General features: G+C 28.4%; 2 protein-coding genes across 2 annotated transcripts; one reads left to right on the top strand and one right to left on the bottom strand.

The window, feature by feature from the left end:
* Nucleotides 1-34,658: 34,658 nt before the first annotated feature.
* On the bottom strand, nt 34,659-35,255 carry LOC136083483 (uncharacterized). Its single transcript, XM_065802884.1, has one exon. The coding sequence runs from the start codon at nt 35,253-35,255 to the stop codon at nt 34,659-34,661; it is 597 nt and encodes a 198-aa protein (XP_065658956.1).
* Nucleotides 35,256-39,105: 3,850 nt separating this feature from the next.
* On the top strand, nt 39,106-71,561 carry LOC101241177 (chromobox protein homolog 7). Its single transcript, XM_065804013.1, has 6 exons — nt 39,106-39,764; nt 40,227-40,270; nt 58,758-58,823; nt 63,410-63,485; nt 67,092-67,278; nt 71,037-71,561. Exons 1-6 carry the CDS (start codon nt 39,699-39,701, stop codon nt 71,264-71,266), a joined length of 669 nt encoding a protein of 222 aa, XP_065660085.1. The 5' UTR covers nt 39,106-39,698; the 3' UTR covers nt 71,267-71,561.
* The last annotated feature ends 528 nt before the right edge of the window (nt 71,562-72,089 follow it).

Below are 72,089 nucleotides of genomic sequence, written 5' to 3'. Positions count from 1 at the left end.
ATCCAGACAAAAACATTCCTTAAGACACCAATATCATTTCCTTTGAAACAGTCACTCATAGCTTTAGCGGCAGTATCCACGATAACATAGAATTCATTAACCTTAAACCGCCTTACTGGGTCCTGAAATTCTTGCCTACTTTTATCATTCGTATTTTTACCAGGCATCTGTTTTTTGTCGAGCTATTTTTTGTAGAAAAATTTCAAAAGTTTCTTTGATATCTTTTTTAGCTTCAGATATGATATTATTAGCCAATCTTACAAATGATTCAGCTTTTATAGTGGGGAAATAAGAGTTAAAATTTAGTTAAATAGTTCAAATCGTGATACTAGCTTGAAACTTTCAGGAAGTTGTTTATGAATTAAAAAAATTCAAAAAAAAAGACCCCATTCTAAAAAATTTTTTAGATTCTGGGACGACCCCCAACTGAGTTGACTGCAAAAACTATATAATCTTTAAAATCAACGATGTAAGGTTGCATTAAGAGCAGAGTTTAAAGAAGAAATAATTTAAAATAAACAGCTACACCACATTACTAATTAAAATATGGTTAAAAGCATAAAAAAAAATGTTATGTTAATATTTCAAATATATATTTCAAAGAAATAGAATTAGTTCAACTGTCAATTTCTAAAAAAAAATTCCTCTATATCTAGAAATTTCTAAATAGTCAAAAAAAGCTCTTTCAGAAAAAAAGTGTGGGAGAGAAGAGGCAGTGCCACCATGGTGTCTTCGGGTAAAATCTCTTGTGGCACCAACGATTGTCCCCAATGATACTTTATAAATAACTATATTTAAATGCCATTTTTAAATATTTATTCAAAAATATTTTCTGAATAGGTTAATAAGTCCATTTAAGTATTTTAAAAATATGTAATTCTTTCTCTGAAACACAGCTCTTTTCAAATGCTGAAGAGTGCATCTTTTGTCGGTGGTAACCCCACACTCTGCCGTGACTTTTTAGTGAACAGCGTTCTTTAACATATTGCGAGGTTAGTAGTGAAACTTTTCATACCATGAAGTAGAATTATGTAGCATTTAAACTTCAGCAGCGAAATTACTCTGCATCAGGTGAAATCAATCTTGTAAATGCTCTAATTATTTCTTCATCTCCATTGTTCCAGAGACTCCACGCAAGTTTTTTCCCTCGTTCTGCGAATGAGGATATGGTATCACAGCCAGTGAATGCAAACCGCAATGAAACACCCTCTGCTATTTCACATATCCTTTGTGCGTAATAGTGAATTGGAAGGCAAAACTCCAAGTTAAAAACGGAAGTTGAGATTGCAACAACATCTGTGTTAACTGTTTAAATACAGACAACTTGGTACCCACTGTTAACTGCGTTTTTAATATGTAGCAAAATTCTAGTTTCAGCTTCCTCGTGGTTATAAGATGACAAATTCGGACAAAACAGTTTCATCTAACGTTGGTCACAAACAGTAAGTCAAATGCCGGTACTTGTATAAAGAGTTTTGAAAGCATTTTAGACTACTCATTTTGTTTACATCCAATAGTAAGAACGATCCCCCGTTTTTTCAAACGCGAGTTAAATCAGAAACACATACTCTCACACTATTTCCACGACTCTTCGTTGTCTGGGTTTTTAAACTATATTGAAAATACGGTCAAACACTATGTCAATCCTCTTTATTTCTTTATATTTTGTTGATGTGATGTTCATTATTTTTTCAGGAAACTCATATCAGAGTACTCCTTGAAAGTCTTTGAATTTACTGAATGAAATATATAAAAATTGCTCCTCTATCTAACACCTCTGCAGAGATACCTTCAAGAAAAAATTAAAGTAGGTGCCGAATACTTTTCAAAACATTTAAGGTACTCTGATTTATTAGTTTTTTAAGAGTTTACCGAATTCAGATATTGCTGGTTGATAAACATTATTTCTATGTTGAAATAATCATCTAAATCTTGGGGGTTGTTTTATAAACTAAATTCCTTCCAGTTGTTGATGAATATATCATTTGGATGACCCAACACCCGTTTGCATAACTTTTTTAACGACTTACCCTACTTTTTGCATCAAGTAATATCTTTGTTGATAAATGTATAAGAATATCTTCTACTAAAAATGGATTTCCAAAACCTTTTATAACTTCAATAAAAATCTAATACATGTCATTATAATTCGTTTTAAAGATAGATTTATCTTTGAAATGATTCTTTTCATTATTTTTTTCTTCTTGTTCAAATCCTTTTAGAAACTCAGTAAGTAGTAACTCACACACCATAGACTTTATCAATGCACTTGGGCTATCTAAAACGTCAATTAAGCCGCCATCTTTTTTATGATTTTGGGTGTTTTATTTATGGCCTTGATCTACCGCCATAAATGAAAAAGGGGGTCTTGTTATTTGTTATGTGAAAAAGCCTTTGCAGAACTTGGTGTAAACCTCATGGTTTTTATGAGGAAACATATTCATGTCAACAAGAAAAATTGAAATCCATTTAAAATAGTGTATGTGAATTAAAGCAAACATTCAAGGAACAATATTTCACTTGTCACTGACAAATGATTAAAATTTCCCATTCTGAAACTCTTAACAAGCAACAGTCCTGTTCCTTGTAACTTCATAGCAGTAAACTAATAATTAAATTGGGTGTTTACTATTTTTTGTTGATGGATCCACAAGTCAAAGGGATTCCTAAATAATTTTTAGAATGCTTTAGCCAATAGTGAGTATAAATCAGCTAATAAAACTTGTGTCGCATACCGTGAAGATTTTACTTTTCGACCAGTCAGCATAGATTCAGCTCATCCAGAATTTTTATACCACCATTATTATTAAAATTTTATCTTAGCTATATAGTTTCGGGTAGTACCTCTGAACTTGTTTACCTAAAGCATAGGGACTTGATTTAGGTTGATTTTTGCTGAATCTTTTTTAGTTATATTAAAAGTTTCTTAATGATTGGCAACAAAACAGAAGTATCTTTTGTTTTCTATTTATCTATGATTGTCTTTGAATGAAATGCTACTCAAGAAATTTGCGTTTTGCCTTCACCATCTCGATTGTTTTTCGAAACTTTAATCCTCTGACAAAAAAAAATCAGAAAAAAGTTGTATCAAAAACAAATATATTTTTATATAATAAAACCAATTTCTTTGAACTTCTCTAGGTTACTAAATATATATCCAGTGTGTCTTTCTGTTCTTTTGATTTAGAAGAACTAAAAATATCGCTATAAATTGATGATTGCTGTTGACGTAAGAAACATCTAACACACTTTATTTGTAGTTCTTGGTAACTCATAACCTGTTGCAGCATTTACAAGTTTGAAACTCTTCTGAGACATAACAATTTATTATTAACTGAAAATAACTAGTTTTATTATAAAAAGCTAGCTATTTTCAATTCGTTTGTTCAAGCTTTTACCAACATTATAAAATTTATAATGTGGGTAAAAGCTTGGAAATAGTTTAAAATGATCAGAATAAAAAATATAAAAAAAGAGAATTCATTGGTAAGTTATAATAACTCAAGAAAACGTGAAAAAATAACATGTTTTTTATACATTCACAAAGCTACTTTTCATGAAAATTACATTTACTAACTAATGAACAAGCAAATCGTCGATTTTTTGTTTACATACACTGTTTGCCCTTACCTAAAAAAATTATTTATAAATGTTGTTTATAAAACGTTTAGAGTACGACCACGTGCATCTGTTACGTTTTTTATTTAAAGCTGATTTTACACTTTATGATAAAATCCATTTGTCTAAACGTTAAAGACTCTGTAACCTCATTTTACTCTGTAAAACCAAAGACATTTATGAATGCGGTTCCTTTTCTCTATCAACTTGTATAGTTTTTGCCAGCAATTTCGCCAAGTTTCATGCTGGTATCACAATGAGAACTATTTTTACCCTTATTCCCAACACTATCAGGAATATTTTTTCAATTTCAGGAAATTTTTTACGTATCTTCATGGCAACTAGAAGATACAAGCCATCTGTTTGTAAATAATTTGAAACAGGTATGCATATATTGAAAATCTACAAATAAACAATTGCAGTCAACACCGTTTCATCCAGTTTTTCATTAAACTCAAGGACTTGTATGTAACTTAGGTGTCAAATCGTTGTATGAAGCAATGTAGTGTAACACACGAATCAGAAGTACAAATCAATCTGCTTGCAAAGAAGAAGAACTTCCTATGATACCTTCCAAAGCTTTATTTTTCAATGTCCATCGTATATCACCATTTATCTGCAACCTCCTGACTTTTTCTTTACCAAAACCTGCGAGTTGTTTCCACATATTCATTCTTCTACTTAATTGTTTCATGAAAACAGCTGTTGCTTCCAGTAACCCAAAGATGTTCTTAGTCTGAATAGTGCAACTTGTTGAATCCGTCATCAGTAGGTTGAATCTGTTTGCACAACGTTGTACAAATAAAGACAAAGAAGCATCCATTTTAAACAATGTTTGGACTCCTTAATACCGTCCTGCCATATTTGAAGCACCATCACATGATTGAACAATTTTTCAACTCCAAACCGAGTGTAACTACTTCAGAAGATATTTTAACGTGTAGGTTTTTACCAACTGATGAAGTGGAATCAACCACGCCTACTAAGCTCCCATAGCAATTTTTTACATAGCAAAGTGACATTGGTAGCTGATCAACAACGCTAACATCCTGGCTTAAGTCAACTTGAATTCCAAACTTTCGACACTCTTGAACTTCTTTAACAATAGATTCTTGATAAGTTCTCAAATAATAAGAACGATTCTGTTAACAGTTGTTTTGCTCAGAACAGTAATCAATGAGCCTTAACCTTTCATGCCCTTTTTTTAATGATTTTTCTACTATCTTCTTCTAGATGAGTTTTTAAAGTAGGATCATATTTGCTGAATAACATCACAAGTGCAAGAAATCTGCCGCTCTTTATCTCAGGAGTATTGTCCACATTATTATCCAAAACCCAAGCTCTTTCATGTTTACCCCAATAAGCAATGTTTTGTCTTCCAATAAACAAAATGATGTCAGTTACTTTATCCTAAAGATAGCGTCGTTGTTCCATTTCACTTTGTATTTTACTGTTAAACAGGTGATCATTTCCTTTTTCCTATTTTCAGTTGCAAAAAAGCCATTGATGGCTACAAAGCGAGGTTTAGAATTTTCATGCTTTTGAAGTCTATTTAACAGATACCGATTGTTACAATTAAATCCATTATTTAAAGGTCCGTTTTTGGAATTATGAGTTTGGTTATGGTAACCAAATGCAACTTGTACTTTATTGTTTAAAGAACAAGTTTACTCAAAATGAAAAATGAAAGATTTTAAATTTATTTTTATAATGTATTGATATGTATTTTTAATTATAATTTAGTTATATAATTTATAATTTTTTTTAAATAACATATAAAAAATTTCTCTAGAAATATTATGAACTTTTTATATTAACACAATTTACCCTACTTTGACTAATTCCAATTAAATTTCATTATATATTTTTTATAAATATAAATAATTTTTTTATTCATAAAAAAAACTGAAATATAATGTTTACTAAGAAATAATGATATTTTAATTGATAATATTTTCAGCACCATTAAATATTTTTGAGTCTCTCTGGGTCGGGAAGCGCTGGCATATAAGCCAGTGACTATTATTATTATTATTATTACGTTGTGAATATTTTATTAAAATAATCATCGTAAGAAGGAAATAATTTAGCAATTAGCACATTTTTATCCTCTCCAGGGGCCTGGGTTTATATAAAATATTTACGCATGGCTCAATCAAAACAAGTAATTTTATTTTGTAATAAACTAATTTTTTACTCAAGATAATATACTCTACCACTAATCAATAATAATATAAGGTTGCTTTACGCTTGCTTTTTTTTTTTAATAACTACCAATTTTATTGTATTGTCTTTGTAAAATTAATGCATATAAACAATAATTATTAATTTCTATTTTTGTGCGTTTTATTTGTGCATCTTGATTTATAGAGGGGTCCAGGACCTTTAAGCAAAGCAGGGGCCCGGGGATCCCCTTCTAACCTCCCTACCCAGTCCGATACTAATTTTATTCAAATTTTTTATGTAAAAACAGTAAGTATGCGGTAAAACGATGAAGGTTGTATGAGCGTCTGGTAAATATGCATCTTAAACTAAAAGTTGATTATTCGGGATTGGGTGGCAAACAAAATGAAAAATTATTTTCATAACACATTTATATATATATATATATATATATATATATATATATATATATATATATATATATATATATATATATATATATATATATATATATATATATATATATATAAATATGTATTAAGTTTACTTTTATTTTTAAAAATAAATATAAACATTTTCCCCCTAAAAGTAATGTTAATTTTAAGATTTTGATTTTATTTTTAAAGTCAAAGTTTTAATACAGTTGTTCTTAATTGTGTCCCGCTGAGTTTTATGAGCTAATTCAATTTTAATAACTTTTGAACTCAAATCACTTTAAAAAGTTTTACTTTTAATTCGCTGTCAATCCAGCTTTAGCTTTTGTTGTCTTCACGTCGGCCTTGGTGACATAAAACCTAAAATTAGAAACAGTAAAAACCTAAAATTGAAACACCGTGAGACATGTCTCACGGTGTTTTTAGTTTTTTACTGTTTCTAATTTTTTTTTAAATTTTGTTTAGTATTTATCTTATTCTATAAATAATTCTAAAATTATCTCACTATAATTAACTTTATCCTATAAAGTATTTCCCTCACTTTTGTCATTGGGTAAATAGTAACCGTATTTTTGTATATACCAAATAAAACTAAATATATTCCTTCTCACCCATAAAAAAAAAGATTTATGTGAAAAGTAAATATAACCGTTAAAAAGACTTTTTCCATATCGATACAATTCACAAAAACCAAGCGAGATTTACAAACAGGGTTGTACTCTTATGGAATAAGTTACCTAATCACATGGAATGTGGTAGGGCATTGATATGAAACTCATTAACTCCATTAAAAATTTGACTGCTTTAAAATATTGCATCAAATCCCCTTTTTTCCTTCTAACCTAAATCTCTTGTTGCTGGCACAAGTTTAGTTGATCTTTTCTGGACGGCTTCTAGAATCTTTATATTTTCTTTTCTTTATTTTTATTTCTTGAAAAGGATAAAAACAGATGCACAGTATTTAGACCATCTAACTACTCGAGCCCCAGCGGCAGCACGACGTTGGAATAACGTTGAAATAACGTTGATCAACGTCGATCAACGTTATTTCAACGTTATTGCAACGTCGTGTGCCCGCTGGGGCTTTTCAACTATTCAAATATATATATATATATATATATATATATATATATATATATATATATATATATATATATAATTTTTTAATTTTATTTAGATGCTCCAAGAAGTTCTTACGGTCTTATCACAGAGCACCGCGGATGAGCATTTAATTGAAAGTTCATGCCTCCTTCCTAACCGATATCGCAAAACTTGGGGTTAGAACCACGAACTCTTTGTTTCTGAGGCAAGTGCGCTACCACTGCGCTACGGCTGCTTAAATTTTGAATAAATATATTTTCAAAAACTAAATAAAAAAAAAATGAAAATATTCGAATACTCGAATAGTTTATCAAAAGAAAAATGACGTATTAATAAAAATGAAGAATAATAATTCTAATAATCTAATCAATCAAAAAACGTTTTTGTGAATTTATTGTGAATGATGCTATTATTCTTTTAAATATTTTTTTTCTAAAACATTTATTTTAAAAGTAATAGTAAATGGAATGTTTCAAAATTAAAACCTCTTATTGTTTTAATTGAACCAGCTGTTGAGAAAACTGTTTCAAAAGATGTTGAGGTTGGACACGAGGTTGGGCGAATTTTTATTAAAGCGTGATATAAATCGTCGAAGGTTGTCAATCGTTTTTTGTAAGAATCTAATTGACGAAACTCTTTCTTCAGCTCAATATATTTATCAATATATTCATCAATATATTATATATCCATATATTTATCAATTTGGCAACGATTTTGTGTGTTTTATGGATCTGAGATAGAACTAATTGTATTTTGGAATTCTTTTTGCATTTCTTTTTGTGATCCAACTTGTGTTGTTCTTTCTATTAAATCGTATGCATCAGGTGAAGAAATGTTAGCGTCATTATTAATGTTGACATGCTCATCTATAAACAATGTCTTTGTACCATAATTTTAACAGCGAATAAAATCGCCGCATTTTTTGCCGGATATTTAAAATGATCGTTAGAACTTGTTATATTTTCACTCTATAGATAAATTATCAGAGTCATTATGGATCACTTTCGTTCATCCGTTCGTTTGATCGTCCATCACTTTAGTCCATCCGTTCATTTCATCTAAAACTGGTATCACTTTCGTCCACCCTTTTTTTTGACAGCATGTATCAGTTTTCAGCAGTTATGAGGTTTGCATCATTTTTACTCAATTCAGTAAAGCTAGTCTCGAGTGGTGCAAGAACATCAATAATGTTTTGTAGCGTAAAAATAACATTTTCTGAAATGAGGTCAATATTCAATTCCAATAAGGATTTGTTAATACATAAGGGAATTAAAAATCGTCGAATCATTACACTCAAGGAATTCCATCGTGTTTTTATGTCTAACTTTAACGTGAGTTTTTTCGCTATTATTTTAATTATATTTTACTTACAAAATAAAATGCTTTATAGCCAATTTTTAAAACATTCTTATAACACCCTTAAATTGGTGATACTTTGATCAAAGTCAGTATTCAATGTCATAATACACTCATTTTCCTCACCAAAATCTAAATCAGAATGCACTTCCGCGGTGCTCTGTGACAAGACCGTTAGGACTTCTTGGGGCACCTAAAATAAAAATTGAAAAAAAAAAAAAGAATTAAGTAAAATTTATTGAGAAATAATATTTTAAAAAAAAGCGAAAAAAAGAAACAGTTACTGTTTGGTTTTTAATAAAAGAATCTTTAAATGAAATGTTGTCAAAAGTTGCAGCTGTTGATGGAATGGAGATCACAGCAATGAGTTTCAAGCTATTGCTGGTTATGTGCAACAAAAAGGATATAAAATGCGAAAAAAGTCTGATAGCTATTTTAAATTGTATCAAAAGTTTGTTTAAAGAAAAATGTTCTGAACTTTTTGAAAGTTTTGAAAAGTTAAAAAATGCAAAGCGTAAATTTGCAATTACAGTGGAAGAATGGACAGATTGCACTCTTTTACGTTAGCAGCAGCCGTGATGAAAAAATGTGGCAATTTGTTAGGTGTTTTAAATCAACTTTGCAATAACCACGCGCTGCATTTAGCCATAATGGATTATTTTTATTTACAAAAGAATTATATTCCCGATAAAATATTTGAAGATACTGAGGATTTTGTTGATGATGATATGGTAGTAAAAATAGAATAAGACTCCACTGAAGATCAGTACTCTGATTTAGATTTTGGTGAGGAAAATGAGTGTATTATGACATTGAATACTGACTTTGATCAAAGTATCACCAATTTAAGGGTGTTATAAGAATGTTTTAAAAATTGGCTATAAAGCATTTTATTTTGCAACAAAATATAATTAAAATAATAGCGAAAAAACTCACGTTAAAGTTAGACATAAAAACACGATGGAATTCCTTGAGTGTAATGATTCGACGATTTTTAATTCCCTTATGTATTAACAAATCCTTATTGGAATTGAATATTGACCTCATTTCAGAAAATGTTATTTTTACGCTACAAAACATTATTGATGTTCTTGCACCACTCGAGACTAGCTTTACTGAATTGAAGTAAAAATGATGCAAACCTCATAACTGCTGAAAACTGATACATGCTGTCAAAAAAAAGGGTGGACGAAAGTGATCCAGTTTTAGATGAACGAAATGAACGGATGGACTAAAGTGATGGACGATCAAACGAACGGATGAACGAAAGTGATCCAGTTTTAATGACTCTGATAATTTATCTATAGAGTGAAAATATAACAAGTTCTAACGATCATTTTAAATATCCGGAAAAAATGCGGCGATTTTATTCGCTGTTAAAATTATGGTACAAAGACATTGTTTATAGATGAGCATGTCAACATTAATAATGACGCTAACATTTCTTCACCTGATGCATACGATTTAATAGAAAGAACAACACAAGTTGGATCACAAAAAGAAATGCAAAAAGAATTCCAAAATACAATTAGTTCTATCTCAGATCCATAAAACACACAAAATCGTTGCCAAATTGATAAATATATGGATATATAATATATTGATGAATATATTGATAAATATATTGAGCTGAAGAAAGAGTTTCGTCAATTAGATTCTTACAAAAAACGATTGACAACCTTCGACGATTTATATCACGCTTTAATAAAAATTCGCCCAACCTCGTGTCCAACCTCAACATCTTTTGAAACAGTTTTCTCAACAGCTGGTTCAATTAAAACAATAAGAGGTTTTAATTTTGAAACATTCCATTTACTATTACTTTTAAAATAAATGTTTTAGAAAAAAAATATTTAAAAGAATAATAGCATCATTCACAATAAATTCACAAAAACGTTTTTTGATTGATTAGATTATTAGAATTATTATTCTTCATTTTTATTAATACGTCATTTTTCTTTTGATAAACTATTCGAGTATTCGAATATTTTCATTTTTTTTTTATTTAGTTTTTGAAAATATATTTATTCAAAATTTAAGCAGACGTAGCGCAGTGGTAGCGCACTTGCCTCAGAAACAAAGAGTTCGTGGTTCTAACCCCAAGTTTTGCGATATCGGTTAGGAAGGAGGCATGAACTTTCAATTAAATGCTCATCCGCGGTGCTCTGTGATAAGACCGTAAGAACTTCTTGGAGCATCTAAATAAAATTAAAAAATTATATATATATATATATATATATATATATATATATATATATATATATATATATATATATATATTTGAATAGTTGAAAAGCCCCAGCGGGCACACGACGTTGACAGAACGTTGAAAAACGTTGATCGACGTTGATCAACGTTATTTCAACGTTATTCCAACGTCGGTGCGCCCGCTGGGGCTCGAGTAGTTAGATGGTCTAAATACTGTGCATCTGTTTTTATCCTTTTCAAGAAATAAAAATAAAGAAAAGAAAATATAAAGATTCTAGAAGCCGTCCAGAAAAGATCAACTAAACTTGTGCCAGCAACAAGAGATTTAGGTTAGAAGGAAAAAGGGGATTTGATGCAATATTTTAAAGCAGTCAAATTTTTAATGGAGTTAATCAGTTTCATATCAATGCCCTACCACATTCCATGTGATTATAACTTATTCCATAAGAGTACAACCCTGTTTGTAAATCTCGCTTGGTTTTTGTGAATTGTATCGATATGGAAAAAGTCTTAACGGTTATATTTACTTTTCACATAAATATTTTTTTTTTATGGGTGAGAAGGAATATATTTAGTTTTATTTGGTATATACAAAAATACGGTTACTATTTACCCAATGACAAAAGTGAGGGAAATACTTTATAGGATAAAGTTAATTATAGTGAGATAATTTTAGAATTATTTATAGAATAAGATAAATCCTAAACAAAATTTAAAAATTAGAAAAAAACAGTAAAAAACTAAAAACACCGTGAGACACCATGTCTCACGGTGTTTCAATTTTAGGTTTTTACTGTTTCTAATTTCAGGTTTTATGTCACCAAGGCCGACGTGAAGACAACAAAAGCTAAAGCTGGATTGACAGCGAATTAAAAGTAAAACTTTTTAAAGTGATTTGAGTTCAAAAGTTATTAAAATTGAATTAGCTCATAAAACTCAGCGGGACACAATTAAGAACAACTGTATTAAAACTTTGACTTTAAAAATAAAATCAAAATCTTAAAATTAACATTACTTTTAGGGGGAAAATGTTTATATTTATTTTTAAAAATAAAAGTAAACTTAATACATATTTATATATATATATATATATATATATATATATATATATATATATATATATATATATATATATATATATATATATATATATATATATATATATATATATAAATGTGTTATGAAAATAATTTTTCATTTTGTTTGCCACCCAATCCCGAATAATCAACTTTTAGTTTAAGATGCATATTTACCAGACGCTCATACAACCTTCATCGTTTTACCGGCATACTTACTGTTTTTACATAAAAAATTTGAATAAAATTAGTATCGGACTGGGTAGGGAGGTTAAAAGGGGATCCCCGGGCCCCTGCTTTGCTTAAAGGTCCTGGACCCCTCTATAAATCAAGATGCACAAATAAAACGCACAAAAATAGAAATTAATAATTATTGTTTATATGCATTAATTTTACAAAGAAAATACAATAAAATTGGTAGTTATTAAAAAAAAGCAAGCGTAAAGCAACCTTATATTATTATTGATTAGTGGTAGAGTATATTATCTTGAGTAAAAAATTAGTTTATTACAAAATAAAATTACTTGTTTTGATTGAGCCATGCGTAAATATTTTATATAAACCCAGGCCCCTGGAGAGGATAAAAATGTGCTAATTGCTAAATTATTTCCTTCTTACTATGATTATTTTAATAAAATATTCACAACGTAATAATAATAATAATAATAGTCACTGGCTTATATGCCAGCGCTTCCCCAACCAGAGAGACTCAAAAATATTTAATGGTGCTGAAAATTTTATCATTTAAAATATCATTATTTCTTAGTAAACATTATATTTCAGTTTTTTTTATGAATAAAAAAATTATTTATATTTATAAAAAATATATAATGAAATTTAATTGGAGTTGAGCTCAAAGTAGGGTAAATTGTGTTAATATAAAAAGTTCATAATATTTCTAGAGAAATTTTTTATATGTTATTTAAAAAAAAATTATAAATTATATAACTAAATTATAATTAAAAATACATATCAATACATTATAAAAATAAATTTAAAATCTTTGATTTTTCATTTTGAGTAAACTTGTTCTTTAAACAATAAAGTACAAGTTGCATTTGGTTACCATAACCAAACTCATAATTCCAAAAACGGACCTTTAAATAATGGATTTAATTGTAACACTCGGTATCTGTTAAATAGACTTCAAAAGCATGAAAATTCTAAACCTCGCTTTGTAGCCATCAATGGCTTTTTTGCAACTGAAAATAAGAAAGGAAATGATCACCTGTTTAACAGTAAAATACAAAGTGAAATGGAACAACGACGCTATCTTTAGGATAAAGTAACTGACATCATTTTGTTTATTGGAAGACAAAACATTGCTTATTGGGGTAAACATGAAACAAGCTTGGGTTTTGGATAATAATGTGGACAAGACTCCTGAGATAAAGTGCGGCAGTTTTCTTGCACTTGTGATGTTACTCAGCAAATATGATCCTACTTTAAAAACTCATCTAGAAGAAGATAGTAGAAAAATCATTAAAAAAAGGGCATGAAAGGTTAAGGCTCATTGATTACTGTTCTGAGCAAAACAACTGTTAACAGAATCGTTCTATCATTCGAGAACTTATCAAGAATCTATTGTTAAAGAAGTTCAAGAGTGTCGAAAGTTTCTAATTCAAGTTGACTTAAGCCAGGATGTTAGCGTTGTTGATCAGCTACCAATGTCACTTTGCTATGTAAAAAATTGCTATGGGAGCTTAGTAGGCGTGGTTGATTCCACTTCATCCATTGGTAAAAACCTACACGTTAAAATATCTTCTGAAGTAGTTACACTCGGTTTGGAGTTGAAAAATTGTTCAATCATGTGATGGTGCTTCAAATATGGCAGGACGGTATTAAGGAGTCCAAACATTGTTTAAAATGGATGCTTCTTTGTCTTTATTTGTACAACGTTGTGCAAACAGATTCAACCTACTGATGACGGATTCAACAAGTTGCACTATTCAGACTAAGAACATCTTTGGGTTACTGGAAGCAACAGCTGTTTTCATGAAACAATTAAGTAGAAGAATGAATATGTGGAAACAACTCGCAGGTTTTGGTAAAGAAAAAGTCAGGAGGTTGCAGATAAATGGTGATATACGATGGACATTGAAAAATAAAGCTTTGGAAGGTATCATAGGAAGTTCTTCTTCTTTGCAAGCAGATTGATTTGTACTTCTGATTCGTGTGTTACACTACATTGCTTCATACAACGATTTGACACCTAAGTTACATACAAGTCCTTGAGTTTAATGAAAAACTGGATGAAACGGTGTTGACTGCAATTGTTTATTTGTAGATTTTCAATATATGCATACCTGTTTCAAATTATTTACAAACAGATGGCTTGTATCTTCTAGTTGCCATGAAGATACGTAAAAAATTTCCTGAAATTGAAAAAATATTCCTGATAGTGTTGGGAATAAGGGTAAAAATAGTTCTCATTGTGATACCAGCATGAAACTTGGCGAAATTGCTGGCAAAAACTATACAAGTTGATAGAGAAAAGGACCGCATTCATAAATGTCTTTGGTTTTACAGAGTAAAATGAGGTTACAGAGTCTTTAACGTTTAGACAAATGGATTTTATCATAAAGTGTAAAATCAGCTTTAAATAAAAGCATAAACGATGCACGTGGTCGTACTCTAAACGTTTTATAAAACAACATTTATAAATAATTTTTTTAGGTAAGGGCAAACAGTGTATGTAAACAAAAAATCGACGATTTGCTTGTTCATTAGTTAGTAAATGTAATTTTCATGAAAAGTAGCTTTGTGAATGTATAAAAAACATGTTATTTTTTCACGTTTTCTTGAGTTATTATAACTTACCAATGAATTCTCTTTTTTATATTTTTTATTCTGATCATTTTAAACTATTTCCAAGCTTTTACCCACATTATAAACTTTATAATGTTGGTAAAAGCTTGAACAAACGAATTGAAAATAGCTAGCTTTATAATAAAACTAGTTATTTTCAGTTAATAATAAATTGTTATGTCTCAGAAGAGTTTCAAACTTGTAAATGCTGCAACAGGTTATGAGTTACCAAGAACTACAAATAAAGTGTGTTAGATGTTTCTTACGTCAACAGCAATCATCAATTTATAGCGATATTTTTAGTTCTTCTAAATCAAAAGAACAGAAAGACACACTGGATATATATTTAGTAACCTAGAGAAGTTCAAAGAAATTGGTTTTATTATATAAAAATATATTTGTTTTTGATACAACTTTTTTCTGATTTTTTTTTGTCAGTGGATTAAAGTTTCGAAAAAAAATCGAGATGGTGAAGGCAAAACGCAAATTTCTTGAGTAGCATTTCATTCAAAGACAATCATAGATAAATAGAAAACAAAAGATACTTCTGTTTTGTTGCCAATCATTAAGAAACTTTTAGATAACTAAAAAAGATTCAGCAAAAATCAACCTAAATCAAGTCCCTATGCTTTAGGTAAACAAGTTCAGAGGTACTACCCGAAACTATATAGCTAAGATAAAATTTTAATAATAATGGTGGTATAAAAATTCTGGATGAGCTGAATCTATGCTGACTGGTCGAAAAGTAAAATCTTCACGGTATGCGACACAAGTTTTATTAGCTGATTTATACTCACTATTGGCTAAAGCATTCTAAAAATTATTTAGGAATCCCTTTGACTTGTGGATCCATCAACAAAATAGTAAACACCCAATTTAATTATTAGTTTACTGCTATGAAGTTACAAGGAACAGGACTGTTGCTTGTTAAGAGTTTCAGAATCGGGAAATTTTAATCATTTGTCAGTGACAAGTGAAATATTGTTCCTTGAATGTTTGCTTTAATTCACATACACTATTTTAAATGGATTTCAATTTTTCTTGTTGACATGAATATGTTTCCTCATAAAAACCATGAGGTTTACACCAAGTTCTGCAAAGGCTTTTTCACATAACAAATAACAAGACCCCCTTTTTCATTTATGGCGGTAGATCAAGGCCATAAATAAAACACCAAAATCATAAAAAAGATGGCGGCTTAATTGACGTTTTAGATAGCCCAAGTGCATTGATAAAGTCTATGGTGTGTGAGTTACTACTTACTGAGTTTCTAAAAGGATTTGAACAAAAAAGAAGAAAAAAATAATGAAAAGAATCATTTCAAAGATAAATCTATCTTTAAAACGAATTATAATGACATGTATTAGATTTTATTGAAGTTATAAAAGGTTTTGGAAATCCATTTTTAGTAGAAGATATTCTTATACATTTATCAACAAAGATATTACTTGATGCAAAAAGTAGGGTAAGTCGTTAAAAAAGTTATGCAAACGGGTGTTGGGTCATCCAAATGATATATTCATCAACAACTGGAAGGAATTTAGTTTATAAAACAACCCCCAAGATTTAGATGATTATTTCAACATAGAAATAATGTTTATCAACCAGCAATATCTGAATTCGGTAAACTCTAAAAAACTAATAAATCAGAGTACCTTAAATGTTTTGAAAAGTATTCGGCACCTACTTTAATTTTTTCTTGAAGGTATCTCTGCAGAGGTGTTAGATAGAGGAGCAATTTTTATATATTTCATTCAGTAAATTCAAAGACTTTCAAGGAGTACTCTGATATGAGTTTCCTGAAAAAATAATGAACATCACATCAACAAAATATAAAGAAATAAAGAGGATTGACATAGTGTTTGACCGTATTTTCAATATAGTTTAAAAACCCAGACAACGAAGAGTCGTGGAAAAATAGTGTGAGAGTATGTGTTTCTGATTTAACTCGCGTTTGAAAAAACGGGGGATCGTTCTTACTATTGGATGTAAACAAAATGAGTAGTCTAAAATGCTTTCAAAACTCTTTATACAAGTACCGGCATTTGACTTACTGTTTGTAACAACGTTAGATGAAACTGTTTTGTCCAATTTGTCATCTTATAACCACGAGGAAGCTGAAACTAGAATTTTGCTACATATTAAAAACGCAGTTAACAGTGGGTACCAAGTTGTCTGTATTTAAACAGTTAACACAGATGTTGTTGCAATCTCAACTTCCGTTTTTAACTTGGAGTTTTGCCTTCCAATTCACTATTACGCACAAAGGATATGTGAAATAGCAGAGGGTGTTTCATTGCGGTTTGCATTCACTGGCTGTGATACCATATCCTCATTCGCAGAACGAGGGAAAAAACTTGCGTGGAGTCTCTGGAACAATGGAGATGAAGAAATAATTAGAGCATTTACAAGATTGATTTCACCTGATGCAGAGTAATTTCGCTGCTGAAGTTTAAATGCTACATAATTCTACTTCATGGTATGAAAAGTTTCACTACTAACCTCGCAATATGTTAAAGAACGCTGTTCACTAAAAAGTCACGGCAGAGTGTGGGGTTACCACCGACAAAAGATGCACTCTTTCAGCATTTGAAAAGAGCTGTGTTTCAAGAAAGATACATATTTTTTAAAATACTTAAATGGACTTATTAACCTATTCAGAAAATATTTTTGAATAAATATTTAAAAATGGCATTTAAATATAGTTATTTATAAAGTATCATTGGGGACAATCGTTGGTGCCACAAGAGATTTTACCCGAAGACACCATGGTGGCACTGCCTCTTCTCCCACACTTTTTTTCTGAAAGAGCTTTTTTTTGACTATTTAGAAATTTCTAGATATAGAGGAATTTTTTTTAGAAATTGACAGTTGAACTAATTCTATTTCTTTGAAATATATATTTGAAATATTAACATAACATTTTTTTTTATGCTTTTAACCATATTTTAATTAGTAATGTGGTGTAGCTGTTTATTTTAAATTATTTCTTCTTTAAACTCTGCTCTTAATGCAACCTTACATCGTTGATTTTAAAGATTATATAGTTTTTGCAGTCAACTCAGTTGGGGGTCGTCCCAGAATCTAAAAAATTTTTTAGAATGGGGTCTTTTTTTTTGAATTTTTTTAATTCATAAACAACTTCCTGAAAGTTTCAAGCTAGTATCACGATTTGAACTATTTAACTAAATTTTAACTCTTATTTCCCCACTATAAAAGCTGAATCATTTGTAAGATTGGCTAATAATATCATATCTGAAGCTAAAAAGATATCAAAGAAACTTTTGAAATTTTTCTACAAAAAATAGCTCGACAAAAAACAGATGCCTGGTAAAAATACGAATGATAAAAGTAGGCAAGAATTTCAGGACCCAGTAAGGCGGTTTAAGGTTAATGAATTCTATGTTATCGTGGATACTGCCGCTAAAGCTATGAGTGACTGTTTCAAAGGAAATGATATTGGTGTCTTAAGGAATGTTGCTTGTCTGGATCCTCAAAAATTTCCATCTTTGCATGACCATATTAATAAATGATTTAGCCGATCTTGTTGGTATACAGAGGGACACACTGTGTACAGAGATAACGTCATTTGCAACTAATATCCTATTAGTTAGTAAGGCTGATGAAACTGAGTTAGAGAAATGGTCCTCCGAAAAAGACTGCAATAGATGTTTGAGTTGCGTTCTTTCTTTTCTCCATCGCTACAACTTACATTGTTCTGCATACTCTAATATGTATGTTGCATATAAAATGGAATTATGTCTCCCTTGCACACAAGTCAAATGTGAACAGGCTTTTTCAAAGTTGAAGATTGTAAAAAATCGCCTTCGTAGTCTTTTGGGCGAAGAGCACCTCGAATTACTGATTTTGATAAATGTTAAGAGTTACATAAAAATTGATTACAATGAAGTCGTCCACAGTCACAATGAGGTCGTCCACAGTTTGGCAAAATCATCAAAGTTCTTACTAATTACTTGTTATAATATTATACTGCAAGTACATACTTTTTTCTTACACTTTGATTATTAATCTCTATGTAAATAATTGAAAAACTTGACAATAAAGTTGTATTTTTTCTCATACTGATAAAGTTATTGGGAAAAACCATTTTAGAAAAGCAATAATGTGCAGAAAATATAGTGGTGAAACGCTGCAATTTAGAAATATTGTATTTTTAAAAACCTTGCATATAGATTTGTTTTTTTAAACGTGCCGAATAAATTGATGGACGGAGTGTATTGGCAACGATATAGAAGATTTGCATGCACGTTATTAGAAATGTCCTATACCCTTATAACGAAAAAACTATGATAAATGGTTTAATTTATTTTTGCTAAATTTTTTGCAACCAAAAGTCCCCGTCTACATCTCACCCTCAGGCCCTTTGAAACCTGTCCGACCTTGAATAAAGTTGTTTAAAAATTTAATTAATTTTGTTCTTATTTTTTATGTATTGGTTTGTTTTCATTTTTATTTTAATAAACATGAAATTATTTCTTATTAATTTTGAAAATGTTAGTAATAACTATTTTACTCAAAAAAAACTGTTTTTAGAAAACGTTTAATTATTTTAGAAAAAGTTTAATGTTTTTTTAGATACTCTTATGCAATATAACCTAATTCTAACAAAATATAAGTCAACGAGAACTAAGATCTCTTTAACATTACTTAATGATTACTAACAATTTTAAGAACAACTATTTACGGCATGCAAAATCAAAACGGACTTAAGCCATCACTTTCCAATATTCTTAATTACTAATAACATAACTCTAAATATTTCTTCCTTGTGCAAACGCTACAAATGAATAGAATCTTTATATTGTACTTTTGAACCCTTTTACCAGAAAACATTAACTTTATTTACAAACTCACAAAGTAAATGCTGCATATGAATTACTTTTAGCCAAATTCTGTAAACAGTATGACATTTCCTGTTAATAAAATAGTTATAACATCTTAGGTTAACTTAAATCATCAAATAATATATAAAAACATTATGATAAATACTTAGGTCATAAAACTAATAAGAATGGATTAAGCTACAAAAGCAATTAAAACTTATTCAAAAAAGAAACAATCCGAAAAACGTTAATATGCAAAATCGCTAGACAAAACCAATAGCAACACTCAAGCAGCGCGATGTATTATTAAACAAATAATGGGTAAAATAAATGTGCAAAAAATAATATGCCTCAAAAGCTTTTAGTTAGTGGGGAAGTGATTTATTCATTCCTACCTTAATTATGCAAACATTGCTTGGTGCAGCACCAAGATAAAAAAAACCATTCAGTAAACAAAAACATGCAATTAGATTATTACACTGGTCAACAATGAATTTGCACCAGCTTTAATTTTAGGCTTACTAGATGTAGTTTTTCACGCTGATTCCGAATCTGTGTTTAGTTTTTCTCCAGCACCTCTGAATCTTGAGATAATGTATGTGTGTTTTTTGCACTAGTATATAGTTTCAGTGTGAAATATACTAATGTTTCTTTATTTTCAGGGTAATTATTTCAATAAAATTAACTTATATAATGCCTAGAAATTGCTAAAATTCACCAGACGCCTTTTGCTACATTTGTGGGCAATTTACATTGCCCACAAATGTAGCAATTCCCAAGCTATTGGAAAATACACTGATCCAAGCTATTGGAAAATACACTGATCCAATTACAGCAAAGCAATACAAGCTAAATGATCATTTTATACCGCCCCAATTGATGCCGGGTAAGCCGTTGTAGTATGATCCACTTGCGGCCAGATCTCAACCGACCCCTCACATCAGGATCAGAGCATTAGAACAGCAACTCACACCAGGATCAGAGCATTGGACCAGCAGCTCAAACCTCCTCAAGAAGAAAAACCATAGTGATAGCGTAGGTGTAGGAGTATCGATTCAATCCTTGTATCAATTTCAGTAAAGCAAGCTTTAGTTAAATGGTCTTTTAATCCGTCTCCACCACCCTAGCGATACAACCAGATAGTGGTTACGAGGGTCGTTGATTGGTATTGGTAGGGAGGTGAGGATTCATTATTATTTCTTAAGGATGATTATATTATTTTCTGTTGTACTTCATTTTCTGTCGTACTTAATTTAAAAAAAAAATTTTTTAAATTATTAATCTTAAATTTTAAATCTTTTAACATTTGTTGTTGTTTTTATACGTTATCATTATTAATCACTTATCAAGTGGGTAATGCTACTTTTGGTTTTATTTATATGTATTCGAACTTACTCCAGAGTTACACGTACAAAGTAGTTGTAGCTGGAGCCGCAGTGTTGCTACATCGACTGACAAATAGCCTGACTCACAGCGGAATGCTACTCCATCGACTGACAATTAGCCTGACTCGCAGCGGAGCGCTGCCACATCGACTTGACAAATAGCCTGAAATAATACTCATTTTGTTACAAATGAAATACACTTTCTTTATAAATGTATTATATTTTGTAAAAAAGTTACACATTTCTAAGGAAATGACGTCCAAACAAGTAGCTTACAGACAACGAGTTAAATTTTATCTAGCATATCAATCTTACGGCAAGAACTTCACCTTGGAACATTAAAATATGAATTACTTCAATGTAAACCATCTCCGATATAATCCAATGCGCTGAAAATGGCTCTGAATATAAAGATAGTTAAAGAAAAGGATCTTGTTGAAAAAAAAGATAATGAAAAAACATTTGACGCCTCAAATTATTATGTTTGATAAACACAGTTTTATAGTAACACAGTTTCTCAAATGATGCAAAAAATTTAAATGTATCACAGCACTGATTACGGGTTAAAAAAGCATCAGTTTTAGGATAAATTCCTGCTTCAAGAAAGTTGACAAATATCTCGTAAAAGACCCATTTAAGTTAATTCGTCCTAGTAATGGAAAAATCAGAATAGTCTAATAGAAGATTTTTGAAATTGAAACTAATAAAGAAAGAATACTATGTATAAATACATTTCTGTTTAATTTGTAGCTTAAAAATTTTGTAATAAAAGTAATAGCAAATTATAAATTTCACGAGTTTGTATTGAATACCTATTATTAAAATTCATTATACTAAGTATTGAACTTTTTTATATTAATTTTTTTTAAAGATAGTTAAATTTTATTTAATTTAGGTCAACGCTATTGACTTCACTAACATTCATCATAACGACGCTGGAACACTAAAATCATGCGACGTAGTCTACATGACGCTCTCTAGAAGGCATTATGATCAAACGTAATGAGAGTTGTGTAAATCAGTACTGCATTAGTATAGAATGTTACGTACGTTGAGCCAAACAGTTCTAGAGGAAGATTTATGGTAAAGGCGAAAATTAAGTTCGGTTTGAATAGAGTGCCGAAGATGTGCATCTCTCAATTGCCTAAAGAAACCTCACGTTTTTAGTAAATGATATTTATATTCATATTCCATAAAGCAGTTAATTTTACATTGAGTCGGTGAAGCATTTTGAGAAACACGGTTATATAGATATAGATCTATAATTAGAAATAAAAGAGTCATCGCCAGTCTTAAAAACTGGTGTGATTCGTGCAATTTTTAATTTTTCCGGAACAATACCTGTTTTAAAAGAAAGATTAAAGATGTGAAACAAAAGAGGTTCGATTATATGATAAACAGATTTTACAACATTAACGTTAATTTTATCAAATCCAGCACTTTTATTGTTTTTAAGATTATAAAAGGCGGTTCGCAATTCAATTAATTTAAGATTAGGTTCATCCATAACTTTATCGTAATTTTTTAAATAAGACTCAAAATGAAGTTGAATTCAGAGGAATTTTTGATGTTAAAATTGGACCAGCATTAATAAAAAAACTGTTTATTTTTTCAGCAATAATTGATTTATCATAAATATTTTTATCATCAACTGTTATTTTTTTTGGCAGAGTGTTTCTCGTATAGTTGATCAATTTACTTCTTTAATTACATTCCAAGTTTTTTTGGTGTTTCCGCTTGCTTTGTCTAATAGTTTTGCATAATAAAGCTTTTTAGAGATTTTTTTTGTTTTTTCGAATACATTTTTATAGTTTTTATATGTCATTCCGTTTTTATAATTTTTTTTTTTTTAAGTATTTATCATATAATTTTTGTTTTCTTTTTGAAGATTTTAGTAACCCATTAGACATCCATGGAGTCATAACTGTTTTTGTGTTCACTATAATTTGTTTTTCAGGAAATGCTGTTTCATATTGCTTGCAGAATTGACTTAGAAATAGATCATATGAGTTGTTAGCATCGTTTGATTGCAATACCAGATTCCAATCAACGTTGTTTTTGAAACTGTTTTACAGAGTTTTTATTGATCTGTCGCCTAAATATGGTAGTTTTAGAAGGAATGTTGTTATTTATTATGTTATTAGTAACTAAGAATGTTGGGAAATGATCTGATAAGTCAGTTTTGATTATACCTATGTTAAGACGGTTATTATGAAAGTTATTAGTTATTATATTATCAAGAAGTGTCGAAGAGTTGTTAGTCACTCTATTTGGCTTGTTTATTGTGGGATTTAAGTTACTTTGAAGAAGAGTGTTTATAAAATTTTTTACATTATTATTTGAAGCATGTTTTTTTAGGTCAATGTTTAGATCACCAGCCAAAAAGACATGATCTCGCGTTTTATTGATAGCTGTTATAAACGATTTCAGATGAGTTTTACATTTTTTTAAATTACCTGATGGTGGTCTATATGTCGCATTTACAATTATGTTTTTTGTGTTTTTATTTTTTAATTCAATACATAATGACTCACAACCTATTTCATTCACACAGAGATCATTAAGTAAACTATAATTAATTGAGTTGTGGATAAAAATACTTACGCCCCCACCAATACCAAAATTACGTGGTTGGTGAACTGATTTGTAATTAATTAGTTCAAATTCCGCATTTGTTTCACCACACTTACACCAAGTTTCCGTAAGACAAATAATTTTAAAGTCATGTTTTAATTCATCCAACAAAAACTTTAAGTTTTCAAAATTTTTTTTTAAACTTCGAACATTAATGTTTAAAATTGAAAAAAAAACTTCCTTTTTTTGTAGATATTGTAAAGATTCAAAAACTGTATAGTATTGACTTTCAAATATTTGTTGATTAAAATTATCAGAGTCATCTTCGTCCCTGAGAATCATATTTTCATCAAAAAATTTAATTATTAAGTTTTCTTCCATTTTTTGTTTATTTGTTTTTAAATGAAATAAAATAATAATAATAGAAAATAAAAAGGATTTGTATAAACAAAAAATTGCAAATAAAACAATAAAACTTAACTCTTGCTTTCTTGGCACGGTTTTTTTGATACCCAATCGCGCACAATTAGCTTATCATACGATATATATGCAAATTTTCCCAGCTGCCTTTCAGTTTTCATTCTTTCTCTCAATTCTTTTCTTATTACATTAGTTTCGTAGCAAAATCTTCATTAATGAAAATACTTTCACCCTTTAATTTAAAAGAATTTTTTAAAATTTTTTGTAATTCTTTGTAATCTAAAAGTTTTATCATGATTGTTAGTGGTTTTTTTGCATCTTTACGTCCGCAGCGATGCGCTCGTTCAATTTTAACATTTTTTACCCCTGAAGTCTGTTCAAACAGTTTGATCACTTTTGTTTCACTTTCCGTCCATGTTTCATTTTCGTTTTCTTTCAGTCCATTAATCCTGAGATTATTTCTTCGTGACCGATCTTCAATTTCTCTTAGTTTATTTTTAAGGTCGGTAAACTCTATATGTTTGTGCGCTACATTTTTAGAAACTCTTTCTTTCTCGATAGATTCAATATTATTTTTAATCAAATTTTTTTCAATGAGTTCTTCGTGAAAATTTAAGCTTTCTTTTATATCAAATACATCCTTTTCGAGCCTTTTAATTTTTTCCATACTGCCGATAATATTTAATTCTGTTTTTTGTTGTCTGTCACTCGTTATCTTTGCATTCGCACTAATGACTTTAAGAACGTTTTCTTCTTGTTGTTTTATTAGTAACTCTATGTCTTTCTTATACTCAGCAAACATTTCTCTAAACATATTTCTTATTTCGCTAATTGTAACTGCCATATTTAACAATTAAATTGATAACAAATGTTAACTTTTAAAAAAAAAAAATTTAATTTTTTTTTTTTAATTTGTATTAACTATTTCCATAATATTATAATTGTTATTACATATGTCAATTAAGTTATTGGAAATAAAATAATATAAGTAGTCAATAGGGAATCTATTGATGATTTTTAGCAACCTTTTTAGCAAGTTGGATTGATAGTAAAGTTGTTAAAAAGTCCTTATTGCATATATGCTTTTATAATTCAATGGACGTTATTAAAATTTGCAACATTTTTTATGTGTTTTAACTATTCATTTAGAATGTATTGATTTTTTTTTGGCCTATTTATCAATGAATTTGTGAAATTTGTAAATAGTTGTGTTTTATAAACATTTTATTAATTGATAATAGCGAAAATCGTTTGTTTTATTTTTTATCCGAAGTTAAATTTTGCGGGTGAAAAATATGAATGGAATTGGACCAGACGCGATAGAAATCACCACAACCTTAACCTTAGGATGATGTCAAAACTCACTTAAGAAAAAACGCTTTTTTTATTATTACAAGAAATTAATGTAAAAAGGTGCTGTCTGATGCTCCATTATTCACCAAATCTCCATTATTGCTCCATTATTCACCAAATCTCGTATCTTGTTTACTAAATCTCGTATCTTATCTCTGAAGTGAGGCTCTAGTGACTTTGAAAAATCCAGCATTCCATCTTTCATGGGTTTGATCTTATCACCTATCCAAAGATAAAGCAGAAGAACTTTTTGTAAATAACTTGTTCTCTAATTCGTTTCTTAAATTCACTAGCATTCCTACTGCCATTCTAGTTTAGACATCCGAATCACTCTGGCTTCTCTTATAAAAGTCATTTCTCAATAAAACTCTTCTACCGCCAAACAACATTTTTGCCATAGTCTTTAAAAAAGTGTTTTCCAGAATTCTCTTTAACCTCTCTAAACTATTTAATATTGGCTTGAGTCCATAATCAACACACTAACACTCCATCTTGAGTCTTTAATCAACAGTCTTTGAGCCTATAATCAACACACTTCTAACACTCCATCTTGAGTCTAATAACTCTCTAACAATCAATACAGTTTTCGATCTTCTTGTTCTGCGGCTGACTTGTAAGCTCTAACTAAAAGATTCTTTAGTGTATTAGATAGAGACGGTAAGGTAATGGTTACTGATCTTGACATATCAAAGCTTTTGATAAAGTTTGACGTGCTAGTCTTCTCTACAAGCTAGCTTCATATGGTGTATCTGGGAAAGTTTTTAAAATTAAACCATTTCTTTTTAACTGCAGTATAAGGTCACTCTTTAAAGCCAACACTCTTTACTTAATTTCCAGTAACATTTTAAATATCTTAAGGTTCTATCCTTGATCCCGTTCTTCTTACCAACATTAATAATCTTCCTGACATTATTCCGTCTAATGTGGCTCTATTTCTATGTCTCTGTCTTGACAAAAAAAGGCTTTTCGATCGCTAAGAACAAGAAGTCGACTTGAAGCTGATCTTCAAGTGACTTCTTGTTCTGTATTCTGTGACGGCTTTGAGTAGCTTGTAAATTCTAATTCTAACAAAACTCAATTATTTACTAAAAACAACTATCGCAAAATTGACGATCTGCCAAGCTTGCCGGTTGCTTCTCTTTCTCTTGCAACGTCATAATGGTCGCAGCATAAACAGCTAACCATCTACCAAACCCTATTCTTGTTTAACTCGTATTTTAGCACAGTCCTATCTCTTTACTGTAATTGTCCCAAAATAATAAAAAAAACTTTAATAGATTAGTTTATTTCACCGCGCTTCCATTCCTTTAAACGCTCTTTAACTTTAACGTTTTCTTGACTCATATTGAGTCAATATATATTTTCAGTTTGGCAGCTACTATTTGTTACCGTCATAAGAAGAAATTTGCTGCTTAGCCAGGCCATTTATCATCGGCTGGAACAAATGGTAATCGGAAGTAGCGATGTTTAATAAATACCGATTTTAGAAGAGTACATTCATTTACGTAATGCCATTGTTAATGATGACAATATGAACCTTAATGAATAAGGAAAAATGGTCATACTGCCGGCTACATTTACAGGGAGCCCGCGGCGTATGCAGGAATACGCATAAGATGCAATGGCATATGTTCACTCATATGGACGTCCAGATTTGTTCATTACATTCACATGCAATCCTACGTGTGATGAGATTAAATAACTTTTGTTACCAGGAAAATAAACTTCGGATCGTCGTGATATTACAGCGCGTGTGTTCAAGCAAAAATTAAAATCTTTAATGGATTTCATTGCCGAGTGTCATGTTTTTAGAGAGACACGCTATTGGATTCCATTGAATGGCAAAAAGAGGATTACCCCATGCACACAATTTGATTTGGTAATTTAGAAAATCACATCAGATCATATTGATCAAATCATCTCAGAAGAATTACCAGATGTCAACATTGATCCAGACTTATTTGAAGTTGTCACTAAAAACATGATTTATGGTCTATGTAGCTTACTCAACAGCAATTCACCATCCATGTCTGACAGGAAATGCACGAAAAAATACCCAAGAGACTTAGTTGCTGATACTACCACTGGCAATGATGGATATTCACTCAATCGTCGACGAGAAACTGAAGATTGCGGCAAATCCTTTCCTTTAAAGGTACGACACAATTATGTTGAAGTCGATAATCGTTGGGTTGTGCCATATTCACCGTTAATCTCGAACACGTTCAAAGCACACATCAATGTCGAGTATTGCAATTCGATGTAGGCGATAAAGTACATCTGCAAATATATCATCGAAGGAAGCAATATGGCAGTTTTTGGAGTGAGCAATGCAACTGCCTCTATCAATGAAATTGACCAATTCCATCGGGGACGCTACATTAGCAGTAATGAAGTAGTATAGCACATTTCATCATTTCCAATCCATGACAGACATCAAACAGTTGTTCATTTGGCAGTACATCTTGAAGATGAACAGCGCATATACTTTACAACTGAAAATGTACGTGCAAGGGCAGTGACAGCACTAACAACTGCTTTTTTCTTATTGCGCAGCGAAAATGTGTTTGAAAAGACACTACTTTATTCTGAAGTGCCAAAATGTTACACATGGAATACATCAGCAAAAAAATTTAAACCTCGCAAACAGGGTAAATTAGATGAAGGATATCCCAATTCATATTCAACCGACGCATTAGACCTTTTGTACACTGTTCACCCAAATAATACAGAATGCTTTTACTTGCGATTATTATTAATCAACGTACGTGAACTGACATCATTTCAAGAATTGAAAAAAAGTAAACGGTGAAGTACGTGCCACTTATTGTGAAGCTTGCCAAGAAATAAACCTTCTTGAAAATGATCAACATTGGGACACTACAGGTGCATTGAATACTGCTCGATAATAGCAAATATGTACGTTATTTGCAAAAATATTGACAACATGCTTCCCATCAAATCCCAAAGATATTTGGGAAAAATACAAAGACTACATAATGAAGACATCTTACATCATTTGCGTTAAACAAATCAAAATCTGAACATTCAATTCACACCTAACGTCTATAATGAAGCATTGATTTCAATTGAGGCCATATGTTTAGCAATCTCTAACAAAGCACTGGTACAATTGGGAATGCCTGCGCCGAATCAATCTGAAAACGACATTTTCGATCGTGATTTGCAGCAAGAAAGAAACTTTGATGTCTCCGAATTAGCTACATTTGTTCAAACGAATCTTCCAAAATTGGTACCTGAACAACGCATAGTATATGACAAAATTATGCTGGCAATTAAAAGTCAAAGCGGCGGATAGTATTTTATAGATGTGCCCGGTGGTACAGGCAAAACTTTTCTGCTTTCACTTATTTTGGCAACTATACGATCACAAAGTAATATTGCACTTGCAATCGCATCATTTTGAATTGCTGCAACTCTTTTGGATGGTGGCCAAACAGCACATTCAGCACTGAAATTGCTATTGAATATGCAAATCACTGAGACACCAACATGTTATATCACCGAAAATTATGAAGTTGGTAAAGTACTCCAATCATGTCAAATCATTATTTGGGACGAATGTACTATGACACACAAAAAATTATTGGAAGCGCTAAATAAAACATTAAAAGATTTGAAAGGAAACAGCTATTCAGTGAAACACTCACTTTATTGTCTGGTAATTTTCAACAAACTCCACCAGTTATAACGCGATCAACACCCGCTGATGAGCTTAATACATGTCTTAAATCATCAGTTTAATGACAACATGTATAGAAATTAACTTTAAAAACCAATACGCGTGAACAGCTAAAAAATAATGCATCCGCTGAACGTTTCACAAAACAATTGCTGGACATTGGGAATGGGAAAGTGGTAAGCGATGAATCCAAAAAATGTATCACATTGCCAACAAGCTTCTGTAGAATCACGGCAACCAGAGACGAATTGATTCACAAAGTTTTCCCAAATATCGCTCCGTATTACAAAAATCATCAGTGGCTCAGTGTACGTGGTATATTAGCAGCCAAAAACAATGATGTCAATGCCATTAATTTCAAATACGAAATACCAGGCGAAGTGACAACATATAAGTCCATCAATAATGTAATGAATCAAGACGAAATTATAAACTTTGGAATTCTTGAATTCACTTGATTTGCCAGGTATGCCACCACACATTTTAACATTGAAAATATGCGTGCTAATCATCCTTCTCCGAAAAATCAATCTACCACAACTTTGCAACGGTACCAGGCTTTCAGTGAAAAAGATGATGAATAATATTATCAAAGCTACAATTTTAAATGGAAAATTTAAAGGTGAAGGTGTACTGTTGCCACACATCCCAATGATTCCGACAAAGATGCCATTTGACTTCAAATTTTTTCAGTTTCCGGTGCCACTCGCCTTTGCAATGACTATTAACAAGACACAAGGACAATCACTACAAGTGTGTGGACTAAATTTAGAAAATCCATGCTTCTCACATGGACGGCTGTATATAGCTTGCTCACGCGTCGGTAAGCCTTCTGATTTATTCGTGTACGCACCTAAAGGAAAAAAAAATTTTGTATCTAAAATCACCTCAATAACAGAAATTAAATATTCTAATAAAGAGTTCACATTTAATTCTTCAGTCATTTAAAAAAAAAATGTTAAAATCTAAAAAATAGAAACTAATTAGAGATGTTTTTAAATAATATTAAAATTTAATATACAAACAAAAGATGAAAATGTTAAAAATGTAGTTATTATTGTTTTCTAAACAAACTTAATAACACACACACGAACACACACACACACACACATATATATATAGATAGATATATCAACACCGTGCGAAGCCGGGTAACTCCGCTAGTTCAACATAAATTACAAAATAAAAAAATGCAGTGGTATCCATAAAAATAAAAATATTTAAAAGTTTATCTAATTCTTAATTTTTCATTAGCAAACAATGACATATCACTGCCACCTATTGACAACGGCAAATCGTCATTACAACCCATGACCACAAGTTGTAAAAAATGTAAAACATGTCTGCATTCTGGCACATCTTCAATTTCGATAACAAAGTATAATTTCAGTAAACGGTCTACTGCACTTAACATGCCATTTCTAATCGGAATAACATTGTCTTCTATTAAAATAAATGACGGAATCAAGTTATCTTGAGCCCCTAGTGTAATAATAAATGGATGCTTGAAAGAAGTATGTTTATTTGCATTAATTAAAGTCTCCATAGCTGTAGTGTCTTTTGTAAAAATAAAAACAATTAAAATACAATATAGAATCGAAATTATTATTGATCTAGTTTATAGCACATACCATTTAGCTTGAAATATTAAACTTAAAAATTTAAAACTTACAGGAAAGATTTAAATAAAGTGAGTCTTCAGTTGTAGACGGTTGATTCTTATTTCTAGAAGTCACTCGAAGAATGTGCGGAAGCAAGTGAAATGCAATTTCCTTATTTCGATCTTTGATTTTCAAAAACATTTAAAAACTCAAGCAGTACATATTTCAGAATAAAAAAAATAGTTTTAAATAATTAGGAAAAGTTATAAAATATAAAAACATTTATTAAAGAAGACAATTTGACATACCATTTTAAGGTGTTAGTTAGCTGTCAAGCTCTAAAAATAACTGCTTTGTTATTGGATTTGTCTTTCTAATAGCCCAAGTAGTAACATGAGGAGCCATACCCTTCAATTGTATAAGCAAATCTGGAGCATCTTCATATGTTGCTGTAAACTCTCTCTAAAACTAATATAATGATAATTAAGACTCCTTAAATGTTTCTCAAGCAAAAAATCAGTTTTACTCTAGTAATACTCCAATAGCAATACTCCAAGACGTTAGGGTATACACTACAAATGTAAAAAATAGTACTGCTTACATCAAATCCTGAATCTTTAAATGAAAACAATGAACAAACTCATGAAAAGGTGGTTTTGATGACATTATCCAGTTTCTTCGTAATACTCTAGTTTTTTCAAGAATAAATAGTTTTCAATCAAAAAAGTTAAATAACATACATATCCTAGATGTCTAACAGCGTGCAGTTTAGGAAAAGTGTTAACGATTGACATAGCAAGATTTTTTGTTGTTGCTCTTGATGGATACCTAAAGTAAATACATAATAAATAATAACGAAAATATCTAAAAAATGTTATAGATTTAAGTTAAACAGATAGATTTTCTACCTGATTACTTACCATAATTCACCAACTTAACATTTACTTATTTTGTTCATTTCTTTATGTAATCTTATTATTATAAAAAAGTATTTCAAAAAACTTTGTAACTATGCATAAAATATTCAGAAATAAAAGGATATTCAGAATGAACTCTAACATCAGATGTAATGACTTACATGTTTCCATTTTTATTTACCATAATGTTAACAAGAATTAAACCATTTCAATTCTGTACTTTAGTAACATTCCAGTTGTCCCATATTCAACAATGACAAGTTTACCTGACTGATTCTTATCAAACAACGTAAGAACATCCTAAAAAAGAGGAAATTTTTTGAAAACATTTTTAGAAACTAAAATTAGTCCTTATAGTTTTAAAAAACAGTTATTTATGTTAAAAAATTACAAATTTGGTATTGCCTATTTAAAGAACTGGACACGGAGTATGAAGAACATTGCTATCACGTGAATATGTTGAATCTGAAAAGGGATTGGAATTTGATATAGAACTAGTCTGATAAAGTAAAACATGAATAGTTGCAATATTGAAATCAGTTTGTGAACAATCTGTCTGCACATAACCTGTGGATTATTTTTAAGACATAACAAATAATTCAATTTACATAAATTTACACATTGTTATACTTTCATAGTTACTAAAAGTAGCTTTTTCTCTATACATACATATATATATATATATATATATATATATATATATATATATATATATATATATATATATATATATATATATATATATGTATATGTTATATATATATATATATATATATATATATATATATATATATATATATATATATATATATATAATTTTATTTATCTAATTCTGAGGGTTGTATATATGTACGTATGTAACTGTATCTATAATAAAGAGATAGTTTTTACCATAAAACTTATCAGAAAATATTAAACTACATATAATAAATATTTACAATATCTCCAAATATTTCATGGGGTATAGAAAGTTATCTTGAGATAGTTGATGATTCAAAATAATGTGCATGAACTGGCAATTTATTTTCAAATAACGCACTGCGTTAAGAGGTTTGTAATCTATTATGTTACATGTTCTTGTACATAGTTTTTGGTTATCAAGTAAACAACAGTCAGATAAAGATAGATTGCAGTATTTGTGGACAACCCACTTAGTTGTGAAAAAATACAAAACTTCACTATGAACAAAAATCTGGTCAATATGAGCGAAGCTTGGTTCACCATCATTATTAAAATCATAAAACTGTTTCACATGATCTATTTTTCTGGCCCAATATGGTAACACAATCAACACCTAAAACTTTACTTTCTTTACAAATAAGGGGAATAATAAGATTTTCGCTCTCTTATTCTGAAACTAAAAGCACTTCACCATTTTTTACATCAGCAATGGTTTTTAGGGACCATGAGTTATCCAACCTAAGCCATGAGCAATTTGATGTCTCTTTGCAAATGAAAAAGAAATGTTCTGAAAATTGCAAATAATATGAGTTAATCTTTTTGAAAAGTTATGCTTAGCTTCATACCTTATAACAGTCATGTGAAGAAGAGGTCCACTTCCTTTTATAACAGTTCCATAATGAATCATTCTGTGATGCTTATAAAGAAGTTTTTTCATTGGATAACATTCTTTCATCAATGAAAGATGTTTCATTACTAATTCCTCAATATATATGATTTGTAATCAATTTAAATTTGGAGACAAAGTTACATCACACAATTGTTTTAAGATTTAGTAAAGTTTCCACTTTTATATATCTACTTTATCAATAACATCAGATAAAATAAGTGGCAAATACATAAATAGTGTAAAGAGCATTTTGGCACATAGAGCTGTTCCTTATTTCAATAAAGTATTTTTTGAGTTCATTTTGTGCTTCATTACCGGGAAAAAGCTTTATTTTATCTACTTGGTGTTTTGCCAATAAAATACGCTGTGGCTTTCTATTTTGTTAATGCATTCATTTCTGGAGCAATCTCAGCAGAAAGAGCAGATGCACTTGCTGAAAGTAAATCATGTTGCACCGATTTTTTAGCATCTGACAAAATGTATGATTTAGCACTCTCTCTAACTTTTAAATGCTCATTATCTAAAATAGCTATTGCACATGTGGTGTCAAGTAGACATGCGGCACTTTGCCAGTGAATTAAAATTAGGATTGTTTGGCTGCAAAAGAAGGGCAAAATGACGGCGTAGATCTGCAAGGATTTTAACTGCTACATCTTTGGCATCTCCAAATTGCTCAAGGTGACATTCTAAATTAAGTATCGAAGGTATTATACTGGATAGAGAAAGTGTATCCGTCTGAAGAGTATCAGTTTCATTGGCAAAATATTCTAAAAGATTGACAAAATCCTGAAGCATTATCTATTCGATATTGGCAAGTGAGTCAATGTTAAGGTCACCAAGCATTTCGTTGATAGATGTCTTCATTTCCAGAAATCTCCGAACCATAAAGTGTTGTTCCATCTTGTAGAACAGTAGCTGATCACAGTCTTACCAATTTGTTGATAATTTTTTCAAATGCAACAAAAGATTTGCGAAATTTTCCCACTAATCCACTTACCTTCAAAAGTAAGCCATGATCTTTACCATCATAGTTTTTCAACTAGCTGTATAACATGAGCAATGATCCCAATCTTCTAAATGCTGCGTTTTCAACTATCAAGTCAACTTGTTCCCACCGTTAACTATTTGTCATATTCTCATGGTCTTCCGAATCTGTTATCAGCTCTTCATTAACCTCATTTTCTTATTCAATAAGTATATCACGTTCAGCTTGAGCTTTCATTCTTGACAACTTTTTGCCTTCGACCATGTTTGCTCCAATGTCCGAAATAACAAGCAATGTTTTTTCTATGGAAACATTCCAATACTTTAGGCATTTTTTAAAACAATTAGCAATTTATTCACCTGTATGTGGATGTTTCACAAAATACAAATTAAGCAGAGCATGTATTGGTTTATCGGATTTGCAGTGAAAACAAATAACAGAAATTTCTAAAAAGGACATAACCGGTGATGCGGGAGTTATCGGACAAAATAAAAACGTCAATAACTTATTTATAAATAAAAAAACAAACTATTATATTTTTTTTAAATAAAACATTTATCTTTTAATAAAAATATATTTTTTTTATATGAAAAAACACCACCATCTGCAATTGATCTCAATTTTGCTCTGACGCCTTTCATATGCGACTGTAAAAAGTTTAAATCAATTTCTTGTAGTTTTAGTTTAATGCGATCAATCAAAACTTGCTCTGTTGAAGCTTGCCAATATCCCTCGTAAACCTTCTGTGCCAAATGTCCCCAAAAATTTTCAATTGGTCGTGCTTGAGGCACATTTGGGGGATTGGATTCTTTATCAACGTAATAGACATATTGGTCCATCCAATTTAGAGAATCTTTAGAATAATGAGAACTTGCTAAATCTGGCCAAAATAAATAGTTAAAGTCTCCATGATACTTGTGAAAAAACGGAAGAAGTCGTTTTTCTAAACATTCATTAATATAGATTGATGAATTGATCGCTACAGCCTTGGAAGTGCAAAACAATGGCTCGGACATACCACGGTCAGATATGGCTATCCACATTAATAATTTTTTTGGAAATTTCTCTTTTCCTATAAAGCGAACACTTTCTGGGCATGTCTTTTTGCTGTTTGTGTAATATCCAGAACTTCCAGGCATGTTGTCCCCTGCAAAACAAAAGTATTTTTCGTCATCGATGACTAGAAGCTATCTTGTGTTATAGAGTTGATTAAATAGTTTCCTGCTTCTTTTCTTTGCCTTTATTTGTTGTTCTATAGTGTATTTTGGAGTCTTTTTACGTTTTCTATATTTAATATTAATTTTTTTTAATTGACGACCAATTGTCGATTGATTTACACCGAATTTAATACCTATTTTTCTCTGACTGACTTCTTTTCGATTGTTGACAAGTCTCATAATTCGGCTTTCTTTTCTTTTCGTCCAGGATGTCGGACGACTAGGGTGCTTTCTATCAGAAAACGATTGAACAGTTTCAAGTCTTTTTAGGTTATCATATATTGTACTTCGAGCAAATCCTTCCTTTTCAAAATGATTTACGATTTTTTTAATTTTTATATTAGGTTTATTTACAAAAAACATTTTTAGTCGCTTTCGAAAAGATTCTCGTTCAGCTGCATTTAACCTCAATTTAAATAATTGTGTTTCAAATATAAAAGTTTATATTTTATAGAACGTTTATGCCTACGCATAAAACCACAAAAACTAATCATTATGCTCAAATAATGAAATTGGGATTTGTCCGATAACTTCCGCATCACCCGTTAGTAAGACCTTTTTCAGTTCAGCAATAAGGCATATTGTAAAGCGCCTGCCTTCAGATAGAGGTCGCGAAGTTTTCTCGTTAAAACCATAAGGCTAGCAATTTTGGCAGAAGCAGGCAATAAAAATTTAGAATCCAAGGTATTAACTAACTTTCTAAAACTTGCATTATCCACCAATGTCACTGGATTACATGTTGCAATTATCATTTGAATAAGAGAGTTTAGTCGAATTTTATGCTCATGTAAATTAGTAGGCCATGCGGTATTCCTAAGATTAATGCATTGAAACAACATCTGGTTCTGATTTAAGGACGATTCTAAAAGAGTGGGTCCAATTTCATCCACTGCTTTTCTCTTTCATTCACTGCTTTTCTCTTTATCCCTGTATGCTTTTTTTCACTTAATTTCTTTAATTCCGACGCTTCCAGCTCAACGTGTACAGACTTATGGTTTCTTGCTAAATGAAGCTAGACAAAAATAAGTATATTTGTATAATTTTTTGTTTGTATATTTATATTTTACTTATCTATCTGTTTATCGACTTATGTATAAATAAGTTCGTATACGTCATTGAATATTTACTCTTTAATGATAAAAATGAGTCGTTTGTTTCAAAATAAAAACAATTCCTCTAACAGATAAACTAACCTTAAGGTTTGTTGGGTTCTTTCCACACAACCTTGTGTTGCATACTTTTTCAACATCAAGTAAGACTAAACATTCTGATTTGTCGGATGACGCATCGTAATTAAACCATTTCCATGCTGAACTATTCCTCTTCCTACCAGCACAAAGTTTACACAAACTCATCGCGTAGTTGTGTTTGTCTTTCAAATTGTTTTTTTTTAGTTTGAATAAATATATTCGAATAAATATATTCAAACTATATGATAACTAAACTTATTTGAACTTAATTGAATAAAACTCAATTAAGTTCGAATAATATATCATAATAATGTATTATAATATAATAATTATATATATCAAACAATTCAACTTGTTTCAAAACTAGAACGAAAATATTTTCGTATTAAAATAATTTTTGATTCAGTTTTTATTCCGTTCGAAAATTTATAATTACCTTTTTTTATTCTGTTCCCGTTCCTAAAATTAATTTCGTTCTAATTTTCGTTTTCGTAAACGAAAGGCTTTTTTTTTCGTTCTCGTTTTCGTTCTCGTGCACGAAAATATCACTGTATAGCTGTGTTAATGGGTATTTATTTAATCTATATATAGTAAGACATAGGATATTACATTATATAGAACTCCAACGCTTCTAGCAATTTTGCAAAAACATTATCAGTTCCAACATAAGTTTTTATTTATTGTAAGAGTTTTGTAACTTTTTTGTTTTTATGATTGTACTATCAATAAAAAGGTCAGGAAAGAAATTTTAAGTTTTCTTTTTTTTTTCTTTCAGAAGTTGGATAAGAAAGTATTTATTTTGTTTTAACGGTATTTCGAGACAATCAATTTTTTTGAACCAATATAAAATTTTTTTTAGTTTTTCAGTCATATTATATGCATTTGTGTTAATAGAATAAATTCGTATCATCCGCATAAATTATGGTCGTTAAATTAGAAGCTTTATAAAGATCATTTATATACATATATATATACATATATATATATATATATATATATATATATATATATATATATATATATATATATATATATATATATATATATATATTAAAAATAAGAATATACACATAATATACTATACAATATTATATACATACATATTATAAGTATATATGTATAACATGTATGTATAAAATACATACTTGTTATACATACATACAAATAATATGTAAATATATAATATTGTTATATATATAACAATATAATATACAAATATAATATTGTTATACATAAAACAGTATAATTGTTATGTATTTAAATATATCATGTATATATTATATTATAATATATACATGTATGTATATAATATATGCACACATGCATACATACATACACACATGAAATAATGCTTAAGTCTCTGCTTTGAATAACCTTTTTTTCTAATTTTTCTTAGTTTTTTTTTTTTTTTTCAGTGAGAGATTAAAAGTTTAAAAATATGAAGGTTCGATAATGTCAAAAACAGAATCAAGTACATTGACACTATTTTGGTTTATACCTTTTTTTTTAGACTTTTAAAAGCGTTATGTAATTTAATTTGGTTTAAATTAGGCTCGTCCATAGTTATATCAATTGCTGTAAGATATGAGTTTAAAATTTTTTTACCAAATGGTATTTTTGCTGCATAATTTGACCAACATCAAAGAAATATCTAAAAATCAATTTAATGTTATAGTGGTTCCTTAAAATTTATGAAATTCCTTTTAAAAAGAATTACATGACAATTGTTATCAAATGCTTTTTCCAAATCAATGAATATGCTAAAGGAGAAGGTAGGGGGGGGGGGCTATTACTTATACAACAATAAACTTAAAATTAACATATTTTAGCATATTTTTTAATTGTAACATAAAATCATAATTAAATATTTGATAAATAAAGTTTTTAAATGTTTAATTAGAACTGTTAGTTAATACTTGGAAAAAACACATTTTTTAAAGTTAGAACTATTTGAAAAATTACAAAAATTTTTGATAAAAGTGTTGAGCACTTTGGTTGATAACAATGGTTACACAAACCATTGTCACTATATATGAACAAGTATAAACAAGAATAGCCTTAACCCATCAAAAAAATTATATAAAATAAATTTCTTTAGTAAAAAAGCATGGGATATAAACAAAATATGAACATTTTACTTTGTTATTGTTTATAACATTTTATTTTGTTAAGAGAAAAAAAGATCTATTATTAAAATGTACGAAGAAAGTTATGAGGATCTCTACTAAAATCACTACTTTATTAAACTTGTTTTTTTGGTCATGTCCGTAAAATATAATTTTTCATTTCTCTTTGTAAGCCTTTAATGTCTTTTTATAAAACCTTTCGGTTGTCTTTTTTTGTAAAACCTTTCGGTTACCTTTTTTTGTCTTTCTCCACGTATTCGTATTAAATATATTTAAACCCCGGAATGAATGCTGGTTCCTGTCGGTCTCCCTCACTGATCTCAAAATATAACTATTTATATTTTGATAATATAACTATTGAGATCAGTGGCCTCCCTCACTTATTCATAGACAACTCGTCCGCCGAGAACCAAGGCCGTATGTCCATCTTTTGCGTTTCCGAGAAAATCTCGTTTCAAAATTTAATTTGTAAAGACTTTCTGCCAGAATGTCTGACAAATTTTCTAAATATTTTTAAAAATTTTATCATTCTCGAGACTTAATTTATTAGACACATATTCCATTGATTCTTGATTATTTATTAATATTAAATAGAAAAAACAGAAAATGTGGACACTTGGTTCCGTGCTGACTAACTGTAGTATCCATTTTTATAAATAATAATAATAATAATACTTTATGAAATCCTGAATTAACGAAATATAAATCTTGATACAATTTTTGTTTTGAAGTTTTCTGTGCAATTTTACATTAAATTTACAATAAATAATTTTTTATATAATATTTACATTAGTTTAAGAAAAATATTTTCTTAAATATTTTGTTTTACCCTGTCCCCATACTTTAATTTATACTTAAACAGTGTAAAACGAATTACGAGGTTAAACTAATTAACTTTAGGCTAAGTTTGAAGGTTTTTTTTTTTTTTTATTTACCTGAAAACAACATGGTTGTTTTTGCAACTAAAATTAACATAAAAAAGATCTCAATAATATGTTAATATTTTTAGTTTAACATTCTGGTGTGCGCCTCAAATACAGATATCTTAAATGCCTAAGGACACTGGCCCTGGAGTTTTTGCTGCTGAAAAGATATTGAAAAAGAGATATAAAAAGGTACAGTTACTATATTAAAGCTATGATAAACATATTAATGTAATCAAGCATAAATAATTGTCTAAAGTTTAGACAATTATAACTTTTATAATTATCATATTCCAAATACAGTATTTTTTTGAGAATATCTTGTAACCTAAAAATAATATAAACAATTTTTTCTAAAACTAAGCGGCTTTATTTTTATTTCAAGTTACCTTAATTTTGTATTAATAATTTTTTACACTACAGATAGTTTATTATATTTAAAGTTTGCATAGTTAATTAGTATATAATTTTATTTAATAACTTTAAATAAATATTTGTGCTTTAGAAAATATTTTATTTTATCAGGATGTTGTTTTTTATTAAATATTATATGAATTGATATAGTTTAATATGTGCAAGTTATTAATGTTTAAAAGGTAATAATAAAGTTTAAATATAAATAAATTTGTTTTTAGTTGCTCATTATTTTTTCAGGGGCGAGCTGAGTATTTAATAAAATGGCAAGGTTATTCAGCTAAGTATGATTTTCTTTTTTAACTAAGTATTTCAAGTATTTTCCATATTTAAAGTTCATTTTTAAAAGTCCTGTTAAATATTTTCCCACATCTCGCTGTGTACATGATGTATATATATGTATATATATATATATATATATATATATATATATATATATATATATATATATATATATATATATATATATATATTTATATATATATATATTTATATATATATATACATAATATATATATATATATATATACATATATATATATATATATATATATATATATATATATATATATATATATATATATATATGTATATATATATATTTATGTATACATATATATATATATATATATATATATATATATATATATATATACATATATATATATATATATATATATATATATATATATATATATATATATATATATATATATATATATATATATATATATATATATATATATATATATATATATATGTATATATAAGAAAATCTTTGGTTTGCCAAAGTTTTTATTTATACTTCTTATGTTTATGCATATTGCCTTATTTTCATTAGGTTGAATTTTTAAAATGCTGCAAAGTATTTACATTTAAATCTTTTAAAATATTTTAGACATAAATATTGCTATCACAGTTTAGAAAGGGGTTCTGGTATATGTGATCGTTTGCAGCAGGAGGGGAGAGGTTAAGAAATGACAAATATTGGGTGACATGCTTTATGACTGACCCCCCTTAAATGCATTTACAAACAGTCTGTTTTACTAAAACAAAAATAAAAAGGGTTTTATGTTTGAACCTTTTTTAGAACAATTAACTGATTTTTTTAATATATATTTTTTATATTAGGAGAATAGCAAATAAATCTTTTTTTTATCATGCTACAATGAGAAAAACAGTAACTTTCGGAAGCATAAAAATGATTTAAGTTAATTAATTTTAGTACTACAGGTATATTTTAAATAAACTTTTATGTGTCTATATCAACATTCATTTGCTAAGAGCTGACGAAAAAGTGAATGAATTTTGACTTTTCATTTTCCACCGTGGAATTGCCTATATATATATAAATCAACTAAAACAAAACTCTTCAAACTAAAATGCTTAGTTTATTTAATTTACACATTAAAAACCATTTCATTCTTTGTTTTAACATTTGTACTTTTTTTTTGTTTTTATGTTTCAAAAGATAAACATTTAAAAAAAACAAAAGTTTATTAATACTTATTTTAAAAATTCATTCACAATTTTTTATTTTTTAATAAAGTTTATTATAAAAAATACACACTTAAACAATTTATATATTATGAATTAAAAAAAAATATACAACTGTCAATTAGACTTTATAAAAAAACCATTATCAGTAAATTGTCACTTTATTTAAAAGGATTTTGCTAATATAAAAACATTTGTTAAGAAGATTTGATGCAATTTATTTCATTTAAGGTATAATTCAGAGTATTTTTGGTTCAGTGCGTTTTTAAAATGATTTTTGAAATAGCCGCGGTCAAATTGTCAAAGCAATATGTAATTTGCCTGGTCATATAAAGGCGTGCGATTGCAAATCTTCCTGTGAAAGATTGCATAAAAAAAGTGCTTCCACTACCAAATGAATAAAGGCAATTAGGATGAAGGGTCATAAACAATTTTAAGAGTTAATAGGGAAAAAAAACTGTTCCCCTAGAAGAACTATCACTGGAAGATCACGGCACGATACCGCTTATAATCAAATTATTGGTCGCTGTCTGTTCCTGGCAGAATCCATTGAAAAGAGACGAGAACACATTAAGCAAAATGAGAAAGAAGTAACAAGTTTATGGGAAAAGAAATTAAATTTTCAACCTTTATCAATTTAAGTTGTACAGGCAAAACTGGATTAAGTGTTAAAGAAGTACAATAAATGTGTAAAACAAAGAAAATATGAATTATTGAATAAAGTTTTTGATGTAATAAAAAATATGATGAATAGCTCAGCAGTGAGGATAAAAGGTATATCATTTTCAGATTAAAAGTAAAGGACATTTACATAGACATGGGTATACAACAGGAAGGCTGCTAGTTTAAAAATCCAACTCCATCTAAAGGAAGAAAAATGTCCTTGATGCCTACTTCAACAACAGCAATGACAATTTTGACAGGCATGTGTTGACAGTAATCTTAAGATGAAATTGACATTCAGATAATTTCACAATCTGGTATATTCAGATAAACTATTAAAGCAGCTATTTAAAGAAGTGTTAAAGAAAATAGAAAGCATTTAGAAAGCTGGTTACTGCACTTTGATGGTAAATGTATTAGTCACCAAAAGGTGTTATTGTTGAAGAATAAACAAAGAAAAGTTAAGTTACAAGCATTAGATTTACCAGACAGAAAAGCAGATACTATATATTAAAGGTATAGAGTGTTCCCATGGGTCGCATGACTTTTTAAATGTTGCCATTATGAGAAGATATACAAACTGCTTGAGATAATAATTTTATTGCCATTTTAAGTAGTTTTAATAAGATTTTGCCAACGTGGTGTAAATAATCAATATTTTTTATGATTTTAAAAATCAATATCATGTTAAATAACTATATTTACTGTAAAGAAATAAAAAATCTTATGACAAAAAACTAGATCTGCCTTCAAAAAATAAAACTTCAAAAACTTCTTATCAAAGGCATAGATCCTTACTCAATGCAAAATTTAGCCAATTTAAAAACAATGAAGAAAATATCCAGCTGTAACTTATGCTAATTTTTTAATTATTTATTATTTTCGCCAAGCTTTTATGCAGCTGAGGATATGAAGGCCTATAAATGTTTGAAAACCTATAACCAAGTGTTAGGTTATACACTTTTAAGCTTTTATAGCATTTTTATAAGGTTTGGTCAGGAATATAGAAATTATTAGCACAATAAGTTTGCAAGTTGTCAAGGGAAAGGTAAGAAATAATATATTGCAGTAGTGTACAGTTGCTTTTAAAGGGCTTCCAGAAATATTGTTTCAATAATTCTATGAGAAGAAAATTTTTTACATTTAAAGTTAAATTTTTTGCATTTTAAAGAAGACAATTTTTTTTAGTTACATATTTATGATGACATTTTAACTATTCAACATAATAATGTGTTAACATTTTGAAAGTCATCACATTAAAGTTTGTTTTATGTTTTTTTTATTACTTATTAGATCAAAATAAAATTGTTTTTGCGTTAAATTGCTTAAAAATTAAAATATTAGTTTATTTTTACGTATTATGTTTAATTATGTTAATATTAATGCCTTTGTTTGTCATAATATGAGTGTAGATAATTAATGTAAATGTATATTATTAGGGTTGCCAGCAAGTTTTCATGTTCATTTTCCATGAATTTTCCCTGACTCATAAAAGTTATTTGATTTTCTGATAAAATCAATCAAAATACCTTGACCTTAGCAAAATTTATTTAATTCTCTGACTTTTGCAGGATGTCCAGCAATCTGCTTTTCTATAAAGTAATTTACAGAGAAGCATTTTTTACAGATTAAAAATTTAAGTATATTTAAAGGAGGGTAATAATTCTAATATTTAATAATTTTACAATATAAAATATTTCACGTATGATCGTATTAAGTTTCAAAAGAATTTCGAAAAGCAAAGTTTAAAATGTTTATAAGAATTTTGTTATTTTTATTTTACAAAAGCAATCTGAGTTTAAAATTTGCAGAAGAACTAATTTAAATTTAATGAAAAGAAATGCAAAAAACACTTTTTTGTGTGATTTTATATAATAAACTTATGAATGTATTCTTATAAATTTTTAATGTTTTCTGCCCACAATTATGCCCACAATTTTTACAAAAAGATGTGACATTGAACAGCAAGTTATCTAAAAGTATTACTTTTTAGAAATAATAAATAATCATTTCTTATAAACTTTCAAGTGTTATTTAGCTATCCTAAGAATAATCAATAAATCTGCTTATGAATACTCTACAGAATCTGATAACCTAATGTACAACATGGTTTTGTTGAATGTTTTGTTTATTGCAAAATATGCTTAGAAATTGAATGTCTGTCTTCATTTAGAAGAAAAGCTAATACAAAAGTTCTTAATATATCAAAGAAATTAAAAAAAAAATTCTTATCCTTAAAAAGTTACTTTTATAGAAATTTTATAGCAAACCTGAATAGTTTGAAAGTTATATTTTATTATTTCAAGGTTTTATTTGCTACTGTCACATCAGTTCAAAAGATTATGGTATGATTAGTTGTACCAATATACATTGTGAAATTAAATGTTTCCATAACTGTTTGAAAATTAAAAATCTCGAATGGTTTTGATGGGAATGCAAACAAAAAACCAACATTCTTAAAGTAAAAAAAAGCATGCTGCAAAAGAAAGTAATTGTATATTGCATCAGCTATTAAACAAAAATATTGAATTTATATATATATATATGTGTATATATATATATATATATATATATATATATATATATATATATATATATATATATACATCTATACATATATACATATAGAGCAATTCCATGACCGTCTCACAAAAAATGAAAAAATTAAACCAAGCCAATATACATAACACTATATATCAGTAGAAAGCTCTTCTCTTTCAAAAAATATATAGCTTGTTATAGTATGCCGCTATCATAAAAAATTATATCGGCTGAAACAGAAGGTAAAAATAAACGTTTTTGCGATAATTTAATTCATTTTTTATTGCCAAAGTTCAATTGAACCTATAAAAAATTCAAAAGCTGTCTTGCTCATTGTAATTAGGTTTTTAGCTGCACTAATCATTGCTACTTATGATAAAAACATACTTATTGCCAGATGAATTCAGAAAACCATTTATTTTAATCAAATATTATTACTACTATTGTCACTCTGTGACATGTCACGCTGTGACAATTAGGGTACCAATAGTTTTATTTCTAAGGCAACCATTAAAACTTATGATTTCAAAATTCTAGTGCAATGAGAACTCAATCTAGTACATCTAAAAAAAATGTTAACATTTTAAAAAAAATAATTAGGTCAAGTTATTTTTAGAATCTTTTTATGTCATGCCATGATGTCACATTGTGACAATTTTTGACAAAATTTAAAACAAAATTTAAAACTGCTAAACCGAAACCACAATTGAGTTTTTATCAACTTCAATGACCCAGATTATTGTGTGACCAACTTTCTTTAATGTTTTCTACAAAGACTATGAAATATAGGTATGTTTTGCATAGGCAACATTTGGAGGATGAATGCTTAGCTATCCTTGAGGCTCTCTTTTAGAATACATAGGGCCTCTCTAAGGGATAGTTAAAACTCCATTGAGCCTTAGATGTAATACCTGCGTCTCCATAACTACTGTGTTGCTTTTTTTAAATCTTTCAAGGGTTTAACATGCCTCTTACTCATGCTGAATGTCAAAAGAAAAATTGTGAAAGGCAGTTAGAAAAATTTGGCTTAAAAGCATTTGAAGAAAAAGAATCAAAAAGGAGAAAAGAAAAAAGACTTGCTAAATTGGAGGCTCAGTGAGAAGAAAAAAGGCAACAAAAGAGAAAGAGCAGACAAAAAATAGCAGAATCAAAATTTGTAGCTGTTAAATCATCCCCCTACAAATCTGTGAGCACTCTTGGAAAAGCTGTTAAGAGAGCCAAGTCAGCACTACCAAAATCACCCAGAAAGAGGGCTAAAGTTGTACAAAAACTTTAAACAAAAATGAATGAAATCCCTAGCCCAGAAAAAATACTTAGTGAAAATGCATTACAGGCCTTTCGCATTTTGCTTGCGAAAAGGCGATTTGCCTACGCGTTCAGCAGTTTTGTGTTACGCAAAAACTTATATCTTTTAGAATATTTTTAATTATCTTTTGATATTGTTTATGTGACGTTTATTCTGAAGAAATAAAGTTGTAAGTAAAAGCATTTAATCGCAATTGTAAACTAATAGATTTTTTGTTAAAGAAACAGTTTGTTTAATAATTTTTTTTATTGTTGATAAAAATTAGTCAAAAAAAATAAAGTGTTTTAAGTTTTATCTTAAGGAATTAAATATATAAATTCCTTTTAAATGTAAAAATTATTTTTTGCCATAGTTTAAAAAATGCACGATTTATTTTAATGTAAATATTTTATTAATAAGATATTTTGTTTATTGTTAATTCAATAACGTAAAGTTTTAATGACGTTCGTTTAATTTATGAAAATAAATCATGATCACAAATATGTTATCGGTAACTGATAAATAACAAAAAAACTCTTTATTGTTTAAAACATTATTAAAAAGAGTTCACAAATTAAATAAAAAAAAATTTATTAACAGTTAATAAAATAATCAAAAACCAACTGTAAAATCATAAGAAAATAAACAAACATTATTTTACGTTTCATGAAATGAATATTTTTTTCAAAATAAAATTTAGTTCATATTTGAAAAAAATAATAAAAATGATTTATTAAATAAGAACTTAGATTTTATTTGTAACTTTTGTTCTAGTGAGAAATAAACTAACTGTTTGTATGATTTTTAACGCGTTAATAAAATAACTTTAATTACAATGCGGTACTTGAAAAGACGCTAGTGGCGCAATATAACTTCTAACAATGCAAAATATATTTCCTGAGTTGAGTTACTTAAATATGCACTACGCGTTTTCGCTACGCAGCGAAATCTCGTAACAAGGCCTGCATTAGATGCTATAACTGTAAAATTGTTTATTGATTTTTACCAGCGTGATGATATATCCAGCCAAGCACCTGGTAAAAGAGACACCATTGTGGTGAGATTAAAGAACAAGAAAGAAACTGTGCAAAAACGTAATTTGTATATGAATGTTAATGAAGCTTTTGCTGTTTTTAAAGGTAATTTTCCTGAAGAATCAGTTGGAAAATCAAAGTTTGCTAGTTTACGCCCACTACATGTGCTTTTGTCTAGTTCAATGTTAAGAAATGTTTGTTGTTGTCAACAACATAGACAAACATTTCTTAACATTGAACTAGACAAAGCATTCAACAACAAAATACAATCCTTATCCTAGAAGCCCTGCACAAGTTTGATTCAAATTTTCCATTGTATTCACATAAATTTTCTCTTAGCATTGTATGTCATGGTGAAAAAGACATTTGTTATAATAATATGTGCACAACATGTGAAGATGCTGCAAAGTTTCATAATCTATTAGTTTTGAATGAAATTGACAATATTAAATGCATTACATGATACCAATGGGAAAAAGTTTCAGTTGGTAATGGAAAAGAATATATTTAAAAAATTGAAAAAAAGGGAAGAGTTGATAATCTGTACAGCACTTTTTCAAAATCTTTACAATCATTTCTTTGGCATTATTTTATTAAACAGAAACAATCAAAGACATATCATGATCATAAGGTTCAACTTCAAAGTAATCCAGACGCAGCTGTTTTTCAAGTAGATTTTGCTGAAAACTTTTCAATTTTCTGGCAAGACGAAGTGCAGTTTAGCACATTGGCACAAGAAGCAAGTTACTGCGTTTACTGCTGTATTTTGGTACCAAAATTCATGCTCATCAGCTGTCATAATTTCAGATGATTTAAGCCATTGAAAAGAATCTATTCTTGCATTTGTTTATAATTTATTATCTAACCAAATTGAATCAAGTGTTAAAATACTACAGGTTTGAACAGACGGGCGGAGTAATCAACCCTAGTTGATTACTTGGTAAAATACCCTGGTTGGAAGAACAGCATGATTTAAAATTATTCTGGAACTTTTTTGCTGCTTCACATGGGAATGGACTGGTAGATGCTATTGTTTATTTTATTGGGACCGTTAAAAGAATAGCAATGCAAAAAATAATCCAGAAAAAATTTATGATAACTGATGCCGTAACTTTTCATGAAGCTGTTAAAAATGAGACTAATTTCAATGTCTATTTTGTTTCTATGGAAGATATTTTAAATACAATAAAAAAATTTAAAATTGATGAGTTATTTACAAAAGCACCAGCAAAACCAGGAATATTTGCAGCGCACATAATTCAAAACAATAATGGGAAAATAGAAATACAACCTTCTTCAAGTGCCAAGTATTTAGTGAAACATTTTACGTCTTCAGATAAAATTACCTAAAAACTTTAAGATGTTGTATATATGACAGCAATATAATATGGATGCAATTTGACACTGATATAGTATGGCCGTATTCTGAAGATTACTATGTAAGAACTATTTTTATGAAGATGTAATTATATATTTATCTTATACTACTCTCAACTAAGTTTTGAATTTATTAAAAACAGCCCATTAACCAGGTTTATAATTACCTAAATGTGTCTGGTCACGCTGTGATGTTTACCACTAGTTAATTAAAGGTGTGCCTGTTTGAAATTTAATTTAAAAAAATGTAATTTAGCTATAAAACTTGTAAGAGTAATGTCTAAACTTTTTGTTTAATGCCAAGTTAATAATTCAGTTGATCTATATTAGCTGAATCGTGGTGTTGATCTAAAAACTAAAAAACAGTAAGAAAATTTTGGTGATATTTTCTTGCATGAATGAGAGGCTAATTTATCCACTCAAATTTTTTTTCTTGTTTTTTGTAGCACCTAATATGAGCTAACTAAATAGCAAAGAAAATTCTTTTTATATCTATTTTAATATTGAAATATTAAAGGCTTAAGATAAAAAAAAAGATGGTTGTCACGCTGTGGCAGTCGTGGAATTGCTCTATAAACATATACAGGCCTTCTTTTAAGCGTAAAGTGACATGTCATTTACGCATTGACATGCCATTTAGCATGACATGTGACATGCCATTTACACATTACATATTGAGCCATTTAATGTAAGTAGTAAGCCATTTAAGTCCTGACACATTTTATCAATTTTTAATATTTTAAACAAGTCTAAAGATATTGTTTAAGTTTGTATGATAATTATGTAAAAAAAGTGTAAATGACAATTGCATTTGATATTAGCACTATTTACAAATGTAATAAGTTAAGAAAAAACAAAGAAATTTTTTCATTTTATTAACCTAACTTTACCAATAACAAATGGCGTGTAAAAAAGGATTCATAAAAGAAATTTAATAATAAAATTTTTTTTTAACTAACAACATATCTGGCCACTGTCAATGCAACAGACAGCTTACCACTATTTTTCATATTTAAGGGAACAAAGATTTCAGATGCATATAAATTTCCTTTGGGTACAGATATACATTGCAGTAAAAGCGGATATACTAATCAAGAGACCTTTATTGACTTTTTACTTCATTTAATGAGTTTCGTACAAAGGTGGATGGGAAAAAAGTATTTTCATTTTTGGATGGTCACAAAAGTCATTTGGCTATTGATGCAATTGAATTAGCAATAGAGATGGAAATTGAAATAATTTGCATTCCACCTCATAGTACACATTGCCTCCAACCACTTGATACACATGTCAATAAAGTAGTAAAATAGATGTGGTCTAAGGCCTTGTCTAATTACTTAGCTGAAAATTATATTTCTTTGCCTTGTTGCAACTTTCGTATTGTTTTTAACAAAATATGGTCCAACATACAAAAAGAGGATTGATTGTAAATCCCTTTTACTATTGTGATTTGCACCCTCTAAGAAATGCAATAAAAGACTTTGAATACAAAAAACAGTGGTGTTTAATAAAACAACAATTCACCAGGGAGACCCAAATTTATCTATTTTAAGGACTATTGTACCTTCTCCTAAAATAAAAGCATAACTATTTACTCAAAATGCCACATTGCTATTATTACATCGCCAGATATAAGACTTAAGAATTAAGTTCTACGTCAGAGTTAAGTTTATAAAGAAACCACTAGCTAAAAAGGCTGCAATCAAAAATGTGGTCGGTGTTAAACAGAAGTCATAAAAAGATCAAGATAGATCAGAAGGGTACATTATTTTGCCCCCTTTTTAAAAATTTTTATCTAAGGTATCTATCCCTATTTTATTTCTTTTCCTATTGATGTACATAGATGTTTTCCAAGTTTTTATAATATTTGGACATGATCTAGGTATCCCAAGCAACACTTGTAGTTTTACCATAGCGAACTATTACCAGGATGTACATATTGTACAATATTGAACACATTATGCATAAGAATCATTTTATCATTATGGTTTAGTCATTATCTTATAATTTATAATGCTACATTAGTCAATATCCATCATCTCCAGAAGCACTTAACAGATTAAAAATGTTCTATTTATGTTATTATATAGTAACCAGTAGTGAAACACTAGTATAGTAGTGATCGAACTATTACCAGGGTGTGCATTACAATGTTGTTTACAATATGCATTATATTGTTTAAAGTAATTTACATTTACGTTGTACATGATGTCACCAATGCTCACCATTGTCACGGTATTGTCACTCGTAGGTTGACTTGTGTTTGCCCAGATTAAATTGTATGTGGCGTTCGTACTCCGCAACTTGAAGCACGTCTTGCTAGTGTTCTTTAGTTTTTAATGCTGACAGAAAATCCAAGCTCAGCTTCACACCCCTCTCTGCGCTGTCATTAATGGCGTTGATTCAATGTTTGTAATTGCAGCTTGATAGTTGTTACGCTTGACATAAGTAATTAAGGTTCCCAGTGCATGCGATGGTACGCCAAGAAACTTGTAGAGAAAATCTTATTTGCATTCCTGACAAGAACTGCAAGGCGCTCCTGACTATTATTCTTATTTGTCAGTGATGGCATTTGTTTTGAATCCCAATGCAGAGTTGACAGCTTCAGAGCGACCCTTTGCTCCCTGCAAGCTGAAGCTATCTTCTGTCCAACCTTATGCTTTTACAGTCGATGATCGGTTTTCATTGACTGTAAAAATGACAAGTCTTCCAGATTTTTATCAGTTGTTCAGCATTCTGCGGCCACAGTTGAAATGTCTGCAGGACCTTTTTCATTGAAGCTAGCGTTGACCTGCTTGCGGATGGTATCACTCTAAATTTGTCATTGTCATCAAGCAGCTTTAACATTTTCTCGCATACTTTACGCTCATTGATTATGGGAATGTTTGCTTTTTTATAGAAAACTGTGATTTTTGCCAGCACCTGCTAGGTCAGATCCCACCGAGTATGGTTTTCGCACCTACCGTAATCATTAAGATGATACCTGATACATTGCAACACTTGCTGACATGTTGGAAGACATGCTTCAGTTATTTCCGTGTCTTCTCTATTGATCTTGTTGCCAAGACCAAATATCACAGACCACTTCCTTGTACTTTTCTTAGCAGAAGTTTTTTGGAGAATGTAGTTCCGATTGTATATCAGTGACAGTATCAGAAACATACGCAGACGTAGCAACTGCTTGTTGGTCATCTTCAATAGTAATAACTGAATGATTAGACATCCAAATTATCCATTTTCAATACATTAATCTAAAAATAATACTAATCAGTTATTGCACTGAGCATCTACAACAAGCATACAATGTTAAACAATATAGAAAACTATAATACATTCCTTCCCAGTCTAAATTAATTGATCCAAAAGACTACATACGTCATCAAATGTATATAATATACAATAACCTCAAAGCCCATTTTCTTTGAAACGGAGATGAGACACCTAAATATATTCTGACTTTTTAAATGTTTGCACAGGAACATTTTAAGCCTAGGACAAGACATTCTGAAATAAAAGGGGCAAAATGATGCAGCCTATAGATCAGTCAAAACAAAAATAAAAAAGTCTTTTTTCCAGCTTATTCTGATCACCCAAGTTCATCTAGTGGTTTTATTCTAAAAAATAACATTGATACAGACTTTTATTGTGTTTTTGCAGCTGTTTTGGGAGAAGCAAATGAGGAATGGCTTTATTGTTTAAGTTGCAATTTTGTGCCCTAGTGCAGTTAGATGGTTTTGATTTATGCTAGAATCATTATTTGATATTTTCTAGAAAAAATTTAACAATTTACATCCTTTTAGACATCAGGAAACTGAGTATAAAGATAATGACAAGATTGAATTACTTTCAGTAATTCTATTTTGTCGTTATCTGTAGACTATCAGTAGCTACTTTATTAATTCTACCTGTAACTATCTGTAGGAAGTGAGCGGGGCCCCGGCCCTGTCCTTGGCTAAAAATTAGGCTTTTTGCAAACCTGGCCCCAACAAAGTTATGAGATTTAGCAGGGGTTAAAAAAAATTTATAACACTTTTTCTATTATAATTTTATACTTACATATACTATTTATTAAATACTGGATTATATTTATATATTTTTAAACTCTAATTTACTACCAGCAAGATTGCAAGCAACCTTTATTAAGTTATGAGTTACTTTAAAATAGAGGATAGGTTAAAATACTAGGAAACAGTTAACTTAAGACTTAAAAAGTTGTAGTTTGTATAAAAAAACAACAACATGAAGATGTGTAATTTATAAGGTTTTATTTGATGTGCAAGGAAAAAAAATTAGCATGAAGGAACAGATACAGTAAAAGGATGCCACTTCTTGGATAAGAAGCCAAGTAAGAATAAGTTTTGATTTATTATAATAGAAATAATAGCTTGTTTGAGCATTGACCATGATAGTATTAGTAGAAAAAAAAGAAATGCAACCTTACAACAATGGGAGACTGACTTGCCAGGTAAAGCAGGTCTAACTACATTACCAATGTGCTTTTAGATTTTGTCTGAGAGTAAAAGGGTTGTTATTTGTCAATATAGGAATACCAACAATATTGCAATAATTTTTTTTGCAGTAAGTAATTGAGTTTTATTTTCTAACAAAAAATTGTGTAATCAAAAAGTAAAGATTTTTTGTCAAGACAAGAGTATTAAGTTGAGTTGTTAGCAAATAGAGCCACTTTAGATGTAAAATTTTCATGAAGATTGTTATTGTAGATAAGAAACATTACAGGAGCAAAGTTAGAACCTTTTGGTACCCTTTGTTATTTATTTAGATGCTGGCATACAATATCTTTTCATATTTATATAAACTTTAGTATTTATATGGTGTAGTATTTGCGGAAAGAGAAAATGATCAAATGGATGTGTAGTGTGACTCTAACAAGACAATAAATCATCAAACCTGACCCCGGTCAGATTTCAAGCCTGGTCACTAACTAGCTATCTATAGGCTATCAATAGTTCTATCTACATCACTTAGAGATATACTATTACTATATATATATTATCCTACTGATATCTCAAAAAAAAAAATTTTTATCTTAAGTAACCTGCCTTTACCACTAGTAAGGAATTTTGTCTATTGCCAAAAGTGACATACTTTTCAATTATTTTAGTTCTACCGACAAAATCACCGATTGATGAATTTGCCCCTCATGACTTGATGATAAAAAAAATCAAGTTATATGCAAATGTAACTTTAGAATTTGTTTTGATTCAATATATTAACAAAGTAGAGATCCTAATTTATAAAATTTATAAAAAAATGTTTTTAAATAAGAAAATTTTACTTATTTATATGCGAATTCATTTTGTTAAAGTGAAAACTGGCAAACTTTCTATAAATAGAGAAAGGCAGGGCCATTCCCTTTTTATAAAATTAGAAAATAACGATGTGACAATTGTTGAAGGTTGGCTGCAAGAGCAGGTCCAACTATCTTTACAATACATTTTTGCATCTTGTCTAAAAGAGAAAGAGCATCATTCAAAGATTTGCTCCAGATATGCCAACAGTATTCCATATAAAGGCTGGTTTGAGATTTATAGAGGTAAAGAATAGAATCTGGAGTAAAAAAGTGATAAGTACATTAAAAAGATGCAACCTTAGCAGATGCTAATTTAGCAATGGATTTGATATATGGTTTCCAAGAAAAAACAGAAGTAAGAGTTAATTAAGACAAAGGGTATATAAATCATCAAGTTCATTACTATTCATAAATATAGGAAGATCTAGACTGTTGCTATAATGCTTATCCAAAAAAAAATTGAGTTTTATCTAAATTAAAGTTCATTAACTACTGAGAGTTCCATGCTGTAGCAGAAGTGAGATCTTTTTAAAGCTTAAATGCCCCCTCCAAGTAAACAGAGAGTTGGCTTCTTATCAAGACAAGAGTAAGTGGTAGTACTTTTGCTTGCTACAGTATTAAAAAAAGCATTAGCTTTTTTTCATAAATTTATTTTCATCCAACTTTTTATTTAATTACATCTTGTGGCACATTATGTTTGGAATATTTCCTTGAAACAAAACTTTTACACAATATCAATGATTGGTTACCAAAAATTATCTTATCTATATATATAGTTACAATTTTAAATTTGGTTTAAACACGTGAGTTTTGTTAAGTTAATACATCTTAAAAGTTTTTTTTGAGTTTATCTGGTTTTTTTAATATTCTTATATACTTTTTGAACTATTTTAATTTATTTATACTATTTTTGTTCTCTTAAAAAATTGAACTTAAAAATATTACATCTATTTCACTGTAAACAAACATTTTTATTTTGCTGAAAAAGAAGTTTTACAAAGCAAATTAAACCAGGTTATTAAACTGCGGTTAGTAATTTGGTTTGAAAATCTGAAAACAATTTTCTTTACAATCATCACAGTTATTTTCATTGTTTTTTTTATGTTTTTTTTTTTTTGTAATTTAAAAAAAAACATTTTAAATCTAATATTTTAAATCTAATATAAATTTTGAATTAAAAATAAATTATTACTATTAAAATATTATTATAATATTTTATTAAAATATTTTATATCTGTATTGATAAGTTTTTAAATCTAATTAAATTTTTGAAAAAAAAATCTTAAAAACAATTTTCTTTACAATCATCACAGTTATTTTCATTGTTTTTTTTTATGTTTTTTTTTTTAATTTAAAAAAAAACATTTTAAATCTAATATTTTAAATCTAATATAAATTTTAAATTAAAAATAAATTATTACTATTAAAATATTATTATAATATTTTATTAAAACATTTTATATCTGCATTGATAAGTTTTTAAATCTAATTAAATTTTTGAAAAAAAAATCTTAAAAACAATTTTCTTTACAATTATCAAAATTACTGTCTTTGTTTCTTAATGTTTTCAAAAAATATTTTAGCTTTTATGTTAGACTTACCTTTAAATTTTATAAATTGTAAAAGATTTTGAAAATCTACTTTGAACTTTAATGCTGATAGAAACCAGTACTTTAAATAACCCAATGTAATTAAAACAACCTAATAAGAATAATAATTTTTAATGAGATATTGAGAAATATTGAGAAATATTTGAAAAATTAGATTCTCATTAAACAAAAGTAAACTTTATGTAACTTTTAGTAACAAACATAAAAAGAACAATTAATCTTTGATGTTTATTTTTAAACTTAATGAAAATCATTTATTTTGTTCCTCATTTATAATCCCAGGGTAGTAGGACTTTTTGGCAATGGTATTTTGATGAAAATCTTGATTCTTCATCAAGACTTTCTTTTAATAAGAAAAAATGTGGATTTTTTCTATCTGCGCATTAAGTGTATTTTACTATCACGTATTAAATGTATTCAACTATCTTTTTTCTTAACTTTTTTATTAAATTTAATTTGAATATCATGCATTAAATGTATTTTATAATCGATGGTATCTTCTTCAGCAATTTCAATATCGTAAAATGTATCCATGTTAGCTGAATTATCTGATGCTAAATAGATAAATCTTGCAACATAGAGAAACCATTTATATCTGCAGCAGTAATATTATAGAATCCTGCTAAAAAAATTTTGTCAAGATGTTTTAATTGCATGAAGTATATGCCACAATCTGCTATCCAATAATGTAGTCAAGACTGGGCGAGTTATTTTTACCATTACACCATTTGAAAAACTGCACAAGATATATTCACCATACACCTTTGAGTCATATTTAATATTTGTGGCTCATTATGCAACATATTAGAAAAGGCTGTCATTAAACATGAAATCAAGGATATATTCTGCTTTTTTCATATTTAGTCTATTAAGTGCAATTTCTTTTTAAATAAAGTCATAATATACCTATGTAATATACCTATGTAAGTGTTTATACCTATGTAAGTGTTTTTGCTTGTTTGTTTGTACCTGGTCTATTTTGTATTTGGAGCATCCAAAAGCTTTCGAAATTAAGTTCAATAAACACACAACAGTTTTCAGGTACCGTATAATTGTCTGAGTTTCCAAAATGTTTCTTAAAAATTTGAAGTTAAACCTTCACTGACCTGGGGAAACTACTATAGCGAACCTTTTTGTAAGCTGTACCTTGGTTCTTTTAAACTTTTTTTTCAAATTTTTTTTTTCTATTTCTGAGGTTAGGTATCTTTTTATTCTTCATCTGAAACAGAAAAAGAAATGTGAACCAGGTTGATGTGAAGTGCATTAAACAGAACAAACAGAATAAGGAATGTGAACCAGGTTGATGTGAAATGCATCTGTTAAGTTGTTACCAGAAGATGTTGCTCCTTTAACTTTTTTCCAGAAAAGCTCAAAATTAAAATCAGATGTGTCTTCAACTTTGATAGTGACAGCACCTATTTTAGTTTCAATTACATAGCACAATGAGCTCGAATGGCATTAAGACATTGTATTCTGTTCCAAAAAATTCAGAAGTAGTCAACAAAATCCTCAATAAACCAAACTGAATAACTGTAAATAAATAAATAATCTTTTTAAACCTTTAAAATTACAATGGCATACCCTTCTCAAAAACGATAAGATACCAAATGGAAACTTTTTATATTTTGAGATAAAAGTAGGCTCTAAACTCAAAAATGTGTGATTTCAACTAATGATTTCTAGACAAAGAAAGTATTTTCCTTTTTTTTTATATATATCTAACTATATATTCCAAATATAAAAAAAACTTAGGATTCAGTTGTCTCATTGCTTTTAAATTTAGTTTAAAAATCACAAAATCCTAATAATGACTATTAAAAACTCAAAAATTTGACTGGGAACTATAAATATTTGGAAAAAAAAAAATTTACAGACTTCTTTTTTACTATATAAAAAATTAAGCATGATTGAAGGATATCACTTTTGAGCATTGCCTGGTTTTCTCAGAAAATTGCTCTTGAATGCTTTTTTTTTGACTAAATATTTTTTGGATTAATATCACTAAACAATATAATAAGATAGTTTGAATATTTTAAAATAAAAAAGCATTTGCTTAACGTAAATTTGCTGAACGCGTTTGCAAATCGCTATTTCATATGTAAAATGAGATCTGCATAATGCTTTATATCAAAGCCTGTTGTAGTGTATATAGATATACATTACCCAACTTTTTTTGATTTCCATACGGTTTTTTCAGAAAAAGACAAAAAAACAATAACTATGAAACAAATGGTTGCTTTCCTACCCAAACCCTTATTTGATGTAGTGGCACTCCTTGAATGTTTTCCCTATTTAGTCGGTCGATATATATTTTCTTAATATATGTACGGTTAGTCTATGTTTGAAAACACGAAACTTGGTGAACAAGGCTGCTTCATGGAAAAACAAGTTGATGTACCATCAGCAATCCCTATTTCAGTTTGATGTTAGAATTCTCATCAAAGTATGCAATATATATATTTTTTTAATATATATATATATACTGTACTATACTCAATCCATATGTAAGGATGTAATTTCCTAATATCATTTTTGCGTTCTTAATTTAAAAGATTTACATATATATTGCTCTAATTGATCTAAATTTGTTGCATATATGTTTCTGCCAACTTCCTTATATCTATATCTATATATATCTATATATATATATATATATATATATATATATATATATATATATATATATATATATATATATATATCTATATATATATATATATTTATATATATATATATATATATATATATATATATATATATATATATATATATATATATATATATATATATATTAGGGTGGAGTGAATTTTAGTTTTTTTTACAATTCGTTTAGCCTGGGTGTGCAAAAGTTGTCTATTCATTTCCGAAATACTCTGGAAAAATATCAATGCTCAAGGAAATTATCTCGAGGTTCCTCAAGACCTTTAAAATTTTAATGGGTCCCTAATATTATGTAAAAAAAAGTTTTTCAAAAGTAGGTCATGTTGGGTCTCAAAAGAAGCAAAATTTTATAAAAATTTCAAAAATAACAATTATTTTAAAAAAAAAATTTTTCTTTTATAGTTTATTGCAGAAAAAATGACCTTTTAAACTAAAAATGAAAAAAGTTTATTTTTTTCAATTATAATTTCAAAAAAATCTTAAATAATAATTTTTTTATAAAATAATTGTTATTTTTGAAATTTTTATAAAATTTTGCTTTTTTTGAGACCCAACATGACATACTTTTGAAAAACTTTTTTTTACATAATATTAGGGACCCATTAAAATTTTAAAGGTCTTGAGCAACCTCAAGATAATTTCCTAGAGCATTAATATTTTTCCAGAGTATTTCTGAAATGAATAGACAACTTTTGCACACCCCGGCTAAACGAATTGTAAAAAAAACTAAAATTCACTCCACCCTAATATATATATATTTATATATATATGCTTTGTTTGACCAAATTTTAGGTATAACACATGGGAACCAGCTGCAAACATACTTGATGAAAGATTACTTCATTGTTACAAAAGTTTGTGAGTTGAATTTAAGTAGTTATGTGTATATAACTTTGTTTTATTGCATGATTATTTTGACTAATATTATTAATATAGCTGATTGTAATTAATATTTAGTTGTTTAATATAATTATCTGTTATTAATATATAAAGTTTTTTTTCAATATGTTGTCAAAAGCTGTAATCCAATTACAAAACTGGATATTCAAGGGGTTTAATTAACAATATGCATTTCATATCATTAAACTTTGTTTAATGTTATGAAATGCATAATATTAAACATGCCTACTGATCTTTTGTCAGGTTTGTCTGTCAAAGGTTTTTGTAATATATTTGCTGCACTCAGAACTAACACTAATTTACATTGCCAATGCCTCTTAAACATTTTACCTTACTTACTTTAGATTTTTTTGGTTATACCTCCATGATGAGCTAATGATTACACCTGATGTCAGAGACTCTGTTGTTGACAGTTCTTCAAGTTTTAAAAGCTGCTATAGCATTTCTTTAACTAGATACCTCACTGCCTGTAATCAATTTCAGCATTTTAGGAAAAGTTGCTTTATCTACATTTTTATTTCATGTTTTTTTTTAAAGTTTTTACAAACAGTTCCTTCAAAATGCTTTAATGGTCTTTGACTTTTCAAATTCAAAGATTGTAAAACACTAATCATATGGGAAGGTAAGCAAAGTAGCTCCGGGTTGCTTCCAACAGCCAAGTCTAAGTCAGTTTTTAATATGGAAGAGTTGTATCTGTATTAAATAATATTAAAAAATTTTTTTGAAATGTTTTTCAAATCATTTGATTTAATAAGTGGATTTCATCCACTCTAAAGAAAACAGTGTAATTTGGATTGTCTGGGCTGCCATTATACCAGGTGTTGTAACACCAGAAACCTTTATAAAAAATGAATTTTTATAGAACTTGGCCAGTTGTTGGACACTGTACCTGAACATGGTTTTAGTTAAATTTTATGAACATGGTTTTAATTAAATTAACAACTGCTTGGTGTGAGTTTTTAAATCCATTTTTGCAGAGAAATTTCTGCTTGCCTATGTTGTTTTAAAATACTGTTTCATACCTTAAAAATACCCCCTTTTAAAAGAACTCCATTTCTTTTTTATTAACAAATAAAAAATCTTCCCTGCTTTCAATTAGATGAGCTTAAATATTTATCAAGTTTCCAGCTTTTGTGAGCTTTTGAAAAGGCTTTTAACAATGCTAATTATTTATGTTGATCTTGCTCTATTAATTAGGGGCGCAAAAATATTTTACATGAAAAATCTTTTGAAAATTGTTTGAATATGTTTAATGTTCTTCTGTAGATAAATTTTCTTAATAATAACTATTAGTTTCTCAAAGAAGTCATCAATTGTGTTAACATTACATGCATATGCACGATAAGCAGGAAGAGATAATCCAATTCAATGTGTAGATTGATTTTTCCATGAAATGTTTAGAAATCAAATATTTATTATATATTTTAGTAATTATTTATACACTTAAAATGTATAATAATCAAATGACAATAATCACTCATGATGAATAAACATTGATATTTCTGTCAATGATACCCCAAAAACGAAATGTACATTTCAGAATTGTACTCTCATGGTCGTCCCGTGGCATGGCATGACTCGTTTTCTCCAAGAGTGACTGAAATTTTAAAATATGCTTGTCAGTAGCCTGGCAGGACGAGCAGACAGTTTATTACTAACAAAAGTGTGTTTATTAACAGAACTATATTTTGGTCTATAAAGATTTTATTCCTTGCGATTATTTAAAAGAAAACTTTAAAAAGCATTTAAAGTAGTATACATTTCGTTAAACATTACAGTGCATTATATAATTTTACCAAACTTAATAAAAAGAAGCCGACATGCGAATTAATCTTTCAAAGTGCAACTGCACTGATTTTTTAAATGTTTTTGTTGCATTTTGAAGCACGCTTCTCAATTTAAAATGAGTTTTAAAATTGCATTTTATTTCATTTTCAAATGCTATTGTATCATTTTTTTAAACCTTATAGTCGCATTTTGAATCATATGAATGGGCAGCTGAATCATTAATAACAATGATAACATCTCTTTTGTTTTTCATTAATAAAATAATTTTTTTTTAACTTAATCAAACAAAGTTAACAAAGTAAAAAACATTATTAAAATGCAAGAATTAATGATGCAAGTAGAAATTCTTTTTTTTTAGAAAAAAAAGTCTTAGTAAAATGAAAAATGTTCAAAATATTAAAATACAATTGTATTTTTTTTATGACATTTTAATGTGTGTACTGTCTATAAAATGAAAGGTGTTGATTTAAATTAGTTTTAGTGTTAACTAAATCTTGTAAAAATCAACTTAAAATAAAGCTTTTAAATTAAATTAAAAAAAAAAAAATCAAGAATAAATTTAATTTCTGTCTTATTTACTATATAATACTATAATTATAGTAAAATAATTAATACTATTACTATATAAAAGTAATTTAATATTATTAATGTATAATATTATACTATCAGGGGCTATTCTAGACCGTTTCCCACAGCGCCCACCGTATTTTGGCGCCGATATGATTGCCGCCCAAATTCAGAAGTTGAGGACCTTTATTTTTTGTGTGTGTGTGTGAAAAAATGTCAACATTCAGCAAAATTTCCTTACAGAAAGGCATAAGACTTGTTTTTTACAGACTTACTAAAGAAGGGTGCCTGAAATAAAGCTACAAAGTATTTTAGTATAAAATAAGTATTGTATAAAGTATTTTAATTAATGAAGAAGGGTTAGTAGTTATAAAAGTATCACTAGATTTTAATGTTGCCAATTTATACATATGGCATCTTTAATGATGCCATATGTATAAATTTCATAAAATGCCATGCACTTAACAGCTGTTTGTTTGCAAATTTATGTTAGGATATGGGAGCGGATTGTGAACAGCTTTTATTACATACAAAAGTAAGGTAGTTGTTAAAAGGAAAAACCTTAAAACAACTATTAGGGTTGAAAGATGAGGTAATAAAATTTTTATCAGAAACAAAGTTCAATTTTTAAATCTCTTTGACAATGAAGTTTGGGTTTCAAATTTCGTTATTTGTCAGACATTTTTGAGAAACTAAATAAACTGAATATGTGCAAAGTGAGAACACAAGTATATTTATTTTGATGTGTCTATTAAAAAGATAATTTTATGGAAATCAACTGTAGATAATGGCACTTCGGTAATGTTCTCAAGTACATATGATACTCATTGAATTAGCAATAGAAATTCTCTTACCATTTCCAACTACTTATTTATGCAAAAAGGAATTTTCAGCAATGACCAACATAGTAAAAACAAAATAGTACTCGTCTTAAAATAGCAACATAAAATTGCTATGAAACCGGCACTGACTGATGTTAAACCCAGAATTAAATTATTGTGCCAAAATAAGCATGCTCTTCCTTTACATTAAATTTATTTTAAAACATGTTTAATAAATAATTTACAATCAATAATAAACTCAATTAGTTAAATTAATGTCAGAACATATGTATACATAAAATATTTTGCTCAAAGATGTACCAATGATAAGTTATTAGTTTTTATTGATACTAAAAATAAATCAGCTATTAATCAAAATTATAAGTGTTTCAGTGCAATTATGAATTTCACCTTCCCCCCTCCCCTCCTCCATCCCTCCCCCCATCCTACTTAGAAATGTTTTCACATGCCCATTCTTCGTTGAGTCCTTTGAAATTTTTAAGAGTAAAATAGAATTGTGGACCCCATTTTATTCTTGAAAAATGACTGCATAGGTAAATAAAGATTAGATTCTAAAACACATCTATAGTGCTATTTATGTTTGGTACTGTTATTTCATTATGGTCATAATTTTTTGTCATAAGTTTTTTATATGAAAGCCATTAAATTCTTACCTAATGTTTTACCTAACCTATTATAATATTTATTATTTACATATGTTATTTTAATTTTTTTTTTTTACATCCTAATATTGTTATATTGTACTTGATATAATATTCTACATTAGGGCTCTATTTTGTCATTTTTTCTATTTACTTATCTTGTTTATCTACAAGCAAGGTCATTACTTAATTCTAATTGACCTTACAACATTGATGTAGCATCCAATTATAAATAGATAGATTCATTTATGACTTCTATTATGTTTAATTGTGTTATACGTGTGGCATCTTTACTTGCAACAACATCAAAAATTCTCTTTAATTTCTTAATTAAATTTTTAGCATTTTTTATGAATGCTGCTGGTCTGTACAAAGCAATAATACATTATGACTGAAAATAAAAATAAAATTAGTTTTTAAAAAATATTTTATACATTTAGAATTTTATGAATATTGTTATCATTATTTAAAGAAATTGTTTTTGATGTTTTTTTCAACGTATTTGATTTTTTCAACTTTATGATTATATTATTGATTTTTTCAACTTTTTATATTTTGAAAAAACTTTTTTTTTTTTACTTTTGATGTTTTGCTTTCAAAATTTTTAAAACAAAGTCATTTGATTTTTAGACAATCATCTGATTTTAAGACAATCATCTGATTTTTAGACAATCATCTGATTTTTAGACAATCATCTGATTTTTAGACAATCAGCTTCAAGAGGAAGGAAAAGAAAAAAAGGATCAATAAGCAAGTCAGCAAAAAAATCTAAACATGATGAGGTATGTCAAAATTCTTCAGTAAACTTGTTTTTATTTAATGTGGTTTAATATGGTATAATGAGTTTTTTAGTTTGAATCAATAGCTTAATATGTAATGAAAATTGACATCCTTTTAGATGTCATTTTTTTTTTTTTTTTCTTTCCTGTGATCAACTCGTATCATTTGATTCAACAACCCTGATTGGCAGAGGGTTGGTTGGGGATATAATACTGGGGCTTGTTAATTGAACATATAAATAAAAATACAAAAAAACAACACAAAATTTAGAAACATAAAGCAACGAATTTAGTTTTTATCTCATGTTTTTTTAAGGTACATTTTCCAGTAGGTTGACTTAAGATGAAAATCAGTGAAACAATGGATATAAAGATATTCAAGTGGTTTTCAACATGAGATGAAAAGCTAAGAATTCTAAACAAAGTATTGTTATGTAAATGAAGAAGATATCTACTCACAAAAAAGGTTTTAACAAAAGTTGTATTGTAGTTGAAACTTTGTAACATAAAGATTTTCTACTACAATCAAAACATACATACAACTACAAAATAAAGTTGTACCCTTCATCACCAATTGTTGCACCTTAACTCACCAAAAGAATTTCTCTTACGAAAATTTCTCAAATTTATTACAATTAGTTATAGCTAAGACTGAAATTTGTTAAGTTCCTATTCTTTTCTTACTGGTTTTTAAAACTTGCATGACTTATATTCTAAGCTGAAGGGGAAAAGAAACAAGTTTCTAACTTGCTAAATTGTAAAATCAAAAGTTCTTATCTCTCAAGACAAAGCTTTATTTTAAGATCCAAATACTGCTACTTACGTTATAATACTCTAATAAAAAGGTGTTTATAACAAAAAACGTTGTCAACAACCAATGTTTAAGATAAAAATCTGACTAATAAATAAAAATGTTAGAGATTAAATGAATGTAAACTTACAAAGTTTTGTTTTCCTTTTTGTTAAGATGAGAAGTTGTTTCTGTTTTAGTTTTCCGTTTTAATAAATTTAAAGTCATAATTTAAGATATCACTATGACAAATGTAACACTAAAAATTTTCAAAAATTATTATAAATAAGGGTATTATAGTAAACTATTTTGTATATTTGTAATTAATAATATTATTTACATAAGTAATAAAGTTCTTTTTTCTTTTTAGCATCTCTACATGTGATAACTATGCATGCTAAATTAGAAGCCATAGGTCTTAATCTTACACTGGGAAGGAGTTACATAAGTTTGTTAAAATCAGAAAGAAAGGTAATTGAAAGATGACAGCATTGATTGAAATTGAAAGATGATAGCGTTGATAATCTCAGTTGTAAAAAGTAGTAATAAGTAGTCAAAAGTAATATTAATGTAAAATTTTAAAAATTTTACAAGACAACTCATGCAACATCATTGCATGATTTAGGCATTTTAAAAAGATTAGCCTTTATATACTTTATCATACTTGAAATAAAGACTGATATTTTAGTAAACTATAATTTTTTAGTTTAGCAAATTGTATTTACATTGTCTATAAATAAGTATTAGACAGTATAATGTATTTATATTGTTTAATATTTTATTTTAAAAAGTATGAGGTTCTTAAGTACAAGCTATTATGTATGATTTTAAAAACATCATAAATAATTGTGACCATATGAAATATCTGCTACAAAAATCAAAATCTACAACGATATTAATTGAAATTATGCATTTATACTTTAAAAATATAAGTTTAAAGTACATACTATTTGTCAGATATTCTAATTTATTTTTCGGATTTATATTTTCTAAAGTCTTTTTGATTTTATATTTATGTTGTTGACAAACCTATTGTAAAACTCAAGTGCAGAATGTAGAACTTATATTAAATTTGAGTTGTCTTGAGAGATGAGAAACAATGGTTTTCACGTTTAGCAGTTTTTAAGCTCTTGTGAAAAGTAAAAGTAAACATATATGACAAATAAAGATTATCTGGTTAATAAACATATATAGTTTATCAACCAGATAATCTGGTTGATAAACTCATAGAAAGATACATTTACAAGCCTTTTTGTATGCTTATGGAAAACTAACCTCCGAAGTTAATTAATAGGGAAGCCCTAGTAATATCCAGATGTGGAGGAAAAGATCAAAAATAAATAAATGAGGTGAAATATTTTTGGTTATTAAGATCATTGTAAATCTTGAACAAAAAAGTATTTTATGGAAATAACATGACACCATTGACTCTAAAGTTAATATTACATGAAAAACAAATCAATGAAGAAAAAAAATAAAGAAAGTTCTGATTATATAGTTAAAAATATAAACACTATAAAGAAAAGCTAAATAATTTTAAAATCAGTATTTAGCAGTTAATTTAGCTGTATAGATTACCAACCATTGGATTTATAATGAAATGACTTCGGAATGTTTTTATCAATTTAAATATGAAAATGCTGTAATTGTTAAAACACAATTTTTTTATTAAGCAGTAATATTATTAAGTATTATTTATTATCATATATGTATCAAAAATACCATTTATGATGGTACCAAAAATACCATGGCATACTGTCATACATATATGGTATTTTTTACTACCATAAAAAATACCATATATACATATATGGTATTTTTTACTACCATAAAAAAAAAATTAAAGTTAAATAAACCTTTGCAAATGGGCTTCAGTACATACATTGACTATCTTATATTTTACTGCTATAAAAGAGTGCCACTACATAAACTGAGAGTTTGGGATGGGGTAGCAATCTTTTCTTTAATTATACTTTGTTTTTTTCTTCTTTTTCTGAAAAAGCTGTATGCTATAAAGATAAGCAAATCAAAAAAAAAAGGTTATATATATGTGTGTGTGTATACACACACATATATGTGTGTATGTATATATATATATATATATATATATATATATATATATATATATATATATATCTACTATAACATATTTATGTAAGCATTTGCTCACTTTTTTTATTAATATAAATATAAATATATATATATATATATATATATATATATATATATATATATATATATATATATATATATCTACTATAACATATTTATGTAAGCATTTGCTCACTTTTTTTATTAATATAAATATATATATATATATATATATATATATATATATATATATATATATCTACTATAACATATTTATGTAAGCATTTGCTCACTTTTTTTATTAATACAAATATATATATATATATATATATATATATATATATATATATATATATATATATATATATATATATATATGTATCAACCCTCGGAATTAAGGTTGACATTTGGTAATGCCCATCTAACTTAAAATTGGCAAAAAATTGCTGACCTCATTTCTATCTTTTATGGTAAGACCTTTGTATCAAATTTTTTTTCCGACCTGCTGCCGTACTCTAAAAGATTGAGGGCGGAATTATTACCGACCTCATTTTTCCTAATTCCGAGTGTTGTATATATATATATATATATATATATATATATATATATATATATATATATATATATATATATATATATATATATATATATATATATATATATATATATATATATATATATATACACATTTTTGACAGTAGTAATAAATTGAAGATTTGCTTTATTAGTCTTTTGAAGTAAATGACTCAACAGCAGAAGGTAGTGTAACGCAAGATGAAGATGAAAATATTTCAGTTGGATCAGTAGAAAATTCTCCAATTCATGATGATTTGACCAACGAACAAAATGAGACAACAACACTTAGTGACAGCTCTAATAAGAATGGAAAAAAATTTGTTAAAGATTTAAAATCAGGTAAGTAATGTTAATTACATTAATATATGTTAATAATGCCAAGTTAATTGTATTATAAATGTAATTCTGCTAAGTATATTAATACATTTAACTGTTCATATTTGTTCTATTTTAATTAACATTGTTTCACATTACTTAGTTATTTTAAATTGCAAATATATCAAATCAAGATGAAGATATTATTTATTATAAAGTATTGTTATATTAATTACTAATATTGGTAAAATTCATAATAAGCAAGTGTATTTCTTTTTTTCATTACACTATATATTTAAAATATTTCTGAAATAAATGTTTCACTATATATTTATGTATTTTTAACAGTTATATAACGCGATTTATTTAAAAAATACCTATTAGCTTAGAAAAATAACATATCTTTATTAAGGTTGCCTAACTTGCTGAGTTTAATTTGGCTTGCTGAGTTTAATTTGGCTTGTGGTCTATTTTTGGTTTCTTTTTTGTTTGGTATAGTTTCAAACCAGCTTCAATTAATCTTCTTCACACAATCTTGCTTCTTATCTGAACAGCTGAATTATTTATTTCAGTCATCAATCTGTGCGACATCATCTAATGGTTAAATTTAGAGAGTCTCGCCGAAGCTTGATCTTGTTGTGAAGATATCTGCATTTGCTTTTACTTTTTGAAGCTATGCTGCATGTTCCTTTTTATGCTTGATACAATGCTATGAGCCAACCCACATTTTAAAGCATTGACATTGAGTTAGCTTTGTATTCTATATGAGAACCTGACCCCTTTTGACCCCAATCTGACCCTTTTTTCAGAGAAATAAGTCACTTTTTCTTCCCAATGCTACTAAAGTATATACTAAACTAAAATAAAACAATTAAGCGATAAAGACAATGTTAATATGTCAAATGATAAAGACAATGTTAATGATAGTCTGGTTTCAGGACCTCAAATCAAGTCATTTCTGACGGCCTGACTGCTTACAAAGTAATCTCTGCCTACTTGCTAATAAGTAAATAAAAAAAAATATTCATACCTAAGAACATTACCTGCGTATTTTTAAAATTTTTAAAGTACAAAATCTAATATGTATGCTTTAGAATCCCACAGGAATGATACTTATTTACTATAATGCATTGTAATGACAAAAAGTACAAGTAAACTCCAAAATTGATATTTTTGTCAATTATCGTAATAATTTTAGACGGTACTTCATGTATCTAATGCAGAAATGGTGTAGTGGTAGAACGTTTAAAATCTTTGTTTATAACAGAAAAATTAAAAACAGAAAAAAATTAAAAACTTTTTTACTACAAAAACTAAAAATTGAATGGAATTATTCATTACCTTTACAATTTACATTATTTATTGAATGGAATAAGAGACACTCAATCAAGTAGTTCAGCAGGTGTAGTTAAAAAACAATTTCCTTGTTACACAATCTCAAACAACAATTCCATTTATCACGATCAAGGTAAACTTAATGCAGAGATTTGATGGGTACTTAAGCATGTTGTTTGTGGGTACATTAATAGTGTCACCAATAGTGTTATTACATTTCAGGCAATGTTTCCAAACAGCCCAATTACATCTACGATAGATCTTGGTCATGATAAATTAAAATACATTTTCAACTATGGAGTTGCACCTTACTTTAACGAACTTTTAAAAGTGCAAGTCTGTGTATCAGAATGCCATTGCAACAGTCTTACTTACGAGAATATATGATGGTTTATCTGCTTTGGATTTATCTAAACAAGTACAACTATCAATGGATGGTCCGAATGTGAACTAGAAAGAAGAAGGTTCTCAGGGAAAAGCAATTGGATAGAGAAAAAGCTGGTTTAAGTAAACTAGTAAACATTATATTATATATCATTTTAGATTTATCGAGGATCAACAGGTGTCACCACGACGCAAGAAGGTATGGCAAAATATAAAAAAGGTAGTTGATTTTCGAAAGAAACTACCAGCTTTTAAAAGGCAATCATTTAAGAGTTATTTGACTGTAAAAAAAAAAACAGTTGAAGATGAAATACTCGTAGTAAAGCTTTTATTTTTCTGCTATATCGCAAACCTTTTGCAGCCATATCTTTTAGCCATATCTTTTAGCCATATCTTAGAAAATATAAAACCAATGCTTTTTATTATAAAAACTAACTTTTTAATTATGACTTTTAATTAAAACTTTTTAAATAGTTGTTGTGAAGTGTAAATAAATAAAAGCCTCTAATTAAAAAACATATGATCAGTCATATATGCTTTTTTATTATATATGTGAATGTCAATGCAAGTCAATTTGAGTATTTTTTTTCCATATCGACTGTCAATGCATGCCAATGTTTTTATTCTGGAAACTATTTATAACTCTGTGTGCAAAAGGAAAAGGGAGATGATTCAAAAAATGTCGAAAATAGATTATACAGCATTCGAATAATAATATTAATAAGTATCAAGGAAAAAAGTTTAAATTTTAAATATCCCCTCAAAAAATGAGCACTCGATTTATTAAACTAGGCTTGAAATCGTACTTTTCAAAAATGTTGCAACTGCGCCAATTATATATTGCTTCTGCTGTGACATTTCATGGCTCATCTCCCTTTTCCTTTTGCACACGGAATTATTACTATATAAATTTAACGAGTCAGGGGAAAGAGTAGTTTTTTTTAATAATTCAGGGGAAAAGGTTGGTTTTCAAAGAAAATGTCAGAGAAATAACATATATTTTGAGTAAAGTCTAGGAAATCTTTAATCAAGAACCTGTGTAAACCCTGTTTGATTGTAAAAAAAAATAATTCATCTCATTGATAATAGACTTAAAATTAAAGGAATTTGATTTATTAATCTTTTTATCGTGTTATTGAAAATTTATTATTTCCTGTTAAGATATTTTCAAAATGATTCAAATGAGTGAATATTATAAATTCTTAAAGTTATATTTTATGTGGTTCCTAAAACGGACAGGGCGATAAGTATTTTCGCGGGCTGTTTTAAATATTTAAATAAAAAAGCTCACAATTGGCCTAACATAATTAAAAATTGTTAATTTTTTTAAGTTGGCTTATTTGCCAGAATTGCTTGGCAAACGTTTTTGAGTGTGAATATTTTTAAAAAAATTTATTGTGAAGCTTTTTCAGAATTTATCTAAATGTGAATTGAGATCCTAAATTTCATATTTTTACTATTTTAAGAAATACCGAAAAACCTTGAAATAGTGTTACTAGTTTTTCGTTCAAACAACCAATCACAATATCATAAGTAAACTCGTTTTATTCTCATTGCTACTAATCGTCTTTTTTTCTAGACAATTCGATAAATGACTGATTTAAAAAAAGTAAATTTAAATGGAAAAAAAGCATATTAAAGTTATTTCCTATATAAAAATAAAACGATAAATAATTTGTATTATTATTAGTAGAAGTATTGTTGTTGCTGTTGTTGTTGTTGTTAAGTCCGTAGTAAAATGTAATATTTAATCATTTTTAATCCATGAACAAAAATTTTTTTAAAGTTTGATATTTTTAAAGACTCGTGACTAGGTTACACTCATGAAAATGTAATATAAAAAACTATTACGATTTTCAAATTTTCATGCTTTTAATGATTTCGCTGCTAATTATTTTTATGCTAATGGCTTCACTGACTATTGTTTGTTAAAAATTACTTATAAGATATTTAATTGCGTCTATGCAATTTTAAATTACTCTTTACTATTTCTCTGCTTTAGTTTGGTTAACGATTTAATACTGTTTTTGTTTCACAAGAACCTTTGTTTTTGTTTATTTAAGGTAACGGAGATAGCGATAAGTCTGAAACTATGATTCATCAGAATACACAAAAGATGTCTTCTACTGTTTGTTTAACAGAAAAATTTTTTAGCAAACCTGAAGTGGAAGAAGTAGAATGCATATGTTGGAAAAAACCGCTGATTGATCAAGTCACAATCACTGACGTCACACTAAATGGCTTAACAGCAACTTTCACAGAAGCTTCAACAGACCAAGGTTTTTTTGCCTAAAATTTTGTTACAAAGAAATTTCATAAGTAATTCAGGGATCATGGTCAGCTATTTATTATTATTATTTTGCTGTTTTGGATGTCTGGTTGGCTTTAAATACTCATTTTATAGTTGAGTTCCTTATTGGTTACAAACTATGAGTAATGTACCAATTCTAACGAATAATGATAGATAACCCAACAATGTAATATCACGATGTTGTGTATACATTATAGTATCTATTAGCGCGTGTAGTATATTTTCTGTATTGTTTGCGTTATGTGTAATATGAAATAAACCAAGATCGAAACAAAAATGAAGCTTTTATAATATTTAACAGTTATCACTAGAATCCAAACTCCCTTTACAGTTATTGTATATATTTCATGTAGTGATGTAGTATCTTCTTTCTGCCGCTCTGTTTCGAAGTTTTGAAATAGTTCATTCCATATAGCAGTCGAAAGATACAACTTTGATGTGCGTAGCACAATTTTATCTCGATGCCATTTCTAGGTTTTCACGAATTATCCCAACATCCCCCGAAATTTAATTTTGAATCAAAAAATAAAGTTTAAATTGTACAAACAGGAATAAATATATATGTGTGAGTGTGTGTGTTTCAATGTCATATCTTGTTATACGTGAATTCAGGTCCGGTGCGAGTAGGTGTCATGTGGTGGTGGTGGGTGCCATTACAATTTTTGCCAACTATAAAAAAGGTCCTCGACTTTTGAAATTAGCCGGTTGACTTGTCGAAAGGGTCTATATTTGCCGACTTAATAATCAAAAAGTTCATTGATGTGGGGGGGTCTCAATCCCTCCCACTTCGCGCTGGCCTTACGAG

The sequence above is a fragment of the Hydra vulgaris genome, chromosome 08 (assembly GCF_038396675.1).
Source record: "Hydra vulgaris chromosome 08, alternate assembly HydraT2T_AEP".
Taxonomy (NCBI): domain Eukaryota; kingdom Metazoa; phylum Cnidaria; class Hydrozoa; order Anthoathecata; family Hydridae; genus Hydra; species Hydra vulgaris.
This window is presented reverse-complemented; position numbering and strand designations above follow the sequence as displayed.

What these genes read in the sequence shown, in the direction of transcription:
- LOC101241177 (XM_065804013.1), top strand. Translation starts at nt 39,699, where the DNA reads ATGCCTAAGGACACTGGCCCTGGAGTTTTTGCTGCTGAAAAGATATTG. An exon ending in CTTCATTGTTACAAAAGTTT is followed by an intron (nt 58,824 to 63,409) that starts GTGAGTTGAATT and finishes TCTGATTTTTAG; the next exon opens with ACAATCAGCTTCAAGAGGAA. An exon ending in AAAAATCTAAACATGATGAG is followed by an intron (nt 63,486 to 67,091) that starts GTATGTCAAAAT and finishes TTGCTTTATTAG; the next exon opens with TCTTTTGAAGTAAATGACTC.
- LOC136083483 (XM_065802884.1), bottom strand. Translation starts at nt 35,255, where the DNA reads ATGCCTGGAAGTTCTGGATATTACACAAACAGCAAAAAGACATGCCCA.